This window comes from Protomyctophum bolini (genome assembly GCF_963924005.1).
Source record: "Protomyctophum bolini genome assembly, chromosome: 11".
Lineage (NCBI taxonomy): Eukaryota > Metazoa > Chordata > Actinopteri > Myctophiformes > Myctophidae > Protomyctophum > Protomyctophum bolini.
The window spans coordinates 26,104,091-26,176,179 of record NC_137872.1 but is presented as its reverse complement, the minus strand read 5'-3'; the positions used below and the strand labels follow the sequence as shown (position 1 = coordinate 26,176,179).

Genomic DNA, 72,089 nt, shown 5'->3' with positions numbered 1-72,089 from the left:
ATCTCAGTCAGTAAAGCCTTTGTCCATGGGTGCCAGGCATACTGTATGAGTAGCAAGGCTTCGGCAAGTCGTGCAGTAAGTACTGGGAGCTGATGGTAGGTGTGGTAGGTGCTCCACATCAACAATCCATCTCCCAGGGGTCTAGTGCATTGTAACAGCTAGGACATGTTGTTGTCCGATACCGACACTAAGCCTCTCCTGACCTACTTATGGAGACCTTATAGATCCACTATTTCTGCCACATGAGACCATTTAGGGACAATTTATACAATAGGGATTAAAGGAGTAGTTCACCCAAAAAATTACCTACTTTCTATCAGAATGAAGAAAATAGTGGAATCGTCTGCACGCGATAGTTCTGCTCCCGTCTTTTTTATTTCAACCTAAATACAACAACGTTTCGCCCCGCCGGGCTTTCTCAAGTACTACTACTACTACTACTACTTTCTATCAATCACACACACCATGGAGACTTGAATTCATGGAGACTTTGTTTTGTTTCTCCATGAATTCAAGGCTTCATGTATAGACAATAAGTCATTTTTGTCTTTAAGTCGCTCACTTGGTCATCATTTGCTTTTGCTAGTGTTCAGTACTCCCAAACAGGATTAGGCCTGACCTCGAAATTTTTCAATAGCTAAATTATAACATTGTTTAAAACACCAAAAGGGGTCCCCACCCAAAATGGGTTAAAGCAGATTATGGGAGATTAATTTGATTAGCATAAAACCAATTCACCCACCCTATAAAAGTCAGCTGTAATGCAAATGGGTATCACGCAATCAAATGTAAAATCTGCAGAGTAACATTTAAACAAATAAAGCAAAAACAAGGCAGTGCCTCAATTACAGCACTTAATTTTGGCCGCGCAAAAAATGCTAACGTTTCAGTGACGGAGGCCAAATGCCTCCGTCACATCATGTCTGTTAGATCGAAACCTCTCTTAATCCTGCATCAGCATCATGGGGAAATCAGTTGCCCAGAAGCAGCACAGCAGTTAAAAGTTACAGAGTTAGGAAAGAGGTAAAGAGTAAGTAAAGAAAGTACAGTCGTATACAGCAATACAAGTCAAGAACGAGAAAAAACAAGAAGCGCAGTCAAATCAGAACAACAGGTAATAGTAAATTAGTATACAATACTAAACAGTCTGCTGATGAAGGCCTTCTCCTGGTGAGTGTTACCTCATCCTTGGGTCTTTTTAAGTACATGTTTTTTGGGTTTAGCACCACAGAACAGTTTCATTCTGGGAAGGACGCGTGCAACTTCTTGCAAATGCAGCAAAGATAAGCAAATAGTTCTGGGAAATGAAATGACCAGCCGTACACAGCAATATCCTTGTGTAAAAATGGAACTAAATGAACCTGTTGGGTCCATTTTGTACACACTCTCACTGAGTATTATTTGTTTTACTGTGTAATAGCCTACTGTAGCAGTCCTTTAGGACCATTATTGGACGCAAGAATTCACGCATTGTCTATTTTATCTTTGTTAATTTCCCTGCACACAAGAGCTGGTTATGCTGTATGCAAATTCACAGTTCAACAGTTAAGGGAAAAGGCCAAGTCAAATTTAGACTGTATCAAATTAGTTTTACGTGAAATGCAACTAAAAGCGTTGCAGCTGCTTCTTTCACTTCCCTCTACGCCGGGACCCAGCTTATATGACTTGTTTACAGTGTTCACCTGATATGTATTGTGAAGTGTGGTGCGTTCTGAGTGTGTGTGTGTGTGTGTGTGTGTGTGTGTGTGTGTGTGTGTGTGTGAGAGTGAGTGTGAGTGTGAGTGAGTGAGTGACAGAGAGAGAGAGAGAGAGAGAGAGAGAGAGAGAGAGGGAGGGAGGGGTGACTTTTTTGTGGTTGCTCCTAACTCCCCTTTCTCAGAAATCCTGCCCTGAAGATCAAATTAGCATTCTTCAGATGAGCACAAGAGGATTCCTGGAGAGTTGTGAACAGGATTCAATGGGATCATTCCTGTAATCCGACCACGCTACTTGATTTTTATGTTCTTTGCATGTTCATTTATGTTGTAGGCCTCATAAACTTTACTGTGTGTGTGTGTGTGTGTGTGTGTGTGTGTGTGTGTGTGTGTGTGTGTGTGTGTGTGTGTGTGTGTGTGTGTGTGTGTGTGTGTGTGTGTGTGGCCTTGTATTGCTATACTTGTGAGGGCCAAATGTCCCCACGAGTATAGTAGAATGCGAGTGGTGAATTAAGCTTATATAGGAAAAGGAAAATTTAGGAGTTATGACAATTTATGTCAGCATCGCAAACCAAAATTATAATGTATACAAGCTCACAACGTTGTGTGCTTGGAGATCTGCTATTTTCAGTGCACCAAGTGTACCTCAGGCTCCAGGGTTAAAAAGGCAATATATGGTGTCATTATTGTCATAGCTTTCATAAAATTGTCGTCCTCATTTCTTTGTATGTCCTCACAAGTGTAGTAATACGTGTGTGTGTGTGTGTGTGTGTGTGTGTGTGTGTGTTTTTTTTTGGGGGGGGGGGGGGGGGGGGTTACAATGACCACATTGCATTGCTCATCTTCATGCTTGGCACAGTGCTGAGTCGCGCGTTTATTGCATGGTGAGTATGCGCTGCAGCAGCGGGCTCCAGACTGTCTGTATGATGTGGTCCTTAAGTTTTATCAGTGACACCATCATCACAGTGACTGACTGCACGCTGTTCCTGCAGATCTGGAACATGATTGGGTTCCATGGATGCTCTGCCTGGAATGGATGCCCTTAAAGCAGGGGTTCTTAAAACCTTTTCAATGTCAAGGACCCACCAAGGTGATATGCATTTGGCCACAGACCCCTGTTTGAATAGGATTTTGTACCAGTGGGATTTATGTACCATATGTTCAAAATTATTCCAAATGTAATAAAAAAAGTTTGAAGATGTGATGCGTTGTTGAGAGCTTGTAGATTTATTTTATTCTTTTTTTTAATGGCCAGAGTATAAAATAGGTTTAAGTGGTTAAACTGACTTTGATTTATTTATTTTATTTATTTTGCCGGAGGAGCCCCCAGGAACCTCCTCCCAAGGACACCTGGGGGGGTCCCCACAACCCAGACCGCACTTTAAGAATACCGCTGGCTCTTTTATCTTCACATTTGGATCCAGTTATTTAACCTTATATGTAATCTGAAGCTGCTCACGTTGGTCTGAGTCAGACCATGGCTACGCTGAACAAAGAGGACGGAATGTACTGTACACTGTTTTAACATGTGGTGCAATGTCTACAAAAGACAATACCAGGTACTGTACATGCAGTGATGCACATGCGTAAAGTGAGTGGAAAATCGAGTGGCAAAATGAGTTTAACGTTGTCTAATGCAATCATAATAGGACCTGTCTGTTTGGATGTACGGGCTGTCACGGCCAGAAAGTATTTTTTTTGTCACTCAGTAGGCGTTCCCACATAACTTTGGGGTATGATGACGATACGTCATCATACGTATGTCACGCACATACGCTCTATTCTGACACAGGTTCCCAAACCTTTTCCATGACAAGGACCCCCAAAGTTATTTGGCCTCTTTGAGTGCCAGGTATTCATTTATTAATTCTTCCACCAGTGCCAATTGAGGTCTTTTCAGCCTTATACTCTCTATACACTTTATATTTAGAGTCTCCTATTGAGCGATGACCCGGTCATCCAATTATTAACTTGGGAATGCGGCAAAATCTCCATAAATTCATGGCTTCATGGGATGTGTAATTGATAGAAAATAAGTCATTTTTTGGGGTGAACTACTCCTTTAATGCGGTGCAATATTATAAAGTAAAAGTTCCTTCTTTTTATTCTTGGTAATTGGAGCATTACTTGACCACGTGTTAACGATGATGGGTCACATCAGTGGAACCAAATGCAGAAAAACATGGACAGCATCATTTAACAGATGTCAACTTCAAAGCTCCCGCATGTATTTACCTCGGTAATATAATTTATAGTAGAAAGCAGATTCCATACAGCTGTAAGTTTGCATGAGAACATTGCAGTGTGAACTCACTGTGTTGGGTACAGTATGTTTTGGATGCTGCAGTATACCGGTACTCATTTGTGTGCACTTAGTACTACTACTGTACCTTTTGTACTTTACTATACTATACTTTCACTCTAGTACATTTCAAATACAGATACTGTACATTTGACTCCACCAGTAGTACTTTTCTAGGAAGGGATTAGGGATGAAAGTACATTATGAAATAACCACGACCACTTACGTAAGGCCCATTTCAAGTATAGTGAAAAAAGCAGATCTAAAAAGCTCACAACGCATCTATGCACCACATTATTATTGAGATTTGTTTTATACAGCAATGCTTTGATATTAAAAATAAATAGTACTTTGTAAAACAAAAGTACTCCACTATGTGTATGTATGTACAGTATGTATACGTATGTATGTATGGTTGAAACCTAAACAACAATAAAACCAATGTAATAAAAATAACGAAAGTACGAATTAGACTGAGCATCACCTGTAGGCAGGCACTGGGGTTGAGGACTTTATCCACCTGTCTATGCCACTCTAAGCTTCATTGTCACATCACAGAAGTAAAAAAAATGTGGGTGAAATTCGTTTTTGTGCAAGTTCCATCGTTTTGTTATTTGTGAGGGGTGCTCTTATCATCGTACATCATCATCTCATTCCAGCCGATCACAATTTGTATCCTCACGTTTGTCATCAATGTTTGTGTTATGCAATGTTTGTGTTTACACTAGTATGACGTAAAATTGTCCATTCATTGTCAATGGGAATTTAATGTTTGTGTACCAAATTTTGGTTGGCAAATGCGGAAGTGCAACAGGGTTTCCTCGCCATAATTCCACGGGTCCGCCTGCAGTTCACGCTCTAACCACTAGGGCCAAGTGCTACAACAGTGAAGAGCCTCCCTGGGGGCTTGAGAAAGAAGAAGAAGAAATAAGAAGAAGAAAGAAAGAAAAATAACAGGAAGAAGAAGAGAGCAAGGGGGAAGAGAGATCAAAGAAAAAAATCTATTTCTATCTATTCTAAATATTTACACATGGTTCCTGAGATAAGATATATCTAGCAGCAATAGCAGATGTACATGGACATTAGTTAAGGTGCGAGAAAAAACACAAAAGGATAAAAGTCAGCACATTGTACTGTACCCATTGTACTTGGGATTAAGGTGCAAAAATTGTCAACATGTCACTGTCGAGTGTCGACTGCATAATCCACATAAAGTAAACTGACACTGGTATAATCCGCAACTAGGTCATGCATGCATTGTATGCTCTTCGTCTGAATTCCTTTGCCTGGTGGAAGCTGGGGACAACTGTGCTCCCTTCTTGTGCCAGTTGAGGTCAGGTCTGGGCACTGTGGGGTGCGCCCTCCTCCAGCCGTGGTGGGCTGGGAGGCAGGGGGAGGCCTCCGCCGGCTTCTGGGAAACCGTCTGGGCCTAATTGGAGCCTGACTGGTCTCACATGTCTCCACTTAAGGAGGAGATGGAGGATCCCACTGCTGGCCCTTGCAGTTGCCGTTACAAAACGGGCCTTTCCCCTTCATCAGCACAACCACATCGCAGGCGGAACACCAAGCCACCCTGACGCGACTGTGTGGTGTGGTATATTCCAGTGGCATTTGTTCAGTTAGGTGAACAAAGTATGGTACAGCATACTGCACGCAGTACAATTTAACTGTTCATTTACAACCTGAAAGGTCAATTTAATAGGATATATGCATGATTAGCCCGACTCACAGGATACTTGCGTACTAGAGGTCCGTTGGGATTTGGAAATCAACTTGCAGAGCATTGAGACAGGTGCCCTAATCCATCACACTACTATAAATATCATTGCACGGTTAGTTTGACTTATCATTGCGTTTTAATTATTTTAAAGCGCAGACTGAGTTGCAAGTCTAGCCAAGAATAGTCCCGGGAGAAAACATCTGTGACTTATAAACCATGCAATGAGGTTTAGCCAACATTGGAGTATTAACAAACAAAATGCTATGAAGCTATTTTAACAGAGAAATGTGTCTGTTACTGTACAATTCATAGCAGATACATATACAAAAGACATTTATTGACCGGCATGGTCCAAGCCATTACTGATGATCACCCATTTTCAGAAAGGATATTTAGTGCATTATCCCACGGATCTGCTATCTACACTCTCACTCTCCATCTATTGTTCTTTAAGTCTTCTTAACTATCTCGGTCATTATTTACTGCTGAAACCTGTATATCATATTCCCCCCTCTCATTCAAACATCCGTGAACTTCACAGCTAAAGAATGTCGCTGTCATTGTCATTGTCCGCAGTGCTGTGAAAAAACAAGCTGTGTGAAAAACAAAACGAAACGGCATAGAATGTCAAAAACAAAGACAGCTCCTCTGTCTCGGCACGCACCACCTCCCTCACTGTGGCAGCATGCCTCCTATTTCCCAACAGTCAGGGTCACCTTCTCGCTTGCTCTGCAATTCTCGAAAATGTCATTATTGTCTTGTTTTACACAGCGGCAGTAAAACACTGTGTCGGACAACACTTGTTGTGTAAAGGAGGGCAGGCCGATAACAGTAGTAAAACCAAAACACCTGATCTGTCCTGGACCACAGCCATATTGATAAGGGCAACATAACACAACGACGCCAAATGTTGATTTACCGTAGTTCGCATTTCCTCTAAAGTCAACTTTTGGGCCAAAAAGGTTAAAAGGTCAAGGTCACGTTCAAGGTTAAGGTCAAATGAATAATGGGTCCGTACAAAGTAATAGGGAGCTATGTTGTTTTAGACAGGATTCAATTTACCGTAATAACAAGAATTACTACTACTATTATTATTATTATTATATTCTGACTATTACTGCAAGTTTACATTGTGTAATCCGATGCAAAGTTATGGAATTCAGGATCAAGTATTACACAGAACACTGTTCACTGAACTCAAGGTTGATGCAGGTGGGTTAGAAACAAATTGATCCCTGCTGTATTGTCTGTACACCTTTATCCTGAGAGAATGTGTGTCTGTATCTGTGACGGTGGAAAAGGGAACCAAATGGACCAGCAAACGATGTTACTACAGTTAGTATTAGTGGATCATGTCCTCCATATCTATACTGTAGTACACCATAGCCTTTATTCTGTCCTGGTTCCAGCATGTCCATTCCATTGAGAAAAGGCATTCCTATTGATTCCCTTTTCCAGGCATCATTTAATATGATACATATTCACTTGTAAATATCGACCTTTCCCAGTTGCACGGTCTGTCGTGCAGTAAATACTTTGAAAGCCATCTCATGGAGAAGAAATATATATATTAAAGAAATATATATATACACAATCTCACAATCGAATGCTTTAAATAAAGGCTGCATTTTACACAAGAAGGAGGTATTTTTGTGTCACTACTACCGGTAATAGTAAATGCAGTTTGGGCTTGTAATGTAAATCATGTTCATGTTGTTACAGGAGTAAGAGCTGATTTAGTTTGAAAGGTTGCCCCCAAGTGGCAACAGGATACTCTCTTGACTGTATAACAGAGTACAGTACTTCAAGTTAATCCCATAATTTAATCAATAACTAATTCTGGACTACTGTAATCCATCTGTAAACAAAAGACTAAATAGGCATGAATAATACATATAAAACTTACATTGCTGATCCACTCACATCATGCATAATACTGTATATACACACACACACTGTAATTTACACATGTGTGTGTGTGTGTGTGTGTGTGTGTGTGTGTGTGTGTGTGTGTGTGTGTGTGTGTGTGTGTGTGTGTGTGTGTGTGTGTGTGTGTGTGTATGCCACATAGTACTCTATTCTATTATATTCATCAGAAATATTCTTGGCCATTCCAGCCATGTGTTAGGAGGCATCACCAGAGGAGTCAGTAGAGGATTGGGTGGCATGATGAAGCCTTGTCATATCTCTGCCCAATGCCTAATAAGATTACACATCAAAAACCTGTTAACTTTGAATTTACAATGTCCCAGACACTTAATGAGGCTCCTCATAGTCTGCAGTGCATTCAGGCCGCGAGAAAAACAGAAAAACACAATTTAGCTTGAAGTTACTGGCAGATGCATGGCTTGAGACTTGGCGTGAGACTTTGTTTTTCTAGAGAGATCTGTCATAACGGCTGGCAGCATGCCAAAGCAATTATGTGTAATATTCACAGTCTGCATTAATCAAGAAAATTTGTCATACTGTAGCTACAAGCTATTCATAGAGATTGTAGCAATTCTCAGCAAGTTTGCATGAATTCCGCAAAAGGAAGTGGGCTGTGGTGTGAATTAGTGCTAGTTTGACTAGTTTCTGCCCAGACTTACAGACCATGTGACCTGGCTGTGACACATAACAGAATTGAGTGTGCACACTGGATCAAGCTCCAACGGTAGTTTGTAATTGATCAATTAAAAATGACCATTTTAGAGCTTGATCCAGTGTGTGGAATCTATTCTATTCTGATGTTTTCCTTGAACTTTGGATGTGCTTCATTCACTTGCCTGGCTGTGACACAACCATCATAATCTCACCTCTCTGCTTCAAGTTCAACCAACATCTGAGCTGCTGGTCAATGGTAAAGAAGGTATATTGACCTCTGCCTCTCTCTACTTGAGCTGAACCAAGGCTATAATAGTAATAAATACACTTCTACATAAATCAAAAAGATATAACACTCACTGAACCACACCAACTACTACCAAAAATAGCAGATCAGCAAGACGCTGTAACTGCTACTGGTGACCACTGAGCAGTAGTGTGTGTGTCTGTGTGTATAGTTCATAATTGTAAAGTACATTAAATGTACTTTACAATCTACTCTTTCTAGCCTTTTTGACAACTCAAATCAAAATTGTATCCGAGTTGTCAAAAAGGCTAGAAAGAGTGCAGTACATTTACCACTTCATATTCATAACACATCCGAGGCAATATTCTGCTCTTACGGTGTACTTACTGTGTAAATTATCCTACCAGGCAGTGTATAGTGTATAGCATAAATAACTCACTAGAGCTCTGTGTTTTTCTGTAAAAATGAAAAGGGACCTGCCTATAGTCTAGGACCTGGCTAAGATATGTATGCACTTCATTTTGGAGAGAATATCTCAATTGTTCTAGGCTAATATTACCCCCGCGAACAACTTTGGAACTGTGAGAAATTCTCTATCGAAATACCCGAAAATGACCACGCCCCTTTTAAAATAACTGCTACTCAAAACATGGCTCTATCTTCTAAACCGTTGGAGCTACAGATGTTCTAAGATGCTCAAAATGTTCAGAATACTCATGTTTGAATACTCAGTAGACCATATTATGCACACTGTGATGTCAGAACACATTGTGATGTCAGAACAGGCCAGCTCCATATATGGAGATCTACGGGTGATCTGGATTTGGGCCCTGTCCGGAGCCTGAGCAGAGGCTTTTGTGCTGGTTCTGGACAAGCGGAAATACGACGGACTTACACCAGGCTGTGGTGGTGTGGAACGCATGTGTCAAATTTGAAGTCGGTGGGGCGAGCGGTTTCCGAGTTATGTGGATTACAGACGTACGTCGTACATACAGAGACTTGGTGCATTTATAGATAGATAGATTATTATTATTATTATTTTATAATTAACCTCTATGACTGCATACAGGTTAATTAGACTGTCAACAAAACTAAAGACCTAAAGGCCATTCAGGCCCTTCTTGGTTAAAGAACAAAATATCCATTCACTGTCAACTGTCCTGTATGTGACCTTTCTATTACCATGCCAAATGCAGCTGTCTTCCTGTCTGTTTCAGTGGCATTCTGGTATTTAGCGAACAGCAGATTTCTCATGTAGTCACAATTCTACAGAAGACAGAGCAGCTCTGTGCACTGTCTGATGAATCTGATGAAGATGTGTTTGACATGGAAATACATGATTCAGTTCTTTTGTACTGAGCACAGTGATTCCCAACCTGTGAGCTGGGGCCCACTGGTGGGCCGTGATGTTACTGCAATTGGGGCCCCCAATAACTGGCAAAACACTAAGAAAGACTGTATTGATAACATTCATATAAAAGAATGAAACACAATGTCATGGTAATTTGTCTTTAAAACCACAACAAATTAGTTTCCATTGTGATGCCAAATAGGAGCTTAGAAAGTATAGTATACTAGTACGTTAGGTCCATTGATTCAAGCGAATCAAGCTGGAACACAATCGATTGACTGATCGTTAAAATTAACATGCTCTTAAAATGCCCACCCATCTCACCACCTAACATGGCAGCCGAATGGCTTCCATGGTGGGCACTTTTGACTATTGTCTTGACTATTCAGGTATTTGCACTCAAACCCAGACATGCTAAAACCCACACTGTGATGAGATTTTACCCCATTTGTTTCATTGTGTTGGCTGGATCAAATGAGAGAGAGAGAGAGAGAGAGAGAGAGAGAGAGAGAGAAAAGAAACTGCGCACACACAGCATACAAAACAAGCACAAGCAGCAGCAAACAAAAGAAAAAGGTTCCTACCGTGAGCCGTCTTGATGGCCAGGGTCAAACCCATGGATAGAGACCCCCTCTCCCTCTCCTCCGGACCTCCAGACATCTGTCTAGTTTGCCAGTACTTTCCTCCCCTGCTGCGAGCTACCGGTGTCAATGCAGGGACCAGACCCATTCTCCCAGCTGCCATCTTCTCACTCATTCTTGGTAGCACCCCCATACAGATGCTTTTTGATAACATGTTCATCCTGGTTGATGTTTAGTAGTACTGCGCATAACCTTCTGGTGTAGCACATTTGGCCAGGGACTTCTGTAGAGCAGGCTTCAGGGTACAGCATTCACAGCTGTATACAGTGTATACAGAAGAACGGACTCTACAGGACCAAGAAGATGCTGAGCTTGATATGGTGGAGCCTAGGTTGGATTTCCACAAGGGTGTCCCCTTGCAACACCCCTGTCAGGATGTCAAACTCCTCACTGTTCCTGTCCGCAGTTATCACCTTGTACCTTCTTCTTCTTTCGAGTATCATCACCAGATGTCCAGCTTAAATTAATGACATGCAGCTACTACACCCTCGTCTCAGGCCCCACATGAAAGGGGCCAGCCTCCGATGGTACTTGTACCTGTGTGGAGGAACACCATAATCCTTGATTAAGTAAGTAATAGTTGACCCTATCAGATATCAGCCAAAGTTTCAATATCATGCATCTCTAATAATTGTAATTATATTGTACACTGTCTGTCACAATAACTCACTACCTTCAACTTCAATGTAGCCACAACACAACAAATGCAGCCTAGTATTAGTATACAGACAGTACATTCTGTATCCTGTCACACTCACATGTACACAGTCGAGCCAGGCACCGAAAATGATTAATTGCCAGCTCAGACAGTCAAATATGGGCCATGGTAATGTTAATTTAATTTTGAATAGTTGACAGATATTCACAGAGCTACTCTGGGCTAGCCTAACTCTGGGCCGTCAACAATAAAGTACTGACATTTATTTGTATCCTAATTTGTATTTTCAATTGCTTCTAAACCAAATGAGATATGATGCTCAACTAACTCGACGTTTAGCAAGGGCGTGTGGAATTGTAGCACGAGCCGTCGTTATGGTTAATTTATTTGTACTTGTCTTACCCGATATTTATTCTGACTTTGGGGTAGGCTACTGGTAGCCTACTGCGTTTGCTGCTTTCATGAAGACACAGTTTGTCTTGACGAGTCTCTAGACTGTTGCAGGTGTGCACCGCTCCTGTCTGTCACTCCGCCCTGACAACACTAACAACTCTAATCAACGCTACTATTAACTATAAGTTGTTTAATTCACTCTTTTACTTCTAAATTAATGGAGCTTATTATCAAACACCTGTCTGTTTGTTGACAGCAGGTGTGTGTGGGAGTGGGAGTGGGAGTGGGAGTGGGAGTGGGAGGGGGAGGGGGAGGGGGAGGGGGGCGCGGTGAATGGGGGGAAACTTTATGACCCGCTTGAAGGCAGCTGTGCGCGTTCGGAAATACCGCACCGGAGCGCACTCGCCTATTAGTTTGCATTGCACAGTGCGTTCAGTGCGCTATTTCCGAGCTGTCAGCCTGTCAGGGAGTGTGTAGTCAGCTGTGTGGGCCTAGACACTGAAGTTCAGTTCTGTGAAGGCAGGTTATTCTAGGCTACTTTCTATGGAGTAGGCTATCTATCTGACACTGACAATAACACAACACAACAACTAGAGAAATACTTTGAATTGGATATTGTTTATTCAATTGTATCAAAGAAAGGGAAATAAATAAGACAAAACTGCCGCCATTTGGTTACATTTGCCTACATTTAACAGAGTATCTAGTAAGAGAGTAGCGACACTAGCGTTGACTCCCATTGTAACAATGGAATGTGGAGGTGCTCATTCTATCTCAATGGGATAGTTCCAGCCATAGGAAATGGCCTCAAAGTTTCTCGTTTCATAGCATAGTGGTATGAAGCAGTGGTGTGCATCTCAAACATTTTAATTTCACGGACCCCCAGTTTGATACCATGAGGTGAGGTCACGGATCACCATTTGATATGAATAATTTAATTTGCGTTAATTTGACTCACAGTGCACTTATATATGCATCATGCATGGAACCATGCAATTGCATTGGTCCATTACATTTTTACACTCAATCACCCATAACGGTCCATTTGATTCCTATCAATCATCTGCCTGAGTCTGTTCGGTTTAAAATGAAAGACAACCATGATGCAACGGTGCAATCCGGTGTTAAATTAACCCTGCATATTTACACACAGAGAGCTTATTGCTGTGTAACATCAAACATGTGATATAAACATTGAGATAAACCATGTTGTATAATATATTCCCTAGCTGCAACATCCCAAACTCTTGCATTCTGTTGCTTAGCAACTGTAATCTCTGAGGTGCATCCTTATGTGTTGTTGAGACTCATCGCTTGTTTGCCACAATGGCCAGTGGATGGTTCATATTCCAGGATGCAGGAACCAGGGGAGGGAGTTCAACACTTATACTGCACCGCCATCTTGTGGAATAATTTAGTACAGCTAGCACCATTGTGGGCCCCATAGTTATAGCAGATACAAAGTATACAAAGCTACACCGAATATTTGTATCTTAAATTGAGACCAGCTCAACTTATTTGTAGCTGGTGCAGCTTTTGTAGCAGCTATTGATTGATTGAAGTATTTATTAACAGATTGGAGAATTACAGTACATTTCAAGCACAACTCAATACAAAACTTTTAACTGTGGACGACGCCATAAAGCATTACACTTGTTTACAATAGGGTCATTTTCTTTCTGACTCATGGTGAGTTACCCGTTCAAATCATACAATAGAAATAACGGTGATGGGTCTCACACACCAAGACTGCTTTAGTTTTTATTCTTGCATAGTAAAAAAAAAAGACAAAAGTTTCGGCTATCCAACCTTCGATCATCACCGTTATTTCTATTACAATAGGGTCCACCATGTTCAATTAATCATAGAAACGTTAGTTGTATATCTTTGTATCTTCATGTCACTGGCGTCCATTGAAAAATAATGGTAGCCGGCATCTTTGTAGCTGGCAGTGTGAACGCAGCATGAGAGATTATACAGTCAGTATCTGTGACACAGTTGTCTTTTATTTCAGCTTGATTACATGACAATGATAGAAACTTCAAAATAAAACACTATGAAACAGAAGGTAAAGCAAAAATGGCACTCTGCTACAACTAACATACTGCTACATTAACTGAAATAAAAACAAAAACGGAGGCAAATACCCGCTATACATTTAAGTATATACAACTTTGATAAATAAACCAATACTGTCTAGAATGAGAATCATGATTGTTTTTGCATGTTGCATGTATCTCTCTGTAACAGATAGTCAAATCTTCGGTGTTGATTGTATAAAACGTAACCAAATGAATCGTCATGATCTATTCAGTTACATTTTGTGCTCTCTCAAGAGGGGTCCGATCTCCCGTTAGACAGACCATTACTAACACTATCCCAAACCCTAACCTCACAGGAAGGATTTTTTTACCCGCAGCACAGATTAGTTTTAACCCGTCACGCATGTCGGAAGCCACAGGTGTTAACCCGCAGCACGGTTGAGTCTTAACCGGCCATGCAGGTCTGACTTATGGGCAGTCCCCTCAAGGTTTACAAATGTATACATTAACACCGAAGATTTTACTGTATAGACGACCCATGAGAAAAAAGAAAACATACATACTGAGAACATGTTTAGTTGTTTTCATTTCCTAGGCGGCAATTGTACTTGAACATACAATTATTTCCTAATGTGAAACAGCTTTGTTTGTTGACAAAGACGACATGTCACCTGTCATTGAGCGCTCACCGATTTGGAACCCTCTGGTTTTGACAAAACAGTCATTTGCGCACGGTATATTTTGGTTTGCCACAGCGCACATACATTCCTGATACAGTAGGTTTGTAATTCTTTCTTTCATTGTGAGCCGATGCCATAATATATACTTTTACACGAGGAACGGCTCTGAACTGAGAAACATCGTTGCGTTGCGTGTACTGCTCCCAAGCATCCACAATTATCGGTCTCAAGCACACAAACCTGAAGCTTAGAAAACAATGGAACTATAAATTACTTCCATCCATTTTAAGGTACAGTGTTGCACAATGCTTAATAATGAGGTTGGCCCGTGGGTCGAATTGAAACACGATTGGTTGGCAGCCTAGAACATCTACCGGTTACTTGGCTGAGAGAAAAAGAGTACTTTTTGTGAATGACTGTTGCTAACCAGCAGCATTTCAATCACATGTCATGGATAGGCAGACCCGGTCCTGATAATTAAATTAGCTGTTGTATGTTACAAGGAGAGACAAATTGTGTATGAGTACTTGTAATATTACAGAATGAGAGAGAAAGCAAAAAAATAAAATATAAAAATTGCAAAGAGAAAACTTGAAGGCGTACGGTACGGGGGGCCAGACAGCTCTGATTTCCAGACGCCCCAAAGCCCCCTGTAAGATCCTGCATAGAGGCCTACGGTGACAGACACTGCTCTATATCCCAGGGAATCCCTAGGATGCATTCCCCAGGCCTTTCAGGAAATCAACAGTGAGAGACATATACAATATTGTTCCACCCGAAACAACCATGTCAGCCTAAATTGCAGTCCAAACCTTTACGGTTAACGTTCAACTTTGGGACACAAACGAGGCTTCAACTTCCTGTGTGGTTGTCACGCACAAACATGTTCCAGATCTATCCTGACACAGAATATTGACTAGAACATTGTGACAATCTCCTGAGTGGCTTTTTTCTCCTTCTTCATCTTCTTCTCATCAGAAAGACCTTAAAAAAGTTTTGACTTTTCTATAAAATCACAAACGGTTGTCAAATGTCTCCCCATTCCAACTCCCTCAGTTTTTCCCCCACACAAAATCCTTTGTAAAAGCAAAACAAAAAAAGACTCTTCAAAGAGGAATCCACAGTGAAAGCTGTAAAAATAGACACACATCGCCCAAATATAATAAAGCACACAAGAAAAGGTTTTTGCTTTTCTAGTAAGAATATTTTGGTTGGGGGAGCCACCCTCCGTCAGCCCTGCTGAGTTTAAAGGATACATTTGTAGTGAGGTGACTGCCGGTGCGTTTGCATGTTCTCTGCATATGAGTAGGCTATGGTCAACAGAGTTCGTGTTTGGTAAAGCATGAGGACAAAGGGTTTTCTTTTTCTTTTTCAGGGGTAATACATGGAGGGAGAGTGTAAGACACCCTCTTGCCCACAGCATACGCCAAAATATAAACAAAAGATGAGAGAGTGAACATTCAGACAGTAGGGTGGGCAGGCTTTGGTCCTGTATCTAGAAACCCAGGCTGTTCTCTAGAAACCCAGGCATGCTTCCTGTTTTGTTGGCCAGTAAAAGTCCCAAAGCGAGAGCGGTGTATCCCGGAAAGCTCCCCGACCCGTAGTCCCTCCCTACCCCAGCTGACCCGTAGTCCCTCCCTACCCCAGCTGCCCATAAGTCGGACCCCCCTCAGCGGTGAGCAGAGTGAGCAGGTTCACCAGAGTCCCCGAGTCTGTCAAGTGCAACGTGGGGAGAGCCGTGTGCAGCTCTAGTGCCTCTTCATGGACGAAACCTTCTTCTTCCTGGCAGCCAGCATCTCGTAGAAGGGGTCCCTGCTGATAGCAGATCTGTAGGAGCACACCGAGAGTTAGTTAGAGAGAGAAGGGGTCCCTGCTGATAGCAGATCTGTAGGAGCACACCGAGAGTTAGTTAGAGAGAGAAGGGGTCCCTGCTGATAGCAGATCTGTAGGAGCACACGAGAGTTAGTTAGAGAGAGAACGAGAGAAGAAACTTTGTGATTTTTGGCTGATTCCAAGTGGTTGAACTGCTATTATTAAACCTTGATTATCCATATTGATTGAGGTTTGGGAATTCTCCTGGCGTCTTATAGCCGTAAGAAGGTTAATACACAACCATTCTGGTCCGATTTCTTTCACAGGTTACTGAATGATTTGAAAGTGTGAAAATAACAATGAACCATATGCCAAAATATGCCGTTTTTCCAATGCCACCAGTCAACCAGCACTTGACTTTATTAGGCAAAGGTACCTAGTGGTTTTTTGGTATAAACCATAGACTGTAAAAGAGTCACCATATACCATACCATAATACCACCATAAATACGGTTAACAAATCTTTTAAACTAGCTATACATTTCACTATGTACATTGTACTATACTAAGGAAAAACACAATTTTAGAACAGTTGTTCCGAGATCCTAGTAGTTGCTGTTTGCAGTGAATGAGGAAGCCAATGAAGGACATACTTGATACTGTTCATCCATTCATCTTTCTCCTCTGTGCTCGGGGCAGAGATACGGTAGAGGGTGTGTTTTCCTTCCACCACGCGGCCGTCCGCCTCCGTTTTACAGGCCTTGATCACTTGGTCCTTGTTGTCAGGGATGAAGAGCTCGAAGCAATTCTACAACGTGGAGAATGAGCGAGGTTAGTACCAGCACAGGCTAAAGGGTGATTTACACTGTGTGCTGTAATATGTACAATGTTGCTGGGCAGAAACCTCTTATTTCTTACTTTTTTCTTTTCCCTAAATTAACGCCCATCATACTACAGCTTCACACAGAAGCATCAAAAGGAGCAGATCTGCAAGTTCGCTACTTTTGAATCATCCACCTATAAATCAGTTAAGTTTACTACAATATTTTCAAACATTACAAAAACATACCAAAGCCTGAACATACTGCTGAATGTGTTAGTATCAAGAGCTCAGTCAAACAACACAAAAATATGTCCTTTTCTTTCTTTCTTATCCATTATTTTTGGATCATGCATTGGGCCTATAAATGGGAGTTGTGTCCATAACATCTTACCGGCTTCTTATCTTCCACTTCCCTGATGCTCAGGTTCTCCAGTGGGATGATGCCCCGGGGCTCCTTGTCCTGCAGAGACAAAGTAGACAGGTTAAAGTGTTGTACACGCATGATGCGCCATCCACTGTCTCACACCTGGCCATTTTGAGACTTTAGCTTAGTGCTCCTTGAACCTTTTCATGTCGAGGACCCCCAAATTCATGTTTTTGTCGCGGGCCCCCATGTGAAAACATTTCGTGCCTGGCCTGGTAGATCATCCCGGGATCGTCTACCAGGTTATTCCGTGCTAGGGACCCACATACAAAATATTCAAAATTGTAACTTCTACAAACACACGTGATGGGCTGTATATACCTGGTCGAACTGATTTTGATTTTTTTGATTTGATTTATTTGATATATTCATGATACAATTCATAGAAGAGCAGTACAGAATTATCAGGATTGCACAAAAAGGACTTATTAGTGTGGTTGCCTATGGGCAACCAGACTATTGCTTTTCTATTTTCTATTTCTTTATCTTTATTATTATAGATAAACATTATTTTGACGTGCATCTCCTCCCACAGTTTTTGTCGCACTCGAGCCATATGTCAAAACGACGAGCTACATCGGGAATCGTGTGCTTGTATTTTGCTAAGACATTTGTTGGATAGTTTAATTGATATGAATTAATTAGTGCATTAAATTTCCCCATAGACATGAATGGGAAAATGCAAAAACTCACTTTCAAGTATTCTTTCCTCTGAGACCGTAAGGGCTATACTATAGATCAATAAACAAAAGACAATAAATAGATATAAATAGATAAATACAGCACTAGACTAACTTGCCCATCAGCCACTTTTTCAACATATCTTTAAAGATGTTCAAAGACTGGGCAAATTTAATTTCCCTTGGGATTTTATTCCAATCCTCCACCCCTGTATATTTAAATGAGCTTCTACCTACCCTATGTCTCAGGTTTGGTGGTTTAAGATGATGCTATATTAACGAATTCCTGGGACCCCACTCTTTGAGAACCACTGCTGCATTTGAACTTACTGTGGTGTATTCAAAGTAGTAGAGACAGTTGTCTGTGAGGATGAACCATCTCCTCTTCCAGGTTTTTACGCGTCCCCCTATAAAGCAAAAAGGCAGCGTCAGAGAGATTCAATGGATGGAGAGAAGAGAGAGAGAGAGATATGAACGCCAGGCAGCGGAGGGCAGAGCAGCAGACAGGCAGACAGATGAATGGACAGACAGACGGATGGCGGCTCCGGAAGAACACTCCATTCCCAGATTGAATGCATATATGCCCCAGGCAGTATCATGACACTTTGCACATGGCTCTGGAAGTAACGCTGCATCCAGTTATCTATGGGGTTTCCACTTTATTAGAACGTTCTTGACATCCTCTGGGATTTTTTCTTTTAAGGCAAAGCCAATGAATCTAACCCATCTTGGACCAACGTCAGCAAGTACATTGTATTGCCATGGATCACTGCGATGGTAAAAGCAGATGGATAATGCACTGACCACTTATCATAGAAGCTTGATAAGAATGAAAGTGTACTCTGTGTGTTTGTGTGGATGCCATAGAATGAAGCTAGCTAATGCCTAGTTGTGTCTGAAACCCGAGTGCATGGCCCTTTCACTTTGTCCTGGGTCTCTTTAGTTAGCTGTCCGCCGACTCAGCAGGAACGGCCTCTGTTAGAACGGTGCAGCACATCAACGATCAATAGGCAGGAGGATAAAGATCTAAAGCTATATGTGCTTTGCACTCTTTGAACCTAACGAACTACAACCGAAATCAAGTCGTTACGTTTTCGCCTCTGCCATAATTCACGACGCCAGGGGTGTGTGAAGAGGTCCTTTCGCAGCCCGTTATGCCCAGTGGGAGCTCGCTGGTTAAGTCGGCTGCTCGTTACTCTATCGGTGACCTCTTGACCCCAGTCTGTCACCCCCACTTCCTGTAAGAGAGGGGGAACCTGATCCCCAGTAGCAGATGGCATGTTAAGGAAGGACAAGATGGCAGCAACTCGAGCCTATAGTGCCTGAAGCTATGCTCAACTAAACTATAGGCATCTCACACAGGAACGACCTGTTTATGGTTTCGATGAGAAAGGTAGCGGTGGGCGAACAGGTTTGGTTCTCAAACATACAGGATGTACAGTAATGTATAAAGCCATGGGCAGACATGATCGCATAACGGTGCTGTGTGTCTAAAGAGCACAGAAGAGCTAGCACAGAAGTGGAGAAACCGCCTTATATACTTTGTTGACCGGGGGTCAACAAGTAAAGTGCAACTTCCCCCCCCCCCCCCCATTTTCCCCCTCCACAATGCGAATCTCCTAGGCAAAAACAGCAGATCGACAGCTTTCTTTTTTTTCTTTTTACATATTGTTGGCTATTATGATATGCCCATAATAAGGACGCTAGGGTTGACGTGGACAAACCACCACCAGTGTTAGTACAAAGTTACATGTGAGAAACCCCATCTACCATGGCAGAGAAGCAGAGCGCAGTGGAAGTACTGCACACACACACAAGTACCAACTACTACAGCACACACTTGCTATATCATCATATGACAGCACGGGGGCACTGTGCATATGATAGCCCATCACGCCACAGCGGTCGTGAATAGGTCTGAAAAGTCAAACAGTCTAGGTTTTTTAGTCAACGTGCTACGATCTACAGTCATCATCGGCGCACTTCACTCAGACGGAGAGAGAGAAGTCTAGTACCACCCCGCCCCCCACCCCCCAGATCCGGCACGGCATTGTTGGAGCACACAGCAGCAGACAATGAACACACATGAAGACACAAAAAAATGGCAGAATCACACAGCTGATGAAGAGTTGACTGGGGTTGGATGTTGTTGTGATTTGATGGCCACAGCACTTCCTTTATTTAAAATATAAAAAGAGAAAGACCCCACCCCACCTCCACACCCTATGAAAATGTCTCCCGAGACAAAGCGGGGATGTCCCTGGACATTTTCTGGAAGGGTACAGAGGAGGGTTACCAGACTGAAGTGGAGTTCAACAGAGGCAATCGCCCATGCAAGGGGTGGACAGCAGGCTGGGCAAGTGTAATGCTACGAGGGGGGGACCAGGACTGCTTGTAAATGAAATGCTTTTTGTAGCGATTAATTCTTTTGTCATTTATGAATATGATATTTTGAAAGATCTAAGAATCTATTTTGACTCTATTTTGAAATGATTACAGTATCATTTCACTGACATGCATGGCCAGTTGGCCACGACAATGCACCAATCATGTGCAATATGCTTTGAACAAAATATTGTTTGAACCCCCGCTCTCCTTCACACTCGCCCCAATATCCTCTGTTCTTCCCACATGCCCACAGCCACTCCACTGCAGTCCAATACCAAACATTCCTCTTCACATCCATTAACAGCATGAGAGCTATAGTGGGGGAGAGAGAGAGAGAGAGAGAGCAGGGCCGTCTTGTATAAGGTGCAGTATTCCCTTTCCACCCAACCAGAGAGCAAACAACATGTTTCACCAATGAAATAGAAGCATGTTATTATGGAATAGAAGCATGATCAATCAGTATGGTCCGGTAAACTTTAGTTGTGCTCACTGTATGGACATGGTGGGGGGTGGGGGGGGTATAGTGCAGCTCACCAAAGATTCCAAAGATATCGATCACCGCGGCATACAAAGAAGGTCAAAATGGCTGGCTAGAGAGTGGTCACAAAGCAAAGACTCTCCCCCCCCCCCCCCCCCCCCCCCGAAGCAGAGGGGTGACGAATGCACCTGGCCCCCGCCCTGCGACCACTCAGAGATAAAAGAACAGCATGTGGACAAACCACCAACTCAATGGGAGACCAAACAGACAAACAAACAACGAAATGTAAAAATGACTTTAAGTCAACGCAGGGACAAAAGAATAATAAAATAAAATAAATAAATGAACCCAGAAAATAAATAAAACCCATACAATGTAAAACAATACAAATAAATAAGAGGAAGAGAACAGAAGCATGGCAGACCACCAGAAGCACCTGAGAGCCGACAGATGGACTAGTGTTTTGGGGAAGAGCAGGTGTACATACCTCCTGAGGAAAGACAACAGCCAAAATCATGGGGAACAAACAAACAAACGAGGAGGAAAAGAAAACAAACGAAATCAAATTAAATCATAAGAAATCGAGGCACCACAATTGTTTGCTACACGTATTCCAAGGGGGCTTTTGGATGCACTGCTTTACAACTCAAAGCATTCGTTCCAAATACTTTATTTTTCTCTCTTTCCTGTTTGGGTTTTATTCAGTATATCAGCTGTTTCTATTAAAACTCCACCAGAGGGAGCTACTGCACAAATGGTCTGGACTATAAAGCACTGCATTACTTGGTGCCCCCACTTGGATTCCCATTTATGTTATTATTTATGTTACCTTCCACCCGGATTATTAGACTGAACTCTCCCAGTCTTAGACCACTGGGGGAGGAGAAGACGATTTGTGCTTCTTCAGTGGGAGCGCTTGTACAGATTCACAGTGGTCGGACATTTCGATAGCCTCTATGCACAGCAGCCATATTGGCCAGAAATTGGGCCTCTTATCTACCTTACTTCCTTGGAGGAACAGGTGTTAAGATTGATTAATGAAGACTCTGTCCCATTTAGTGTAGCACAGTGGTTCTCAAACTTTTTAATTGGAAGCCCGTAATGGACCCACATAACTCTCCAAGTTACACATTGGAAACCCCTCGAGGACCACTCTTTTGAGACCCACTGGTGTAGCAGAGTGTTTCCAGTGAGCCAACATGCACAATAACAGCACCCTGACTGTTTGACCAGAATGGAACAGAGTCTCATTGGACCTTTGAAGGAAGTATAAGAAAGAGGCCCCATTTCTGTCAGATATGGCTGCTGTGAATATTGCGGTTGAGACGTTGATGCGCCGCCTAAGCTAAATTCATTGTGAATCTTTACAAACAGAGAGAGATCCCAGAGGGAAACAAGAGGGTGGAGAGAGAGGAAATCCAAGTATGACGACAAATGAACCTGTATATTTATGCAAGATGAATATAACAGTCATCCTCATGGAATAAAGCTAAATAAAATCTCATGGCTGAAAGTTTAATGATGATGTTTAGGTATCATCATTCTAAACCTATGTTGCTGCTGTTCTACATAGAGCCAACCGGTTGAAGTTTGAGGCTTTAATGACATTTCTGACACCATTGTTTATGGAAGATGCTTCTGAACATCAATTCTATTGCTAGTTTGACCAGTTCAAATACCCTTTCATCTTAAAATAACTAATAGCCAATCTACAGTACAAGCTCATGTGAGCTTGTAGATCGGCTATCTCCGATACGCAACACGCTTCCATAGAAGACACGCTGGCTCCTATGCTGGCTTCGATGGAATCCAAATGACTGAAATCAGTCATGGGGACTGAGGACTTTAATCCATGCATCCGTTAAGGACTCTTATATTGATATATGGGGGCAATGAGTTATATACAATTTGCGGAATTCGGATACCAAACTCATGTCTATAGGTCCGGATGTCTTTGTGTGTACATCAGAGAATATATGAACATGCCTGCTGTTGAATAATTGAAAAGACACCACATGTGATGGTCTGATCTCAAGGCCTGCATTCATTATACATTAGGGCGAGCAGAGGCTCTTCAGATGTCTCAAGTCAAGTGAGTATTTCTGCACACACACACACACACACACACACACACACACACACACACACACTTCGAAGTCTGTGGTCTCAAGCGGACATAGATAATTATGGTATGCAGGGTCGTTTCGCAACCCAGACTTGATTCACCAAACATTCGCTATGCTACGAGTAATAAAGACGGGGTTAATCTACTGTGTTTTACGCTGATAAGGAACGGAAGCTATCATTTAGAGAGTGTGTCTCTCATGTGCTCCTCACCCAGTTTGAGCAGCCAGCCCTCTCTGTCGGGGTTGAAGAAGGTGTGCGTGAGGTCGTTGCCGTCGTCCTCTGGGATTTTGAACGGCTCGTTCTTGATGCTGTCGTACAGGTTCTGTGGGGAGTGGGTGAAAAGGTTAATTTATGAAGATACACCGTCCCAATTGGCGCCACTAAGAGGTGAAATCTACGAATGGTCTTCTATTTTGCCACCTACCCTGAGCAGGTCTAAAGAACAGCATCGTGCCACCTACCCTGAGCAGGTCTAAAGAACAGCATCGTGCCACCTACCCTGAGCAGGTCTAAGAACAGCATCGTGCCACCTACCCTGAGCAGTGTCTAAAGAACAGCATCGTGCCACCTACCCTGAGCAGGTCTAAGAACAGCATCGTGCCACCTACCCTGAGCAGGTCTAAAGAACAGCATCGTGCCACCTACCCTGAGCAGGTCTAAAGAACAGCATCGTGCCACCTACCCTGAGCAGGTCTAAGAACAGCATCGTGCCACCTACCCTGAGCAGGTCTTCAGGCAGGTCTCCTCCTTCGTTGATGCCTCTGTTCATTGAGATGAAGCGCTCCACCGCGGGCTTGTCCTTCACGTTGGGGTTGTGGAGGCTGGTGTTGAGCATGATGATGGCAAACGACAGGATGTAACAGGTGTCTGGAGCACGCAACACACACACACACACACACACACACACACACACACACACACACACACACACACACACACACACACACACACACACACACAATTGGTCACACCTCTACCCATATTCAAAACACAGGTCTCTAAGCACCTGCACTTTAACAACATGCACACCAAACGAGGTTGGTGCGCGTGTGCAATGTGTGATGACTGATGAGCAACAAGCCATGGTACAAAGGCTGTACAGTGTGAAAAACGCAGACGTTTGTAATGCAGCGTTTAATTATGAATGTGAATTACCGGAGCTGAAAGGATTGCACTTTGGGGACCCATAGTCATACTGAGAGAGCCAGTGAGATAGACGATGCGTCGTTGGTGGGCGAAAGTGGGCCGGGGTTGAAAGGTCGTTGCGTGGGAAGCAAAGTATAGATGTGTTGTTCTTCTGTGTGTGCGTGTGGGGTTGTGTTAGTGTGGTGTGTACTGTATTGTGTCTGTGGGCTTTGCTAACGATGTGGTCTGCACATGGCTGACACAGCAGCACTTCTATCAGGCCCCGTTAGGCGGCCCGAAAACGCCAATGCATTATTCACATCCATCTGGCGCAGACGTTAAGCTCCCTCCATCGGCGAGCCAGACACCCTTCTTGGACACGCAACTTTAGCCTTTAGACTTTTGACTTTTGATTGTGTTAAATAAAGCAATGGCGATAAAGAGTTCCGTTACATATCGGTACAGTGTGAGAGAAGCAACCCAGAGAGGCTAAATTGGAGGCTACTTCAGGAGGAAAGCCACGTTTGCTAGATATAGAACTGTGCCTGAGTTATTTTAAGGGGAAGTCTTTTCAGGGACTTTGTGGTGCAGTATGTAACCTGGATACCTGTGGACTGGAAGACTCCAGGGTTGCAGCGACAGTAGCGCTGAGCGAAGGACTCCATCATGCGGTCAATCTTCTGGGCTTCTCCTGGCAGTCGGAAGCTCCACAGAAACTGTCTGTATGGGGGGGGGGGGGGGGGGGGGGGTATTGTATTACTGCTATTACTTTAATGTTGTTTTATGCCTTTGCTTTTCTTTTCTTTTCTTTCCTCTCCACTGCTCTGTAAAGCACTTTGAGCTGCATTTCATGTCATGAAAGGTGCTATACAAATAAAGTTTTTTCATTATTTATTTTAGCTTAACCATAATGTATCACTGACTGTGACAAAAAGACTCAATTGACTTAGTTTACCTCAGGTAATTAGTCACTGTTTAAAGTACAAAGAGGCTAGGCCTGTGATAAAGGGATACTGTGTGGCAGGTACTTTGACGAGGTTAGCACTATTTTAACATTTTCATGAGAAAATAAATCAAAATTATTTTTGAAACACTTTTTGATATTTAATGTTATAAATATTATACATTTTATATTATAAATTCAATATCAAACTAAATTGTACATCAAAATTCTAAAACTTTCAAAGGTCTGATAGATATGATAAGCAGTCTAGAAATAAAATACAAATGTTATTTATTTTGTATTAAATGTTAAAAAGGCTTGCCAGACAACTGTTGGGTGTCCAGAGGAGGTGTTGTCTTACCGTAGCGCCTGGACCAGGTTGAGGTCTGTGAATTCATGAAGCTCCACAAAGTCATGCAGGACTTGGAGATTGAAGTCATCTCTATATGAACAAAAAAATAATCTTTTTTTACTACCATTATATATTATGACATGCTTTCAGTAAGCTATTTTCTATGGACAATTTTGACATAGTGATATTATGCACATACGCAAAAATACTTCATTGAACAGGGTACCCTAGGCCTAGGGTCCTTGGCTACTTAGCAATTTCTCTGCTGAATATCCGCGCCGAATGTTAGACTATTATGACATGCCAAGAATATGAAGACTAGGGTTCATATGGTTAACAGACTGACAGCCTCCCTCATCTCAGTTTCATCATGACATCACTACTGACATCATGGCCTTTGGAGTGAATGATATGTCCAGCGGGACACTGGAGCCACTCGGAGGACATCTCACTGATATAATGGTCACATCCAGCCTCCTCTGTCCAGTATGAAGACAAAAGCGTTCGAGGCCCACACATCTCACCATCTTAAGCGGTCAGATGGTCTGTGTTAAGTGGTCAGATCGTTTTCTGGCTTGGTTCAATGGAACTAACACAGTATTCCTATTGATTGGTATCACAATGGGAACTCATTTTTTATAAAGAAGAGAAAAACAGAAACATGTCATTCTGACTGAAGCTCATGAATACAATGTCTCCCCATGCAGGCCAAACAGGGATTGCCTCTTGGGATGAGCAGTAGAAAATTGGTCTCTCATGCTTGCGAGACCCGGGTTTGAATCCCGGGAAGGACATAAAAAAATGACGGATTGCCAATTTAACGGTGATAGTGTACAAAATGTAAACAAACGGAACCGAAAGGGGTCCATTTGATCTGGCTTAGATAGATGAACACTGAGGATCTTACTGTGTAACGAGTGCAATTCAAGAATGGATGAGAACATCTAAAACATATGGTGGCAGTCGAGTAACGGACGTGCCTCTCTTGAGGTCATCTAAATGTGAAAGGGATGGGCGTCGCCTGACCGAGAGGAAACACACTAGGACGGAAACTATGCAATCTGGAGGTGGATCATCATCGTTTCATGCTCTCGCCAACCACGCGGCCTGACACAGACCTGAGCCACGCCATTGCACATTTGCATGAGTACACATAGTGGGAGAGAGAGGCAGAGACAGAGAGACAGAGAGAGAAAGAGAGACAGAGACAGAGAAAAACGGTGTCATGATTGTCCTGACCTCTCTCCCAGGTAATCTCCGATGGCCGTCTTGTTGAGGCCCTCTCCCTTATAGAGGAACTGAGCGATGTCCTCACTGGTGTTCTTCAGCAAGTCATTCTCTATTAGGAACAGGATCCCCTGAGAGAGAGACACAGAGAGAGAGAGACAGAGAGAGACACAGAGAGGGAGAAAAATATAGATATTGAAGTACAGAGGTTATAATATTGCTTATAATTAAGCCATTAAGACCTGAGGCTGAATCTACAAATCTTCAGTTTTTCTGTAAAACCATAATGTACCCATCAGTGGTTCTCAAAACCTTTTCATGTCAAGGAGCCCTAACATGTGTATACAACATATGTATTTGGCCACGGACACCCATCTCAAAAGATTTTGTTCCAGGGACCCCCGAAAGAAAAGACTTGAATTAAAAATGTATTCACTTTAAAAATATATTATTCAAAGATTTCTCAAAAATAGCAGATCTATAAGCTCATAGCATAAATAAAATTGAAGTCATACCTTCTTGGGGTCCATGTTGAATTTCTTGCGGCCCATGGCCACCTGTTTGTTCCTCTGCATGTTCTTCCTGGAAGATCAGAGTGGGCGTTTTGGTTTGTTATAATGATGAAGAAAGAAAGAATCTGAATTGAAAATGACGCGAGACAATGTTGGCCCGAGAGTGACTATTAATAACAATTGTGACATCGCTTTATCGTCCTATTAAATGTAAATGCATTTATCATCATATCTACCATCATCTGGAAACAAATGATTACAGAAATCAATCAAACTCAAACAAACAAATCAATCCAAAATGGATTCCACACATCAATGAAATTGATTTTCTATCAACTTATTTGACAAGATGTTGTGGAATAGTAGATGCATGTGTTTAATTCCATGGGAGTATCTTCCCCCTGTGCAGCAGAGGTCTTGTTCTCATGGACCACCGATGACAAAGCACTGATAAAGATAAAGCATGACATCAAGCATTAACGGGAAACGCTCATTTCTCAGGCCTATTGACTGCCTCAGGGGTCAAAGTGCATTCTTCAGAGTCCGTCGTCACCATGGTTACGTCAACTTCACCGAGACCGCTGGGAGGTCACCACTACTTCCCACTGATTCACTTCTACCCAGCATTCCTTTTGGCTTTTGTCCGGAACGCTCCGCCACTCAATTAGCAAACAGATGTTCAGAGTTCAGACCGACGCCACTGAGAGCGAGCGACGCAGACTGTAGCCGTCACGTGCTGTCTCCAGTAAATGTACCGTACCAGACTGCGATCACAATCAACAGTAATGGAACGGATGGATGGAATCTCATGGAGGTGATGGAATCCCTATCCGCTGGAGTAGCGCCGAGCCCAGGCACTCCAGACCCCTCCCCTCCTTCTCCCCTGGGACCCTCCATTGTCTGCACCTCCCCATATACACCCCCTGCATTATTCAATGAGGCCTCCCATCACGGAGGGGGTGTGGTTGATTAAACATTTAAACGGCCCTTAAAAGCATACCCAATTTGGGGGAGTAGTGTAAGGGGGAGGGGCTGGCTGGCCATTTGACATTAATAATTGACGGGATCATTTGGTAAGTTAATAGAGCACAAACAACAAGCCCATTTAGATGGCCACCGGGTGATAGAGAGAACGTGTGAGAGAGGGAAAGGGACAGAGAAAGAGACCATAGTGGTGAGGATGGTGCATTTTGTATTTGTGTGGGTCTATATCTTGTTCCTTCATACCTCTCCTCGGCAGAACCCAGGTTCTCGATCTCGCTGGTGACTTCTGCTATCTCATCCTTTAGCCGCTGAAGACAGAGAAGGAAGAGATGTGTTAGAAAGCGACGATAAAAAAACAAAAACCTCGAAAATAACCATTACGAGAATGAGTTATCTCACTACCGGTCAGCCCTGCAGGAGATATTATGGAAAGATTATGAGCGATGCAAAAGGGCATGCAAAGCATGTCAAATAAACAGGAGAGCTTGCAAAGTGATAAGCTGTCGTGATTTCTGGTTCATGTTGGCCAGTTGGTGTTTGTCTGGGTTGCCAGGTGGCTTTTTTCTTAATCATGCAAACAAACACAGGGCTAAGCAGCTCAACAAACACAGTCACTTCTCAGGCTCCTGACAAGACCGGGGAGTCCTGTACTGTACTACTGTACGCACGTGGGGCCACAGCTCTTCATGGGGGCCACTCGGCCACTGACTTCACACACAGCTATACAACTCCAGCCTCCACCATTTACCATATATTCATACAGCGACAATTTTGGGTCTTATATAAGGCCGGGATCCGGAACTGGAGGAACCAAATCCAATATACATCAGTTATTTTTATTTTTATTTAAATCACACTGTCAGAGCTGTTGGGTGGACTTCACGTCTGTAGTAAAAGCTGCCATATCTGCCCGGCTCCCCGAGCTCCTATTTTGAAATAGGTGCTCGTTGTGCTAAGAGGGAAAACCGTTAAAATCCTAAAGGTTCCCAACCCTAGTCTTACAGTATGCTTGGGAACGGTATTGGTAAACAACACCCACGTCGGGGTGGGGGGGAAATGGCCGTGTGAATATGGTCAATAGTTGTTAACTGATACAGACATGCACAGATCCAGTTCAGTTTCAGAAACAATCCTCCGTCTGAATCTGATTAAGGGAATGATCTGGACACAGATGGAGTGTAAGAGGGTAAAATGTGATTATATTTTTGCAGTGCGCTTCAGAGATTAATGACGCCGGGGGCAGAGGCGGTGGATTGGGCCCGGGCACCGGGCGGTGCCAGCCTGGCGCTACACCGGGTGGGGGCGGGGCTGTAGCGGGCACAAATATCCGAGGGTGGAAAGAGTATGATGTCATCGCGATCGAAGGCTGGAACAGTTAGACCGGTGGTTCTCAACCAGTGGTCTGGGGACCACCAGTGGTCCTTGAGGGGGTTCCAGGTGATCCCCAGCTAAATGATGGAGAGTTGGTAACCAAATGGACCCTTAGATCTTTAACTCTTGAATGTAAAATGTAAGCTCATTTTACTCGCTCAAGAGTTAAATTATTGTTAAACATCTGCATTACTTCATTTACAAGAATGTAGGGGGGGGACGGGGACAGACAGAGTCTTGCTCAAGGACACTTTGACACCAACTCTGGGAGAGCCCGGGATCGAACTGGGAACCTCATGGTTCCCATCCGGCTGCTCTACCGGCCACTACCCCTGAGCCACTACTGCCCACTGGAACGTTTGTATGTGCCGACATTTTGCCTAATTTGGCTGAATGTCTGACTGAGTGGCCTATGATGGCATGCCCAGAATAGCAATGCCAGGGTTCATGTGGTTCAAGGATCCTCTCCATTCATAATAAGCAAGCACAGTGTTTTGTGTACAGAACCGTCTGATGCATAACGACAACACACCACGGGGCCAAAACCTCTAAAAAGGAACATGTGTGCATTCAAGGGCCCGGCGCAATCACAACACATTCCTCAGATGCTTTGCCTCCGCAAACAAAGGCTGTGCTTGTGAGAGCGGAGGTGTGTGTGTGTGTGTGTGTGTGTGTGTGTGTGTGTGTGTGTGTGTGTAGGGGCGTGCGTGGGTGACATGCAGAGTCAGTGGAGAGCAGTTGTTGGGGGGGCGGGGGGGGGTCAATAAGGATGATGAGGAGGAGTGGGGTGGGTGTGAAGATCAGGAACAGAGCCAGTGGGAGGGGTGAGGAGGGGGGAGTGGGGCAGGTTTGACGGTCAGTGGTGGTGGTGGTATTTTCCTATACAAAATATAGGAAACCAAAAATAAAGGAACCCATATAAATGTCTCCGCGACCCACTGTTTGAGAAACAGGGTGTTAAATGACACCTCCAGTGTTTATTTGTCGGGGGTGAAGGGGGGGGTGGGGTGGCAGCGGAAGCTAGAGAGGCCCAACTGCAGCCCCCCCCCCCCCCAACACACACACACACCCGAGGTGGTCACGTGACTTGCATGGTTGATTAGCAGAATGACAGGGCTGACCTTAGCGGGCGGCGGCAGGAACTAATCGGCACGCAACGCAGTAAACACCTCAGTGTGGTCATTTGAGTGCACAATACATACACTTGTCCTCTCATAAAAAAATTTACTGGGTACTGTATATGAAAGGCATTTTGACTACATGGTTGACTGACAGGCTTGACCTTAGCAAGTAGCCCGTGGGACGAATCAGTGCAACACAGGGGAAAAAAAGACTGAAATCGATTGCCTTTGGGTGGAAATGGAATTTTACATAATAGTCAAATTAGCACAATTAGCACTGATGATTTTACCGTTTAGGTTCACGGCAAGGGCGACAGCTCTGACAGGCGGCTACGGACAGGAAAATACACACATCACCACCATGGGAAATTCAACCTGATTTGAATCCCGGCCAGAGTCTGGCAGAAATAGCAGCGTTAATGACAGGCAATTCAACCGTTCTAAATCTCCTTTTAATTCTGAGACCCATTTTACACGAGAACGGAGTTCATAGAAAACGGCAAAATAAAGTACCGTTTGCTGGGGTCCCTTTAGACGAGAACAGCGTTTTCGGGGGTGAAAACGCAAAACGGTGAATCTGCAAAACTTGTGGCATCATGGCTCACAACGCATACCGGTATGTTTATTACATTGATGCAGAGCCGTAGGCCATATTTGGAGTTCCTAGGATGAGCACGCGCTCCCTCGCCCCGCTCATCCTACAAATATAGTGACTAGCGACGGTGAATGTAAAACCATGATGTAAACAAAAAGCCTTGTGATAGGAAGTAGAACGTAACGGTGGTTCTTGTACGTGGGTGCCTAGTCTATCTGGCAGTCCGTCACCGCCACCTAGCTTACAGCGTTTATCAAATACAGCGTCTTCGTGTAAAAGCTGAATAAAAATGAGAACGCAACAGTCTGTTCTGGTGTAAAAGTGGCCTAATACTGCAAGTCAAGCATCTCAACGTGTGCCCAGCAGATTTGTCCGATTTCTTTTAAAAAACGCAATAAAAGCACAAAAGAAAGGGGAAAAAAAGAAAGATCTTCACAAAACATTCCCAAAGACGTCCCCAGACGTCTTGGGCACCACAGAGGGTGATTATAAAAGACGTCTGGGGATGTCCTGGGCACAAAATGTGCTAAATGACTGCATGAATAAACATCGACGACGTTCCACGTTAAGGGTGCGAGTAGAGCGCTCGGGTAGGAAATGCCTAGAATTCCACCGGGGTGGAAATATTTATATATAGGAGGGGGGGGGGGGGGTTGGGGGGGACAGCGATTGTTGGACAGAGGCGGAGAAATCTAACTGGGAGGTAAGTGTTTGACTGAAGCCGCAGAGGAGTTGTAGCTGGAGCTAGTCGGGGTCAGCCAAATGTCTGCGCCTCGTCTGGGCCTGCTAGGTCAAAACAGGAGAGGGGGGGGGGGGGGGGGGGGGGTCTGGCCTGCACCTTCAAAAACTCTCTAAATCTCAAAATTGGTCATATTAGAGGGTGGAGCTCCCCATTCTACTACAATGATTGTATCTATCTCAAAGTACATAATTACTTTGTATCTGTGCGGCATAAATTAGTTTTTCCAAGCATGCAAGCTTGTACAAACTTCATAAGCAGCCTGGAAAGTTTCAAAGTCAATTCGAATCCACCCCTTCGGCTGGCTTAAAGCAGCATTGATGTCCTGCCCTGCTCAGACAAGAAGCAGTACCACCTGGCCAGGGGAGATTATGTGTTCATGAGCTTCAGGCAGCATTACTTGTAGACAAGTAGGTGGCACCAGAATTTACGTTTCTAAGAGTAGGGACTAGGGAGACTGCATTCCAGTACTACTACTGATTTAGAAGGCATTTGTAGAATCGGCCTCAGTTCTTATGGGTTAACATACTCTAATAAGGTTTTAACAGTAATATGCCCTGAGGGCGAGAAGCGGCCTCGCCCTATCCACGTGGGTGACAGCAGACTGCTGGGCGAACGTTGGCGCTTCGGCATGGGGGGTCAGATCAACATATGGAATGAAATCTGTATTGGCCATATATGGACTGACAGGTTTTGCAGGTTTTCATAGTAAACTGCAGCCTACAGTCGCAATTAAAACAAGTTCCAGATTGTAGCTTCCAATAGTTGTTGCCTAGCAGCCTATAGTGAATTACCTATCCTCATCACCCGCATAGCAAAATGTCAGTTCGTTTTAAAATGCAGGTACACTTTTACACTCTGAGTTCAACTAACACAGAGGGTATTTTACACTGTCTGAGTTAAACTAACACTGAGGGTGTTTGCCTCACCTGGATGTCTTCCAGTAGCTCCTGTTTGCGGCGGCGTATATTCTCCAGCTCCTGCTGTTCCTCTGGAGTGAGGTCGTCAGGCACTGGGGAGAGAGAGAGAGAGAGAGGATGAAACGTCAGGCCAGAAATATCATGCACCTTTGCCGCACAGCTTTTCACTATTCCCCAAGGAAGGCACAGTATCTAAGTAAGTACACACAGAGAACAATGTATGCTGCGATAATAATTCCCCTGGTATCACAAGGTGAATGAACACCTGAGGCAAGGGCTGTGGATCTCAACAGTGGAAAGATAAATAACAAAAGAGAATGTGTTGTAGGATGTTTAGTTTTACGGGGGAGATGAGAAGAGATGAGCGGAGAGGGGAGGAGCAGAGAGGAGAGGAGAGGAACGGAGAGAAGAGGAGAGGAGAGGAGAGGAGAGGAGAGGAGAGGAATGCCTCACATGAGAAGATGAGGATACTGTGAGGTCAACCAGGCAGCCAGCCAGCCAGCCCGCCCTCTGTTTACAAACAACATGGAGAACATTCGTAACGGAGAAAGACTAAACTTCAAGTTTACCGCGTTCCAGGGCCAATTCTACGCCATCTACCAGTCTTTGCATGGCCCATATATTAAGGGTCACATGATAGGGGTGTCTCATTCCGCAGAATGGACATGATGTCAAAGAGCAGACGCTTTAGAAATGGCTTCCTTCAGTCTGTCATGCATACACTGTGTTCACTAAGTACAACGTACGGTATGCCTCATTAATACTTGGTTGCACATCGCCTGTGCCACGCACAAAAATTGGCCGATCTACAAGCTCACAACATGTCGCACTGCAGCATGTTGTGAGCTTGTAGATCGGCTATGTTTTTGATGTGTGACACCAGTGTGCAATGTTGTATAAATCACCCTTCAGGGTCGTTAAAGGGGCAACAGCAGGATCCAGCTGCTTGGAGAGAGAAGCACGTTGGACGCACTGCACTGCCTGTGGGAACTAAAGGAAATAAAGATCGTCCCAGAGGAGCGACGCGCAGCGTCAGAGCCTGAGCAGCATTAACGTGACAGGTCTAAAAAGCGATGTCGGTCTTCCTGTCTCTCCCTGTCTCTTCCTGTCATTATTAGCGTTGTGTCAAGGACTCACAGGGGAGCAAAGTGTCCTGATTGATGAGCCACGGTGTGTAACGGGGGTAACGCAAAGCGAAGCAAACAGCGCTACATGCCCAGCACTTCTATCTAACACCAAGTGACACGGCTAGTATCGTGAGGCCCGCACGGTTTGGATTGGAGAGCACAGCGACGGGTGGGTCAAAGTGGCAGGAGATGCTGCCGATACCAACTCTCCTTATTTACCCTCAGACCTGCTGTAGACAACTTATCTTTTTCTTTCCTGAAAACTACAAATGATTTAGCTTTCACACAAAAAAAATTAATAATAACAACACATCTTTACTCCTGTAAACATGTGATGTCACAATAAAATGGATTCTCATTCCGATACAATCTATAAAAACTCCGGTGAGTGAATACAGCCTTCATTGTTGACATAGCTGAAGATGGAGCTGTATAGGCTGTCAGTGGCACCTCGTCCATTCCTCCCCCAGAGGCAGCGTGGTGGCCTGGCCCCTCCCTCTCTCATAATAATAACCCTGGACGCTATAGGGTTCTCAGGTCAGGAGGTTGCGGGCCGAGGGCTGACATTATGGAAGTCACTGAAGGGTTAACAAGCCAACGGCTACACGGGGCGGCAATGGCGGCGGGGCAGAGGGCAGCTGAGGCTTGACCTACATCAACACGAGGAGTCATGTTACTCATTCCACGAAAACCCCACCCTGTGACACCACCAATAAACACCAAGACCACTATAGCCTTATCCAGTTAATCTTTTTGTTTCCCTTTTCTATTCTGCACTGTAACGGACTGAATTTTTACTTATTTTGTTTTATGCATATAATTTCATAATTGTGTTTCCTTTGCTTGATGTTCTGTGTAAAGAAAGCACATTGAATTGCCTCCCTGCTGTTGTTGAAATGTGCTATACAAATACAACTTGCCTTGCCTCACCCTTCCGTCTGTGCACCTGAACGACGACTCTGTACGTTTAAGTAAATATCTGTTCAATCTGTTTTTGAGTTATCTGACTGAAATGAGCATTATGCAGAAAATAGCAGATCTACAAGCTCACAATGCATCGCCTCACGATGCATTGTGAGCTTGTAGATCGGCTATTTTCAGCGCAGGACTACATCTTACAACAGCAGAGTATAAAACCAGGCTTTTGTAGCGTGATATTGCTGACGTAAAAAGAAGTGGTCAGGAACAGAATGGCATGAGGACATCTAAGCTCTGATTGGACATGGCCTATTGGACATCTAAGCTCTGATTGGACATGGCCTATACCTGCACTAAAGGCCGGGTCAGTGGGCAAGAAGGTCACACAAATAAGCAAAGCAAAAACTAATTTAAGCGTAGCAAAGCAATCAATAACACAACACGAGCCTGAGCTCAGTCATCCAGAAATTGTTATCTGTACTGTATTTTGAGACACAAATGCACATGCACGCATGTACAGAAACAACCACACATGCAGCTTCATAATTACTGACTTTCCTCAAAGCGGAGTTCAGGACATGCAAATATATAAAAGCTTAAGCGTGTGTACTGTGGCGTATATGGTCTTTTAATGCATAATTCAACATGCATATTCTTCAAAAAAACAACGAGCTAAAGTCGTCCCGCATAACTGTAAAATGCTTAATTTAAATAGGCTAATGAAAGGCCTGCCTATTGCCCAAAGCCCTAAACTAATGTCCCCGGGCAGAACACATAACATTCATTATAATGCGTGCCAATATTTGACCATGGGAGATAATGGACAATGGCTAGGTCCGAAACAAGAGGCTTCCAGTGGGCCCTCAAGGGGGACTGTAGAAACACTCCACAACAAAGCGATGTTGTCGCTTTTTTCTTTCTTTCCTCAGTCAGCTGCTGGGATGAGAGAACGACAGCCCATTACAGGTTGACCTTTCACACATGGGCCCTTCTTGCAATATCCACGGAGGCCCACAGGTTGGGAATGGCTGCACTGGAGCCATGCATGTGCTCGCCCACCCTCACCTGTGAAGGGATGCTGAGTGATAATAATAGGTTGAACCACAGGAAACGCAGACAGAAAATTTAATAAATAGTCGCCTGAAGTCTGACCTTTTTATTTAACCAGACAGGTCCCCGGAGAGCGCTTGTTTCTGTCGAGGCACTTGGATGCACACACTCAAACACACACATTGTTGTGCACGGAGCTAGCTGGCGCTGACAGTCCCCACGAATCCATGGGTCTTCTCTCGTGCGTTTAATGGCCCTGTCTCCCATCGATTGGACAAGTTAATGTCATGCTGAGTAAACCCAGAATGGGGCCCGGGCCGGTGCGTGTTTAACACAAAGCACAAACTAGAGTAGGGAAGCACCATCGAAAGCAGGACGTCCATTCCTTATTCTGGAGACATGAAGTCATCATGGCGTGGGTGAAGCTAGCGGATGCTTGAGACGAGACACACGCCACACACCACACCACACCACACCGTACAGCGTATACAGCACAACACAACACTACACAACTCTACCCACAGCATTCCTCACCAAGACAGAGAACTACAGAAGAATTGAGACAGGCAGGAGCGCAGGGAGAGTTCCAGGGACAAAGAGGACTAAAGCAATTTAAGCTAATCTTAAACGACATTTTTGTTAGGCCATCCCAGTGTCTGTGTTCTGTGAAACAGCATGAAAGGACTTCCCCACACAGCCACTGTGTTTCCCAAACAATGAACACATTATGTGTAGAATAACGATGTTTAGGTTTTACCATTCTAAACCAGTGTTTTGATGTTCTAGAAATTGCAGGTTGAGGCAAAGCAATGGCTAACCGTTGCTTTTATGACATATCCGAGACCATTGGGTTATGGGAGATGCTTCTGATGTATTCTGTTGATAATTTCACCCATTCTAATATTTTCTTTCTAAAAATGAGAACTAATCCATGCATGAATTTGAAACATACAGTATGTGCCCCAACCACTTCATTGCAATTCATTCTGCTGATCAGACAGGGACTAATTGAGGCACACCCATCCATGTCTGATTCACGGCTCCACCCGAAACAATCAGGACCAGGGACTACGTCAGTGTGTGAGCGCTAGGGGTGTGCTGGGGGACTACGTCAGTGTGTGAGCGCTAGGGGTGTGCTGGGGTACCAAATGAGTATCATTTCCCAGAACGCAGTGGAAAATAGGAGGTGGGGGAACCCGGCCACGGCGGCCACTTAACTAATTGCTGAGAGGGGGACTTTGTTTTTCTTCTGTCTGGGCGAGCAACGAGCCTCTGCATCCTGACAGCGAATGTAAAGACTGTCAGCAGCAAAATAGAGAGAGTGTGTGTGTGAGACAGAGACAGAGAGAGAGAGAGAGAAAGAGAGAGAGACAGAGAGAGACAGAGAGAGAGAGAGAGACAGAGACAGAGAGAGAGAGAGAAGACGGAGAGTGTTAGACAGCAGCAGACAGCAAAAGGCTGTGCTATTAAAACTGATTCAGTGATGTTTTTCTGATGTCGGGGGACGGGACGAATGGAATATGGAAATGTGTTGTGTTTTTTCTCCCCACGTCGTCCATATTCATAAGCCATATTACACAATATATGTCTGGCTTATATCTGATTTCAACAGGAATGTGTTATGAGATGAGGACCCTGCAGCAATCGAATTGGGCAGAGCCACTGTTAAGTGACACTTATGTGAGCTGAAAGTGAATCACCGACCGCCCACCAACTCATCTCTCTCACTCTCTCTCCTCTGCGTCTTGTATGGCAGATCCTCAGGGACATCACATCACATGTACACACACACACACGCACATTCCCCCGGCCTACAGGCACACATGGACTTGAACATGCACGCACTCACACACATGCGTACAGTGCACGCACACGCACGCACACAACAATCACACGCCAACGCAGCACTTCAGGCTGCGCCTCCTGCTGTGATTGGCGCTGTGTCAGAGCGGTGGCGAACTCGAGCAAACTTTTGTTTCGTTGGAATTCTCAAAAATAAAACAGAAACACTATCTAACTGGAACAACCCATGCTGTGTATTTTCACACCAAATCGCCTACATGGCTCTGTGAGGGGAGGAAGTCGAGCATCCAATCCAAACTGTGCAGGACTTTAAGGTCCTTACACACAGTGCGTTGTTTTCGTGCGATCAATTCTCCCAAAAATATACATATTGGCAACTGGACATGATGGACATCAACGCAGAAAGTAAGTATGCAGTAATAAAGCTATGCATTTTTTATTCAGAATTACTTACATTTTTTCATCACAAATAAAGGCATTAACTATTTCGTAATTTTCGTTTCATGTGAAAAATACACCAAAGTTTGTTCATATTGTCTATGTGCCCCGCTCCCGGTGTGTGAAGCCCTCGACTCATTCACTGCTGCGCATGCACTCTTCAAATGGTCCTAACCGCCGCGGCCTTCAGCTCTCTCTCTGTGTATCTTTCCTCCCTCTGTCACTGGAAAGAGCGTTCTCTCTCAACTTGAACTTGAAAAAACTTGAATTTGAACACCCCGAATTCACCCCGGTGAACCGGAAGTTGTTATCGGCCATTACGGATCTGCCGCCGGACACTTTCACTTTAATCAGAAGCGTTGATATAGTAACCGCGAGGTAGCGCAGATTTACTTTATTGAGCTCCTAACATCAACGTCCTGTAAAAGAAAACGCAGCTAAAGATCCCGCTAATAAGGGAAGTGAATAAAGTAAATATAAAAGAGGCTATTCTGGATTAAGAGAAGGCAGGGCCACCCGTATTATGCCAGGGAATGTAGGTTAAGACAGAATGTAAAGGGAAGAGTGCATTTTTACTATATCTGGGTCTGGCACAGTGAAAGCAGAGCTTTGTGCTGCTCAGACCCAGCTGTCAAACCAAATATACATCTCAGTAAGTTTAAAGGAATTCGTTCCCACTTCCCAGCAACACATAGGAGGCTTAGTATTTACACTGAGACTCACTATACAGGTATGTACTATCTATCAGACAGACAGACAGACAGACAGACAGACAGACAGACAGACAGACAGCACTCTGGTACGAGACACTGTTCTCGGAACTAAAACACTGGGACTTTTTGCTCACTTTTTGCTGAAGTGAAGAATGTATGTTGTGATTGTGATGAATCTGTGGTTTACTGGTTACTCTTAGTGACGTAGCAGTAGACAGAGCAGGGGGTTTTGCCCACAGATTCTCATGAACATGTGGCACCGTAGCCCAGCCTTCCACACGTACTGTATGTTCACAGCTTGAGTACTCACTCACTGTACATTCTGAGCAGTCTATTGATAGACTGTTCAGAATGTATAATCACTGATTCAGAGTTCCAGTGCAGATATCTTGGGCCAGCAGTTCAGCATTTTATTTTATCTTCATATATATGTTTCTTTTTATATTCTTACTCTTAGCGCTACCTGTACCTCTCCCCGTGTTGCTTTATTGGGACACCTGAATTCTCCTCTGGCTATCATCAATCTGTTATGAATATGATTCAAGCTCAGAATAAAGACATACATGACAATGAGAGATCAAGAGTGTGTGTGTGTGTGTGTGTGTGTGTGTGTGTGTGTGTGTGTGTGTGTGTGTGTGTGTGTGTGTGTGTGTGTGTGCCCTTATCGTTACAGTACAGCCTTCGACTTCTACCAAGTATAACTCTGGTGTATCAGTATCACAGCGAGCAGCCCGACGTGAGCGCGTGCAGATTTCCTCCGTGCATCTAGTTTCTATAGCGAGGGCTGGGTCAGCGGCGGCGAGGGCCGGGAGGGTGGCATCAAGGGAAATGCCAATTATACCTCCCGTTGTCTCCCACGACGGTGGCGGAGCCCACTTACACGCACGCAGAGCCTGATTGTGGTTTCTCTCCCTCCACTCCTCCTGGCAGAGGGAGCAGACGTCTCATTTCCACCCAGATCACTGGAGGACTGTCCTTGAGAAATCAGGAAATTAGACTTTGCTAGAGTGCTCCCAGAACCCCCGCGCCCCTCCTTTCTCTCTCTCTCTCTCTCTCTCTCTAGAAGTGACCCAGATCAGAAGGCTTCGCAGCAGAAGGGAGACAAAAGTGACCAAAATAAAGCACCCGTGCCACCTGACGATGACCCAGCTACCCAGGAGGAGTACCACAGATGGGGTCGAGACCCACAGCTACAGTACGTCAAACAGCATGTTTTGCATGACATCCAGGTACATATCTGCATACACGCGCACGCACGCACACTTTTGAGGAATGTTTACTTTACTGGAGTGTTTCCAATTTGCAATATGTTTACTTCTACTCCACTACATCTCAGAGGCATATATTGTACCTTTTACTCCACTACAACTACAATTGACACATTTTGTTACTAGTCACCACTTTGCAGATTTCATCATTACATCATTACCAAAACATGCATTAACCACTTCAGCGCTATGCATACCATAGTACCATACATTCTGCAAATTTGACTTTTATTTGTAACAGAGTATTTCTTTCTACGGGCCTGGCCGTGCCTGCCAATGTAACGTCACAAACAACAGCATGCAGCACTGCAGCCAGCACTCTGCCTCTGGCAGGTTTTACTCTGATCAGATGGAAACACATAAATGAAGATGTTAACGCTGCAGGATGAGCTGCTGACAAGAGGGGAAATGCAAAGAGATACGGAACGTATCGGCCCGTGTGTGTGCCGCGCACGCGCATGTACGACGACTACCACATACATGATTACATTTTGATTGAAGTGCCCGGAGTGATGGAGCAGGTTACCCTCCTCCTCAACAATCAACAATCTCCCCTTCTCGGCATCAATCTCCTTGTACGATCTCGCACACGCAGACCAAGAACACTGGTTCTCCTAGTATCTCCCTCCAGACCAACGCCCCCTCCAATGCCTCCATCCCTCTTACAGCTTCCAGCTCACATCCCGCCCATGTGGTTATTATATAGTTTCAGTTTATTTTTATTTATAGTGCAACATCACCCCAAGGAGTCTCTGTGCACTTTACAACAATACACAGCAAAAAATATATAGCAGGGAGGGATGCAGCCATTTATCGGTGTGTACAGTGGTGTTGGACGACATACCTGCCATTGTTGACTGCCATCGGTGTGTTGGCAAATAGGATGACATTCACCGATGTGTGTTGTTTCCTAAGAAATCTATATGATTGAATTTCTGCTCATTAAAAGAAGTGTGGCGATTAAGGGCTGAAAGACTTTGAATCAGTTACTGTTTATCATGACAATTATTTGTTTGCTTTCCTGTCCTTGCACAAAAGACCAAACAAAAACATCAATCAATATCAGCTAAATTGTTATTTTGAAAAATCGGCATCGGCCCAACTGGTGCATCCCTTTCACATAGAAAGCCTCCTTCGACCTGTCTAAAATGTAGCCACAGTGACCCTCCTCCCAACCCCAAGTACACAACCAGGTCCCCGTAGGCCGAAGCCTTATCGACCCCTCGCCTAAACCAATGAGGGGCCACGCTGTAACAAGGAGATGTGGACTTCATGATGAGGTGTAATGCATTCAGCACAACACACACAATCAATCATGTGAGCTTAGCGTACGCGCACAGCCGCACACGCGCGCACACACACACACACACACACACACACACACACACACACACATTTCCAAGTCTTATGATCCCCCCTCTCTATTGTCTGCTTCGACAACAAAGGTGATTTATCAAGCTACTGTCTCATCCTCTTATCTGTGATCTACTAAGACTGAACCTCATCATTATTACAGTCATCAAGCTACTGTCTCATCCTCTTATCTGTGATCTACTAAGACTGAACCTCATCATTATTACAGTCACTCCCCGGGGTCCCCCCTTCACGTAGTAGCCTATGTGATATATATACACCCCCCCAAGTCCCCATATGAAAGATGTCCCATCAGGCTTATAACACAGAACAGAAGGAACAGAGAGCGAAGGGTTGTGAACAACTTGTGAAGGAAGACCTACTCCTCCTCAGCAATGTGGAGCACTGTTGTGTTCACCTCTGACCCCGTGACCTTTGGACTGTCACGGCGGGCACTCCCCCAGAATGGCGCTAGACACACACACACACACACACACACACACATCCACATTTCATTTGTCAGTGTTCATTAATTAAAGCTACACACTTTTTTGTAGCTTCGTAACCTTTGTAGCAACTACAAACATTGGATGTGTCCGTATCTTCATGTCGCTGGCTTCCATTGAAAAGGAATGGTCGCCTGTATCTTTGTATCTGCCCGTGTGGAAGTGCCAGAGTGCAAAGATGGAAGCATTTGTACACTCTCAGAGTTAGGTTAAAACACTGAGGAATTGACTGTGTCACACAAACACAGAGCCTTCACTGGTGTGTGGACCACCAGTCCGAACCTGACCTGGGCCAGGAGGAGTATAAGATCGGAGGGGGCGGATGGAAGGGGCGGATGAGAGGAGGGGAGATAGTCCAGGCTCTGTGTTTGACCTGGACGGGGGGGGCTGCTGCCTGGCCTGGCCTGGCGTGGGACGGCGAATGGCAGGGGAACACAGGCGACAGTGGGACGATCACAGCTCTCTCTTTGTGTGTGGAAAACAGTGGCTCAGGACATTCCTCCATGAGGGCCATGCTGAGGGGATGCTGGCCTTCAAGCAGCCAGCATCCTTCTACTGGTGTTAGGGGCTGGCCCATAATAATCCTACTATTGATTTGAAGTCGTATGATCGCATCGCCCAGTGGGCCTTGGCCTGAAAAACAAATAGGACGCCTGGTGTCTAGGTAAAATAGGAGCAAATAAAGTATACACTGTAAGTGATTAGTTCCACACACACTCCACACACACACACACACTGACAGCAATACATGAGCCAGCTCCAGTCCTGCTGCACGCTAAAGACGCCTGGTGTTGAGGTAAAATAGGAGAGGACCAAGTATATACCCCTGGGGGACCCCGGTCAAATAAAGTATATAAGTGATTAAGTCCACACTCCACACACATACGCACTGACAGCAATACATGACCCAGCTCCAGCCCTGCTGCACTGACAGTCAATCACCTTGTGTGTCAGTCAATGGAACAGCAGCATTCCTTGGACTTGACCACGCAGCGGTGTGGCTTCAGCCCAACGTCAAGCAGGAAGGTTCACTTCCAATGCCAAGTGAAGAGAAGCTGGAATATGGAACTCTACTCTGACTTGAACAGAATGGAACCAAATGGAGGATTTAACACTGTGGATTTGTCTGTGTACCATCCAACATACAAAAGCAGCACCTTGCCAATACAGTTGTAATATGTCATCAACATATTACTATACAGTAGCGTAGCCTATACCACCTATTATCATTATCATCCATACAGTTATTGATACAGAACAGATGCATTGTCCCCATGAGCAACACTATGACTATACAATATAAAACACAGAACAAAATATTGCGCGTGCGCGCAGACACACACACACACACACACACACACACACACACACACACACACACACACACACACACACACACAAGCTGAAAAGAGGACAATGCATACAAATCAATCGATTCTAATTAATCGTTTAAATAAAGACCATCAGCAGATTAGAAAAACAGAGCCAACTAACCTGGGAGAGCAAATTCCTGTCAAGTACATCAGATCTCTCCTCCTCTCCTCACTCACTTCATGTGAAGAAGAAGAGATACTAAGGCTGTCCACGTCTCTGACTGTGTCAGCCACTTCAAGTACAGATGCTAAGGCTAAAAAGATACAGCCGTCCACGTCTCTGACTGTGTCAAAGATACAGCCGTACACTTCTCTGACTGTGTCAAAGATACAGCCGTCCACGTCTCTGACTGTGTCAAAGATACAGCCGTCCACGTCTCTGACTGTGTCAGCCACTTCAAGTACAGATCCTGCCAAGACAGACGTCCACATGGAGAGTTAAGAGAGAACGCTCTTTCCAGTGACAGAGGGAGGAAAGATACAGAGAGAGAGAGAGTGAAAGAGAGAGGGAGAGAAAGATAGAGGGGGGAGGGAGAGAGCTCTTTACTGTATAGGACAGCTCTCAACACACAGCCTGTCCTGGGCTCACAATCCATCTGGAAAGAACCCTTCTTCTTACCTCCCTCCCCTCACTCTCTCTCTCCTTTCCTCATCTCTCTCTCTCTCTCTCTCTCTCTCCACTGCTGTCACCATCACTATCATTGCTCCACCCAGTGGCCATTCCCTGTTCTGCCTCCTCCTCACCCACTCACACACAAACATGCATACGTCGTTCATTGACAGGAGACGCTACTACTGAATAATTATAATATAAGGCTTCAAAATGTAAACTAACGTAAGTAAAAGATTGAATAAATTCTGTAAAGATTTAGAAAGGCGAAGTAAAGATTAAATTCCTGAACGGTGAATAGAACTTGAGGGTATGATGATGACACATGTATTTATTCTTTTAGTCCAGTCATCTCCCACCGGACAATGAGGCATCTGCAGAGCTCCCGTATGAGTCAGTCCTTTTCTCTCCAGACCAGCCATGCAACCAGCTGTCTAGCGTCGTCTTTATAAACATCCCATCTTAATGAAGGCCTTACTCTTCAAAAGCATATTGTGTTTTGACTTGAGGCCCCGGCGCGCACCACCTCAGTGGTGTATCCTCCTAGGCGATTGCGTTCGGATTCCCAGCATTCCTAGCGTCTGAGTGAGTCCCAGACATGTCTGTACACAGCGTGAGTACCTGCTCCATGCCCTGGGGTTCCTCTGCAGGGGCAGAACACTCTGCTCCTCCTCACATCTGTACAGATTTACAGATGACTCAGTCCTGGTATGGAGCCCTCTGCTGTGCAAAGATTGAACTCTGCAGTCCCCACTCCCCAGCCTAAGCACACAGCTTCTCTCTCGCTCTCTCTGACTCCACTCTACTGGGACCCAACAGTCAGCAGTTGAAGTCATCGGGCCCAGGGTAAACGGTAGCATCAAGTCACAGTGACCGTTCTTATTACTGAACTTACTGTAACTGCCGTGACCGGCGGCTGACGCATTCAAGTAATTTGTCATGAAGCCTCTTTTTATAGAATGCTCCATTTAGTCTTTTTTGGGCTACAAGCTTGGGATGGGTGGGTGTGTAGCCTACCTCACAATAAAGAAACAAGGTTTTGATGGCACAGTGGAGGACTATTCAAATATAAAATACTGTTATACTAAAATATAATCCAGATTATTTTGCTGAATACTGTTATCACAATTATGAATAACTATTAGTGTTGATGATGTTTAGTGGTAGATTATAATTATTTTTTATAATATTTGAATGCCTTTATAACTCATCATTGTGCTTATCGGTACCATCTATTTGGTCAAATGGTATGTTGTTGTGACTGCCCTCTACATCTCCATTTATCATGAATACAAAAGGGTGAAACAGGTAATGAAATGGGGGAGGAGGGGGGTGCTGGGGGCTAAATAATTGCTCCTTTTAGCCTTTTTTCTGTGCTATAGAGACTGGGGTGCGTGTCGTATATCTCATGATAAAGAATGATGAGGTTTTAATGGTGGCACAATGGGGTGGCTGGCTGTTCAAATAGAAATGACACGGTGGTTGCTTTGCCAACGCTGTCTAGATTGCTTAGCGGTACAAAGACCGGCGGCACGGTGGCCGCTGTCTAGGAATGTAAGAGACAAGAGGACGTGACTGCCTGGGATCAGCGGGACCGGAGCTGGACGACCACAGTGGACACAGCATCAGCGTAAAGCAAACACGCAGAGCTCTACAGCATAAACATCCTGCGCCGTGACAGGGGAGCACCACACACGCGTGCACACGTGCGTGCACACACACACACACACACACACACACACACACACGTTCATCTTTAATTCTACTTCCTCAGTATCTTTTCCTACTTCCTAGGCCAACGTAGAAGCTTTCTCACTGACTGTCAATGTACAGTATTTGTACAACAGGTACACAATCAGGTCAACAATGCACGTCCTGTGTGCTGTGACACGGCTGCACTCGATGCTTATCTGTGCTACCCACTATCAACATCCTCTGAGACTACCAAAATACATTCACACACACACACACACACACACACACACACACCCACACACAAATGCACGTGCACACGCGCGCGCGCGCGCACACACACACACACACACACACACACACACACACACACACACACACAGTCACACACACACACACACACAGTCACACACACACCAATCACAATGATGGGACATTCGTAAAGTCCACCAATGCAATGATAAAGCAGCAAGGACGGAAAGAGTCTGTCTCGTTGCCATCATCACGTTGTTGTTTTGTTTTGTTTTTTTCTCTCAAAAGTGTCTTGCGAGGAAATCCTGTCAAGCTGCAGATTGTCAAACTTCCTGTTTGTGTCTGCGAGTCTTTTCTCTCAAGTCTCTCCCAACTCGGGAGGGAGGAGCGACGCCCAACCACTAAACCCCACCCGTCCTGCAGAAAAGAAAAGGCTCGGTACGCGTTTACCCACAACATACATCCTCCTGCTTCACAACGAACCACAACCCTCGAAGCCTGATCCCCTGCCGGACTGTGTGAGTGTGTGTGTGTGTGTGTGTGTGTGTGTGTGTGTGTGTGTGTGTGTGTGTGTGTGTGTGTGTGTGTGTGTGTGTGTGTGTGTGTGTGTGTGTGCGCACGTGTGTGTGCGTGTGTGTGTGTATGTGTGTGTGTATGTATGTGTGTGTTTTGTATTGTGGCAGGCTGAATGGCCAGGGGTCACACCATGATGTTGACCCCCACCACCCCACAGACAGCTCTAATGCAGGCCTGAGTTGTTTACCTCCACAACAATGACTCTATGGTGGCAGTTCTTTCTCGCACTCCCTTTCATTCTCTCCTTTTCATGGACAGTCACCATGCATGCATGCATGCATGCACACAGACACACACTATATACACTCTCTAAAAGGCAGCAGTTTTAAAAGTGCAGGTGTTGTGGGGCCAAAATGAAAAGATTTAAATCATACCTACCTAATATTATAGAATTTCAATTTGAAATGTGAGCATGTTATTGTAAAAACATATAAAAAAGGAAAAAAAGAAAGAAAGAAATACATTTTAAAAAAACTTCTAAAATAGTGAAACTGGCCCTATTTCACAATAGGGCTGCAGCCAGATACTATGGCGTTGGGGGTCCTTGGCATGGAAACATTTCAGAACCACTGCTCTAAGCCATTATCTACCAGACTACTACCATTCCAAATACGAACAACAAGGAATGGGATAAGCAAATACAAATAACCTCCCTTCAGCGTTATTAACTAAAAAATAATGACACTGTCTCACACATCCTTTTAACATGGCCATTGCCTGCCTTCAAGTTTAGTTAGCGCCATGTGTTAGTCACGTAGGCAGTGCACTATAGGCAGGCACCATTTTGTAAATCCTGGGCCTTATCAACAGCTGTGATCACAGTTGTGTCAACGTGTGTGTGCTCCACTACTCTACTACCAGGCGTGTTGCTACCTGCTGCAGTACAGCTCAGATATCACTGCTGTGCTGAAAAGACAACGCCATCTAGCTAAATTCTCTCTACTTTTAGTCTAGTGAGCACAACTTTATAAATCTGTCCTTTCCTTCCAAGGAGGAAATGTGATATACAGGTGTGTCAGAACACATTCATGTTCATGAAAGCTATATCGGTCATTCAGAGACAGCGGAATAACCACCACAATTCATCACCTCACTTTCAGAGAAAGAAGTGCAGCTATTCTTTCTTTTTGGAGTGAGTCCACACACTTATTTCCTTATTCGCCCAAATAGTTTCAGAGTCACTAGGATTATCTATTTATAGGGCACGGCCATTAACGTGCCACAAAGGACATGGCTTCAGAATAGAAGGCATACTGCACACAATGATGGCTCTATAAAGGTTGTTTTACATGCAAATCAACCGCAGGTCTCGACAGCACAAACTGTAACAGTTGACAAAGGATCAGGTAAAACTAGTCTAATGTCCAACAGCCCCACTGGGGCGCCTGCTGGTACCAGTACACCTACAGTCAGTGTGCACGGTCGGCAATACCAAAGTCTGACTGATTCACACGCAGTGGTTAAGTCAAGTACTGTACTTAAGTACCATTTTAAGGTACTTTTACTTAACTAAAGTATGTTCAATCATATATAGCAATGGTTTTCAACCAGTGGTTCTTGAGGGGGTTCCCAGTTAAATGATGGAAAATTGGTAACCAAATAGACCCTTATTTAACTCTTGAGCGTAAAATGAAACCAAATGGACCCATACGGGTCCATTTGGTTTCATTATACTCTCTCAAGAGTTACATTTTTGTTGAACATCTGCATTACTTAATTTACAAGAAGTCTACACAATTAGATAATATAATATAATATAATTCTTATCATCATCAACGTTTGCCTGTTATCTCTCCTAATGGTATCAACATCAATACAGCATGGAATTGTGGCCAAACCACAACAAAATATTCATTAGTCTTGGGTCTGAGAGGCTATCTCATCAGATGGTGGTCTGTGGCTCAAATTAGGGATGGCCAAATGGAAAGATTGTATTAACCGGTTACCGCCAGGACTTGCCGGCTAATTAACCGTTAGCCGTTAAGGAAAAAAAAGCGCTGTTTTGCGCATTAAAAATAGACAAATACACCGTTTACACGCGGCCTGCTGTCAATCAGTGCACTAGTGCGTAGGCTACAGTCTTCTATCCGCACATATGTATCGCGGACCGTTCAGGAAGGATTAGAGAGAGAGAGAGAGAGAGAGAAAGACAGAAAGACAGAAAGACGTGTCTCTCTAACGCGCGCGAGCGAGAGAGAGAGAACGTCAGAGAGAGAGAGAGAGAGAGAGGGGGGGGGGGTCCCGTTAGCAACAAGCTAACAGCACAGATCTGCCGTTTAAGGAACCAACGTTCGTTGCATGAAGGGCAGATCTGCGGGCGCGCAATGCTGTGTGTGTTTTCGTCTTTTTTTCTTTTTCCCTCCTGCTTCCACAGTCCACTAGTACTTCATGCAGTTGCGTTGGTGTTTTTGTTTTGGGGGAAGTAAGTCACGGCACATGCGTGGTTGCACTGACAGTAAAGGTGGAAAGAGGGTGTGTGTGTGTGTGTGTGTGTGTGTGTGTGTGTGTGTGTGCGCGTGCTTGGTGTTTTGGCCGCGGTGCCCGCTCTCGGCGCTTCAAAATAAAATATATTTTTTTTTATCGGTGAACCATTAGCCGTTAGTGTTGTCGGTAAACAAATTAATAAACGGCTAACGGCTAACGGTTGTCGGTGGCCATCCCTAGCTCAAATGCAGAATAAATAATGGTCCTTGATGTGAGAAGGGTTGAAAACCACTGATTTATAGGCTACTTCTACCACACTACATCTCAGAGGACTATACACATCAGCCATTTGAAAATATTAGATCTACACGCTCACAATGCAATGCGACGCGATGTAACACGTGTGCATGTCGATCTGGTATTTTTATACATTTTAATATATCTATTTGAACTCTTGTGAAATGGGACATTCTGCACTGGTACTGCATTGGTGCTTTAAGTACATTTTGATGCCAATACCTTTGTACTTGAAAAATTCTAATACAGGTTATTTCTTTCTATCAATCAATCAATCGACTATAGTTAGACTATTGTCAGTAGTATTGTGTTATTGATACTTTTACTTAAGTACAAAATGTGAGTACTTCTTCCACCACTGCCTACAGTCCATGTGCAAGCCAGCACCAAAAAGTCTGACTCACACATTGCTTGTCTCACTGAAGTATGCAAGCAATGTGGCTTATTTACTGTAGAGGTGTGTGAATGCTTACGTTGTTAACTTGTTTTATTACCAGAACAAACAGGACTTTGTCGTCAATATATAGTATACAACAATACTCTACTGTAAAAACACACATACATCACACATTATTGCATCATGCCACTAAATGCATCTTAGTGAAAGGAGGGAATGAGTCTGAAGTGGATGGAAGAGGGATAAATAATTTGATTACGGAGAGCCGGGGGTGATTACTATCAAGCCACCAGGCACCATTAGTGCCAGGGCAGGGTCCATTAGATCTCACAGCCCCCTGCTCATTAGAGGACCATTAGTGGCAACTGCTCTCTAACTTCCAGACCACCCACCCATTCTTTAAGTGGCAAAAACAAATGGACCACAGAAAGCTTTCATGGGCTGTTCACCACTCACTCTCTCTCTCTCTGTGAGAACACAGCTGTGTGCCAGCCCCACTTTCAACCAAAGCCTCTGCTCTGTGGTTCTCACACCTGATCAGAAGACATTGAGCAAAAGCATTACAAAAGCATTGAGACTGCTAATAGGTTTATGATCAAAAACACTTAGTATCTAGAGACCTCACATTAGTAACCTATTTATGCAACTTCATTAGTAGTAAATGTCTACCGTATATTAATATATTAAAATGTATACCGCTCACTCACTCTCTCTCTGTGAGAACTAAGAACACAGCTGTGTGCCAGCCCCACTTTCAACCAAAGCCTCTGCTCTGTGGTCCTCACACCTGATCAGAAGACAGGCAGCAACCAGTGATATTATGTCTGCTTATTATAAGCCATTTTGGGCTTGTTTTTCTCTAAAGTTGCTTGTAAATATTGTAAGTTGCAGGGATAAACCAGAGGTTCTCAAACATTTTCATGTCAAGGACCCCCAAATGAATATGTATTTATATTTATACTATAGTTATACTAGCTCAGTGTGAATGGCCCTCTTTAGGCTGCTCAGCCTCAACGGTTTCCGGGCGGTTAGCTCTACCGTCTGGGAACCTAGGCTGCTGAGCCAGGCTGACGGTGTGCCACGGGTTCGACTCCCGAACCCGACAGCCTTTGACCACGTGTCTTCCCCCCCATTTCCTGTCAGTCTACTAGTGTCAACCTATCAATAAAGGCAGAAAAATCTAAAAAAAAAATCTTGAAACAGTGTCACTTTAGGTCACCCAGCAGTATAGTCGTTCGTACCACACACACACACACACAGCCAGTCATTGGAGCAGTTGGGCACCACTCAAAAACAGACAGCAAGCAACCACACAACACAAGATCACAAAGTTCCACTGATGCAATTAGCAAAAGTGGCTGCCTCACACATACTAGCCAGACAATTATCATAAACAACAATACAGAGAGTAGAGCCTATTTCTGTATAACATCAAAAGTAAAAACCCCACCATCTAATCCTATATAAATTATGGATTTGAATGAAATGATGGAAATCACGCAATTTGTCAGGGTCAAAGTGTTATTCTGAAATGCAAATTGTACATTAGTGAACAATTACAGAAAGGAGGTCAAGTCAAATAATATTTTAGGCTGATCTCATTAATGTGCCACTGATAGGCATGCAGGGTGGCAGACAGTGCCCCTAGTCCAATTATGAATCACTGCTGCTGAGTGCTGACTGGGGGTGTTGGCCTTCCATTAACATCCATTTAAATGCTTCTAGCTGTGTTTTCATTTCTGTTGTATATGTAAAGCACTTTGAGTTCTCTCTGTGAGAAATAAAATGTACTTCTTTACTTAGTCTACTTACACCATGCGCGTGCGCACACACACACACACACACACACACACACACCTGTTGCTCAGGTGGCCTTGTGTATGTAGTAAAACATTAGCTGAAACTGGCCTTTGCCTTCACTGAAACAAATAGCTATAAATGTGTTATTACAAAAGCATTGAGACTGCTAATAGGTTTATGATCAAAAACACAAAGTTTAACTTAGTATCTAGAGACCTCACATTTGTAACCTATTTATGCAACTACATTAGTAGTAAATGTCTACCGTATATTCATATATTAAAATGTATATGGCATTAATTATTATAATAATCGATAATGCTTTCTACATTGCAAAATCCAGGGTGGAAAATCAGGAAATTATAGCGGAAACTATTAGGATAAAAGTGTAGGCTAAAAACAAGGCCAGAGAGTGAGTAGAATAGTCACACCAGACAAACATTAGTCCACTGACTCCACTCTATCTCGCGTCATGACACAAAAAGTTGTCCCATACCTTCCCATTATGTTTAAGCAGCCTGTTCCACTTCCAATCATTTCCTATAGAGACTGGTCGAAATCGACCGTTAGCCAGTTGAAGATCTGCTTTAACGTATTTCGTTAAACCGACATCTTCTTTCTGAAAACAATTCATTATTTAAACTTACCGACTCCGTCTTCCGATTTCAACACCATTCTGTCGGTTGTGTTGTGCTTCGGCGGGTCCGGATCCGAGCGTCAAGGAAGTTAGTTTTTAGGTCTTTTAAAGTTTTGTTCGTGCGTCAGAACAAACCCTGTGTCCCAATGTGGCCAAACTGGCCAATATCGATGAATATATAAGATAGGTTTTTGTTTTATTTAACCACACAACAGTGTTGTTGTAGCACCGAGTCGAACAGAACGAGGTACCGGATGAGTTATTCTGTCCAGAAAGGAAAGAAGCTGAAAGGGAGTGGTTTGGAGACGGAGGGGACTTTGCTCCAGCCAATGCACGTCTGTCTGCTGTTGAGGCAGATGACGCGTTTATTACGCATTTACAACTCCGTAGTGTGACGGTGTCGCTGGTCCAGTGGTCCCCCAAAAGAGAACAGATCTACAAGCTAACAACGCGTCGCACCGCTACTCGTTGTTAGCTTGTAGATCTGTTCTATTTGGTGAGGGGGGATCGGGGACAAACGACGCCCCCTAGTGGCCGGCCGTGGAACAGCATGCTGGTGATTGTTCTCACAACAGTGTGGAAGAGTGGGGGCAGGGAAGGTGATTGACACCCACAGACAGACAGACACTGCTGTTGTGCTGACTGCTGCATTTTTGCTGCACATGTTCATTAATCTGCACCACATCCATTTAAAAAAATAGTTTTTGCCTGTTAAAAATAAATGGCGTTCTTTAGAACCTCTGTCTCGGGCCAGGGGGGTAAAGATCACACATGGAATTCTCAAACTTGTTGCCATAATACTGGAGCATGTTTAATTATTTCATAACTGGTTGCACATTCACTGCATGCCTAAACCAAGGCAAGGGAAGTGCTTTACAAAATGAAGACGTTGGTTAAGACAAAGATATAAATTTATACAATAGATACGTTATAAAATGACATGATAATATGATTAAAATAGCTATTAAATAAAGACCAGAATGGAAAATAAGAATAATATTCTCAAAAAAAATAAAATAATAAAGCTTTTATTTGAAGCAGACTATAGTTTCCTGGGACTTTGTTCCAGATATGTGGTCCATAAAAACTGAACTCAAGACTGCTTCTCCACACTATAGTTTTGACTCTTGGGACAGAATGAAAATGTTTTATTTAAATTACATTTTCATTTGACTCACTGACTGAGCAAGACTGTACATGCACATAAATTAGGTTAAAGTCCTTCCTGCAGCTGGCCTGGGTTCGAATCTGACCGGAGGCTCATTGCTATTGCTGGCTGCATGCCTCTCTCTCTCTCTCTCTCTCTCTCTCTCTCTCTCTCTCTCTCTCTCTACAATGCCCCAAAAATAACAAAGGGAAGCCGTTGAAGAGGCTGAACAAGCCATATCACACACATGCTGGGTGTAAATCAATCACAATCGGCTACTTTACCAATGTGAAGCCTTTTACAATCATAAACTTATAATACTATGGTTACAAATGGGCTCAACGAGGGATTTGATATCAAGCGTCCACACTTTTCTGCCATCACTTTATATCCTCAACACTTACTTTGCTCAGCCAATCAGTCCAACACACACACACACACACACACAGTAGAAAAAAAAAAGGAAAAAAAGGTACGTGATTTATTCTAATTGTTGTTATTGCAATGTACAAGCTGCGTTCGTTTCCCGCGTTCACGGTCTTACTTGTATTCACACAAACACACAAAGCTGGGCATAGGAAAGGCTAGCACCCCTCAAACATTTCACTTTATTGTGGTAATTTCATCTTGGTGTTTTGAGGAGTGATTTCTATTTGTCTATATTGTCCTTTGACATCTTTAATTGGAGAATTGTTCTCCCTCTGAATGACAGTTGACTTCACTGCAGTCAATCTTTGTGTCCCAGAGCTACAAGTCCTCAGTGTGGCACTAGCCAGTGCAACCCGAGCTTGTAGATCGGGTGGGTGTGTCAGTGGTTACTCATTCGCAACGGCTGCTATTGATTGCGATGCTGTCCTCTGTTTGTATATAACACCTGTAGGCTATTGTATCAGACATGATGAAGAGCCGCCAGGGTCGAAACGTTGTAAGCTATTATACAGTGACTTCTCTTCCTATTTTCTTTCAGGTGTCAAATCGGTCCCAGAGAATATCAACCCCCCCCCCCCCCCCACACACACACACACACACACACACACACAAGGAAGCGTCATTTGCACGAGCAGGTTCCACCATGTCATCATGGCTGGATTGCACAATGTTTTATCATACCTGGCGTAGCTTTCCATCAAACAACATTTGCATATAGAGAGGAGGCCCTTGTCTTCTTAGTTTTGGTTCCTACTGGAGAAATTATATCATCAAATACCGTACCTAAATTCACTGCAATTTCATAGCTGTTCACTGAGTATTCAATGAGTGGGGCATACTGTGCAATAGACTGGCTGTTTTAAGAAAACATATGAATGAAAACATCAGTTTACCAGCCTTCGATTCTTCTGTGATCATGAATAAACAGTGCTCAATAACGCTGTTATTGACAACAGCACATGAAGATGAATAATGTCTGTTTAACAGTGTCTTATACAGTCAGATACAATATCATATTACTGCATCTGCCCCGGCCTGTTTGGTAGTGGAATGTGGAATTTCACACCGACAGCCTCTAAATGACGTTCTTACGTTCTGGTCTGATCTGCTGTGTGCAAAGCGATTTATGTCAAAACTATCCTTTTTAGTTGACTTGCCTTTCATTTATTTTGATCAAAACCTGTGAAATCGAGACCAAAAACTGTGATTCACTCTCTGGTTAGGCCGGGGGTCTAATTGGCCCATAATGAAGACACATTGCTCTGAAGGACTTCATTTTTGCATGTCCTTTACCCACAAGAGGGGCCTGTGAATCCTCAGTTGTGCTCCCAAAGTTCAGAAGCTGACAATGAAACTCTGTGTGGAAGTGAGCGCGACCCCCGTCCACATAAAGATTCTATTCATTGTTTGGAGTTCCTCCATTGCCTCAAGCGCCGCAGTGCTGTGCGTCTGTGCTGGGACCCAGAAGACCCAGCAAACTCGAGGAAAAGTTAACCTTTCAACCAAAAGATCATGAAGTGATATCAATGGCACGAAAGAGTTTTGTCTACTTCCTGATCTCCATAAGTCATGTAAAAGCTGATGGATTAAATGGGATGTTTATGTAAATATCCTGTCAACGTCATGTTGAATCCTAAAATGTTAAAAGATCTTTTGTTTGGGTATATTAATTTGTTAAATCATGCATCCTCTTTATTCAGTTCAATGAGCAGGACAGATTTCTGAAAAGGGCAAACGCCTCCTTACTTTCTCTGTTGATGTTCCTCTGTCCCTTGCTTTCAACAGGATGCATATAAGAGTGTAGTAGTTTGATAGGCAGGCAGTATTATGCCCATATATAGACCTATTACTTTTCCAGAATATTAATGACTGTACACCCTCCTTTTTTCCATCTACACCAGTGGATCTCAAAATGAGTTCCTTGAGGGGGTTCCAAATGGACTCTTACAGGTCTATAACTACAAGAGTATACAAATGGCACCAAATGGATCTGTAATGGTGGCAAAGGGGGGCCTTGAAATTACAAAAGTTTGAGAACCACTGCTCTATACCAAATATCTTTGCCAAAATAGCCCATCAACAAGCTCACAATGCGTAAAATGTTCGCCCTAGAATAGGGCCACTATAGGGTTCATGTGGTTAAAGTGCATTAGGTTATGAGACGTGACGTCATAGTATATAACTGCTTGTGTGTTCGCGGCTCATGACGACCAAAACCCAGCAGAGGAAATATTCATAAACAAAGCCTTAAGTTTCACAATAGAACAGATATACAACATGCCTGCATAGTTTTGCTAATTCCTCCTTGCATTGTTCCTCAAGGCCAGAGTTACCAACTTCCCGCAAACGGCTGCAGTGCAGAATTCTCATACATTTTCATGTCAAGGACCCCCAAATTGATATGTATATTTTATTTGGCCACGGAAGCCCATTTGAAAGGAAGGAACATTTTCACAATTTTCTTTCTCCAAAAGTAGTAGATCCACAAGCTCACAATGTATCGCATTGCGATGCACAGAATAATAAAATATGGTTCTGTCTGTTAGCTCTGTTTACTTCATCCTGTGACATTCCGTCAATAAAAATGATGTTAAAATAAAATATGGTTCTTAATACAGTTCCTCATATTGGGGATCCTGTGGAACCCCCACCCCCAGAATCCCACTTTGAGAACCATTGGTTTAATGAGTTTAAGCTTTAGTTAACCAGACAGATTTTAGGATCAAATTACGACGGAGGGTGGCTAATAGGTTAGGTAAGGTTCAAAACGTCCCCCTTGGTGAGAAGGATTACTCACATCAACATTGTGAAACAGCTTTCGTTGATTCTGTACAAGTGTACAGTATATGTGAAGCATTGGAATGCATCAGGCTAGTGGATTAATGGTGTTACTGTATGTGAGTAATAGGGCAGAACCTTTGGGCAGATTATTGTTCTCACGTTAGGGAGACACCGCCCTGCTGTACTGAGAGTCGGAGACACAACAGCAGGGCTTGCTGCTGCTCCAATATGCCTGCCCTTATGTGGAGAATATCATTGTCATGTTGGACCCTTAAAGGTCTGTACTCCTCATAGTTATGGGGGTCCGTGGCCTAATGCAAACCGGGAGTCCTTGAAATACAAAATTAAGACAAGTTTGAGAACCATTGCACAGGTCAAGCAGAGTTCATCGCCCAACACTGAACCTTAGAAAGGAAAAGGCATTGTGCTCATAGGAATCTACTGGTTCCAGCAACACATGATCCATGTCAGGACTGCCTTTACTGCATTGTTCTAGCAGTGTGAAATGGGGGTGATGAAGTGGTCACGTCTCAATTGTGATAATGGAATTATACCCACACACAATGAGGTCATTTCTATTTTATATAAATCACTGGTTAATATGCTAGCCCACGGACATAGGAGGTGGTGGAGGGACTGTTATTCATAAAGCAACAGTACACAAGGGTTTCTGTTGAGTGAATGCGTCCACGTGGATAGCTTTAGTTTGTTTAAATGGCCTACATGAGAAAAACAAACCTCAGTCTCGTCTCTCACATAGCCAGACAGACAACCCAACACAATCATAGGTGAAATGCTCAGAGTGACCTCTACTGGCCATTTAAATAAATTGCAGTTATATATGGCCTCAACAGTGATAGTACATAGTAAATTACGGTATACAGTATGTGTCAGCTAGATAAATGGTAATAGGAGGTACTTCAGCACAACGGCAAAACAAAACAAATCATCCATGGCACGAGGTCCAGACAAAAAAGTAAAATTATTTGCATAATTGCCCCATATTTCCCAACATTTTTACAAAGGGAAAGCGGCAGCATGTAATTTAGGGCTGCTTTTCCACTGGTGCCCTGAAGGAAAATATAATCTCTTGTAATGTGAAGTTCGAGTTCTGCTGACTTAAAACAAAAAGCTAATTACACAGCAGACAGCAGATCTATATCTCCCACCAGTTGGCACAACACCAATTTACAGGTGTAGGTATTAAGAGTTTTGGATGAAGCCAAAGAAACAACCTGTAATTTCCTTAGAGGGGGCTCAGGGGAGACATATATTTATACTTTGTTGTACGCCAACGTATAAAATCAGACCAAAACGTATAATTACCGACTTGAGTCATGTAATAATAAAGGAATATTTTTAGTTGTCTTTTGTCACACAGCTTTTACTTTTGCTCAGCGGGTGAGTGTGTGTGTGTGTGTGTGTGTGTGTGTGTGTGTGTGTGTGTGTGTGTGTGTGTGTGTGTGTGTGTGTGTGTGTGTGTGTGTGTGTGTGTGTGTGTGTGTGTGTGTGTGTGTGTGTGTGCGTGCACGCGTGCGTGTACGTGGTTGGTTTGAGTGTTCCATTACGATGCCTCTGAGTCTTTCCAACAACATCGGTGGTTCTCCGTTAAAGTAGATTTTGATGTTATAGACAGGGTGTCCCCAACAAAATCTGTTAATACTCTGAGACCCACCGAAGGACCCCTGAGGGTCCCTGAACCCCACATCTACATGAGGTGCCACATGTTTATGCTCCTCGTCCTCCCCTTTTTCTACCAATGTAGTTATTCCCAAGTCCCCTTGTTACTATAGTCCCTTGTCACTGCTCACTCCTCCTGGTTGGTTTGTGGGAGGGTGTGGGCAGGCACCATACACACAAGATGACGACACCAGTCTGCTTATTTTCACCTGACAGTGAGGAGGTTCACAAAGTTTATCTCTCTCTCACATACGCAGTGCATGCACGCACACCCCCTATCGGGCTCTGGCCTGTCAGAATGTTCACTGTGTGACCTCACTGATCAGACTCTTAAACAGAGAGTGTGAAATGCAGAGACCTCCTAACCGGAGCTGTAACCCCGCCTGGGACAAGTTACTCACTCACTGCTAATCTGCGCAGGGCTGTTCATCTTAGACATAGAGCATAAAATACTACTACAGTATATACTGTAAAACTAATGATCATTTACTTACTCCCACAATTAGTATCATCACCATAGACACTAGACAAAGAGGGCAACTGTTTTGTCCTTAAAGATAGGCTACATACACACAGTAGTTTGAGTAATGTGTTGCCAAGGTAATAAACATTACTTTTATGTCTCTTCCTTCATGTGCAGTTCTCTTACAAAACAAACAATATAAAGAAACATATTTTGTCACCATAATAAGTTTGCATCCATTCATAGCTTTGTCTCCATCCAGCATTGCTACTGGGCAGTACCTCCTGCAAACCACTTTTACAATAAGCTGATTTTGCAAATGGTTGAATATATACAATGCTGCTGCTGACAATGCAGCCTGTGCCTTCAGAACAGAAACAGCCAGAGCTAAACATATCTTTATATCCACAGCCTCCTGTGGGCTCTGGGCTGGAGCCCACAGGAGTCATTTCCATGTCAGCGAGCCCGAGCAAAGCAGCTATTTGCCTCGCAGAAGACAGGACTGGTACTGGTGCTGATATTCATTGGCTAATTACTGTCACATCTTCCTTAAAGGGCCACTTCACCCCTTTTGCAACCAGATCTTACTTTGATGACATTTAGTATACAAGAAACACTTTCCTGGGGTTTTTATGTGTGCAATATGTGTTTCTTTATATTTTAGTCATGGCACCATGTTCATGCCCAAAATGTGTCAACCTCTCCACAAGGAGGGGAAGTGCACTAAAGCATTATGGTCATTGTAGGAATTCAGCAATCCAGTCAAATCCGAGTCAAACACAGACTTCTGTGTTACAAATGCTATAAACATTGAGTGAAATGTCCCTTTAAGCAGCAGTGCCTCATTCTCTCCCACACTTACGCCCGAGTTATACTTGGTTGTGTTCTGTGTCGAGCTGCAACGGAAAAAGCCGATCTACATGATCTACAACACGTCGCAACATAACACGTGAGCGATGTGGATTGGCTATTATTAACACTGTGCGTATGAATGAATCACTCTTTACACCATTCAAATACTCTTAAACACAACTGAATACATATTGAAAAACATAGGAGGTATGCGAACACTGTTGTTTTGTTTTAGAGTCTAACAAGCATGCTGACAGATATTGAAATATATTGTACATTTTCTATCCCATACTCAGCCTTCATTTGCCTGGACTAAGAGGCAAATAAAGATATGTAGGTTGAAATATACTGTATATTATCACATTTTTTGAAAAGTCTTTAAAGTATGAGAACTACTGATTTAGAAGGCCTTTGTAGAATCAGCCTCATGCAGGTCTTAAAGGGTTAACTGGCATGGTGGGCCGAGGTCACCACGAGTGACCTCCTCTTAAGCAACTCACCAAGTCAAACATGGATGAACCGATGCTGCCAAACATGGTTTGCTTCGGGTTGAGTATATAGACTAGGATCAATATACAGTATCCAGGTGCAAGCCAAACACAGAACCAGGTCGAGTTCTACAGTATATCTGCCTAAGAAGTAAGAACATTCTACCAGCAGGCCTGGATCAGCTCCTATCTGACTCCATCTGTCGGTCAACACTTAGGCAACACAGAGGAGAACATACATGTGACAACATGTTGTCAGTCACGATTGACATGAGATGACCTGATACCCGAATGGTACGGTAATTGGCGCATGCCTCATGTGCAAAATACCTTCTTCAGTGTGTACCCTGGGCCTGTTGGACGCCCAGCCAGACTGGATGTCAATCCCCTAGCTAGCTGCTTTCTGTCTGCCTTTCTCTCTCTCACTGTTGCAATACCAAAATAAATAATAACAAATAATAATGATCAGTATGGACGCAGTCAACATCCACTGTCCTGCCAAAGCCTTAATAATAATAATAATAGCTTGAATTTATATAGTGCCTTTCATGAACCCAAGCACGCTTTACAAAATGTATGTAAGTGTCTTTTCAAGGCAGCCTTAAAAGAATCTAGTGTTGGGGAGCATGGCAAATCTCTATTGGGAGAGAGTTCCACAGGGTGGAGGCTGCCACACTGAACGCTCTGTCCCCGAAGGTTCGCTTGACTGCCTTGGGGACAGAGAGGAGGTCCAAGTTTGTGTACCACAGGTTCAGTGTCACCTGATCAGCCAACTCCCTTCCCACACTTGTTCACCGCGGCGGTTTTCCATAGTGGTATGTGGTGGAATCTTGGATGTTGTTCAAGTAATTTTCAAGCCACACAAGGGTACAGCAATGATAACTTGATAAGCCACATTAGTACAAGTGCTAAAATAATGAACGATGGGTTGAGGATCGACAGGAAGGGAGTCGGGACGAGGTAACTTATTAACGTAGTGAAGTCTTTTCATTGCAGCTTTCTCAATGAAATTCACTCAAAAAAGCTCAACCCCCCATGAGAAATGGGTGCCCAGCCCACTACAACCACCCTTATCGTCCATGGTTTCATAACCAGACTTATACACACACAAAAACAAATGGCCATAAGTTATAACAAATTAAAAACGGAACAGCATCAAACTCAATAAACATGCTCTCCAGATCAACCAACATGCACACTTCACACAACCATAAACAATAAATGTGGGCAATCACCAAGTCATGCTGGGAAATCCTTCGGAGCAGAATTGCCACACCCTGGAACACTAAAATAAGAGTTGATCACATATTTCTCGTTTGTGAATACATTTATTTAAAAAAAGAGTATGCGATTACAAAAAGAAGAAAAAAACAGTATCACTGTCATTCATTCATTATCTTTATATATCCTGCCTGAAGCTATGAATATGTAGAATGTGCACAAGAATCTAAGTGACATTTTGAGTGTGTTTTAAAAGCCCACATGCTATTGAGTTACAGTATGTAGTGTACAGATAGTGACCTTATAGTGTTACTTAATTTGGCCTGGCCCTTGCTGTCCCACCATTAGTGAAACATGAATCACTTTAATGATTCACAAGTAAAATAGAAATAAAAAATAACAATTCAAAAGCAAAAACACACTTGGAGTTCTTGCCTGTCACGGTCTTGTTGTTGTTGTCGTGACATTAAGCACAGTAACTCTGCTGTCACAGCATTATTGACACCAGAGAAATCCGGTTCATGCTTAATGTACATTTTCACTTCCCCACCATGTGGGAAATGTCATCTCTCACATGTCACTCCACTGCTGATCTAGCTATTGCGACATCACGAGGGCGGGAGCGACACTCCCCATAGTGAACTGGACAGATTTCAAACCACATGCACCAACTCAGTGAAGCCCCCCAAGGACTTTGGCCTGTTTAACAACAGCCGTCCTCTTACTTGACGGTCACATACGCTGCTAATTATGATAAGTCACTGTGCCTGTCTATAAGACAAGTCTCTAAGTATTATTAGGGCATAGTCCTATAACTGTTGTATATGTTGTGTAGCCTATATTATCTTTTTATTATTCCATTTTATTTTCTTATTCGTTATACAGTATGTAGCACAATCTAATCTGCGGGTCCCAACAAAATAAAGTAGTTTGGCGTTCAAGTGATCAAAGTTGAAGCCTTTGGGCCCATGCTTAACAGTGTCTAGAGTAGAGACAAGAAACAATAAGCCAACACATGTCAAGTCATGTATATCCTGCCCAAAGGTTTAATACGCATTGAAGCAGATTCTTGACAACTTGTAAAACATTCATTCAGAGGTCAATGACATTGACAGTAAAGAAAGCAGGAAAGATCACGAGAGACCCAACTCCTAACCTCACCACCTGCTTCGAGGTCCTGCCCCCGGGTGGGAGATATGCTGTCCCTCTATTCAAGAAGGCAAAGGGCAGTGCCAGTTTCATCCCCTCAGCCATTAAGCTCCTTAATAAACACAAACCTGCTGATCCACCTCACCTGGTCAAACTGGACTTGCTTGCTAATGCCAACTCCCCCCGGACCCCCCACACACACGTGCAGTCGCCCCCTCAAGTGTGGAGAGGACATTGCTTTCTTTTAAATGTAGAATTAAGTAATAGGCATACCTCTTATAGAATTACTTTGCTGGATGTTTTAATTGTGGTGTATATTTTATGCATTGTCTTGTCTTGAATGCATTGACCTGAGCAAAAAGAGTGGAAGGTAAATGACATCTAATCTAATGTAATTAAGCCCAATTTATACTTTGTCTTATGCCTGTAACCTGTGCCCAAGATAGCCAATCACTAATCAGTGATGCGTTGTGAGCCTGTAGATCGGCTAGTTTCGGCATGCGACACCGTCGTAAAACAGAGCCTGAATTAGGCTGGGACGGATTAAGACTTGCACTAGGAGACCCTGCAGGTCAATTACGCAAAAATCTTAGAAATCCTTGTCAGCTCTATTAGTCAGACAGCTTAGAGCTACAGGAGGGTTGTAGTGTATAGACAGAAGGGCCCACATATTTGACTGTTAGTTAACATATACATTTTAGTAAATTGTAGATCAGTCTTGGGGCCTAGGAGCCAACCCAGGGGCCTCTGCTAGTCAAGGGACCCTTGGCACTGGCCCTCTTTGCCTATAGGTCCATAATCCGGCCATAGAATTATAGCTTAATGCTTACTGCTTACATATGACGTATGACGTTGTCTCACACCCCAAAAATAACAGATCAACAATCTACAGTCACAATGCGACAGGTTGTGAGCTTTTAGATGGGCTATTTTTGTGTCTTACAAGTTATGACAAAGTATGAACCAGGCTGGCCTGCAACACTCCTCGGCATCGGCAGGTTTATCTGTTTTGAGCTGATGATGCCCAGTAAACATCCAGACACACACACAGCAACTAGTGGAATGCAGACGAGAGGAATCTGTCTCACACAGTTCCAACAGTGGAACTTGAGGAAGGAGGAGGAATTTGAGGGCTGGAAAGCAGAAATGGAAGTGCAGCATTTGCATGATAAAGAAGAAATGTATATCACTCAAATCTACTGTAGCACTGTGTGCAAAAACACCACAGATATAATAAGTTTGTCTCCATCTCAAAGTGTGTGTGTGTGTGTGTGTGTGTGTGTGTGTGTGTGTGTGTGTGTGTGTGTGTGTGTGGCGCACCAGTACAGATTACACCTGCTTAGTACTGAGTTAGCAGGTGTGCTTAAAGAGAGTACCGTATAGCTACAACAAGCTCTATTTTTGTCAGCCTAACTGTTATCATCTCTTGGGGAAGCCACGTGTTTTTGCTATTGCTCATGCACTATCATGCCTGCTCATGCACACACACACACACACACACACACACACACACACACACACACACACACACACACACACACACACACACACACACACACACACACACACACACACACACAATACTACAGTATGTAATTGCATTGCATTCCGCTGCACACGAAACCTGTTGCTCTATAATAGATTTCACATATTATGTATCTTGACAAAGGAAAGAATGTCAACAGGCTTCCTCCTGTTCTTACAACAGACATGCCAGACACACATCATGATCCAGGTACTTTAAGGTAAGCCCTGATGTCTGCAGCAAGGGACCTAGTTTCCTATTATGAACAGACAATAAATCATGATGCGACCCAGCATGTCATTAGGAAGGTTGCGCTGCCTACCGTAGCATCTTCTCTCATAATGTATGTACATATCGATGCTTCCCTGAGCAGACAGCCTTACCTGAAAAATCCTGGACGAGTACCGCTGGACACAACATCGCCTGGAAGCTGGACACGCAAAGTTCACTCACTGAACCCATCGCTGCAGTTAGACGAGTGCTGTACGTGTGTGTGTGTATGCTGTATGTGTTGTATGTATTGTGTGTGTGTGTGTGTGTGTGTGTGTGTGTGTGTGTGTGTGTGTGTCCGAATAATAGCGCTCTCCTAATGATTGACACAGGAGAGTGGTGTGGAGAGAAAAGGGGGCCGGTGCTGCCGAGGCCAGCCCCCACGTGGAGAGGCTCGGTCTCAGCCAGGCACGCTGACACTGTACCGTAGAAGGCTCTCTTCCCAGGTGGTGCACTCTGTCCAGTGTAATCCCTGATGTGTGATCCCTAATCCCTGATGAAACCGTCCTCTCCTTTCTCGCACCCTCTGACTCTGTCTTCGCATTCAAAACCTTACAGCCCGTTTCAGTGCATTCATTTCACTTCTGCTTTCTCCCTCTTCCCCTTTTGTGCTGTTCTTCTTTTACTTTGCCTTTCTCTGTCATTCTCACTCACTCACTTCACTCACTCACTTACTCACTCACACTGAGCTCTCTCTCTGTCTCCCCCTCCCTGTCTTTGTGTCACCTCTCTCGTGTTCCCTTGCTACTTGCACAGTAACTCTAAAAGATATTCTTAGACCTAACAGACTGCACACAAACACAAAAAATAAACCCAGGCACATTCTGGACAAAATCTCCCAACCGCCACCCTCACTATATTCATGCACACTCACACTCAAGAATTACAATGGAAATAAGCTCTCAGGCTTTATTGTGTCCGTTTGACAAATATATGTTCATGTACACATGCATTTTTGTCAATAAAAACGTCAGTCAATCAAATCTTTCTCGCTCTCGCTCTCACTTCAACAGACTCCCTGCAAGCATCCGTACAATACTGTATGTCGCAAAATATAAAGTGAATAAAACAAATAAATAACACACACACACAAGTACCAAGTGGTGTTTGTGTGTGCATGTTTGTGTGTGCGTATGTGGGGGACATGGCAGCCAGTTAGCCTACATCAGCGACAGCACGCCATTCTAGTTCAGTTTCATCTGCCCTCTGTTGTTCCAGTGATGCATCATTTGGCTTCTAAAAGTAAATCAAGATTTCATAGTTGCTTGGCAACAGATGGGGAGAAATGATTTGTTCCTTGATGGAAACATTTGTCTTAATAATGTTCTTCGCTCTCTCATAGAAAGCCAATATCACACTATCACAGCCAGCTCTTCACAATGCAAAGCCACATGCTTGCACGTATGCAGCAGGCGCGCACACACACACACACACACACACACACACACACACACACACAGAAAAGATTGAGGGCGGTTTTCCTTTATTTTTTGACGATGGGTTCTCAGATCGTCTGAACCCTAACGCTACAGCCTTCATTATACATAGATGCATGCCATGATGCCAGTGTTACGCACTGAAAATAAACAATTTACAAGCTTGTAGATCTGCAAGATAGAGTCGTGACACATCAAGCACGCAACGCAACTAATTATGAATTGGGCAAAACTCGAACCACAACCGCTAAACCAACCTCTACACTCATAGTCCTAAGACTAGACACTAAATATGTTTCTAATTGTAACCCCCCCCCCCCCAAAGCTTTTAAACAAAACCACAATTTCTCTTGTGAGGACCAGGAGAATTGTCATCAGAATTTATTTGCTTTTAATAATGTTATTATTTTTTATTATTTTTATACTACCGTATAATAATTGCGTCATAATTTCACTTCGTATTTTCAATTTCCATTGTGAAGGAAAATGGAAATGATCACTTCAGTGGTTAGAATGGGCACGATTCAGCTTCCTCCCGTCAGGCAACAATGTCCACTCTCATTCGGTGCTCGTCACACACAGCAGCTTCCTTATTCTCTGCCAGTTGGGTCCCTGCTGCAGCCGAGCATGGAGAGCAGAGTGATAATGACGGAGCACAGTGTGGCACACTGCAGAGTGCCACAGTGTGGAGCCGGTACGGGCTGATAGAGATGCTATGAGGACAACATAACACCCATAAGCTGAGCCAGCAGAGCAGGTCCAACTTTTTAACCGAGAAAATGTACAAAAGTATTGGCATCAACGTTTACTTACAGTACCTACTACCAACAGTAGGAATGAAGTGCTCAGTATGAATGACCTATAAACTGTTTTTAGCACGCAACATGTTGTGAGTGAGCTTGTAGATCAACTATTTTTCAAATAGCCAAAACATAAATTAGGGCTTAAGTTGTTAACGTGTCTAAATATGAAAAGTAACTACGAAAGTGTTTTTTTTTCTTTTCCTTAGTGCACTAAATTGCAGGTTCATGCACACGTTATTTGTATGAATCCATTCGTAACACGTTTGTATTGGTATTCTCTCTGGTTTTACTGTGCATCCTACATGCAGCTGCATCAGAGTTATAATTCCTAATTTATGTTCTGTCATAGCAGGTCGTCTATTTTCAGCACGCGACTCCGCCGTATGACAAGGTAGAAATCTGGCTTAGATGTCACTTTGCTTGAAGGCAGCTGTCAGTGGAACTACGTTCCGTGGAATTCAAAACACCATGATTAGACTCTGGCAGTTCAGTTGTGTGCATGAGGCAAGGAGGAAGTCTTCCCCGGTGAGTTGAAAAGTACAGCAGTGTTAAAATTAGATTTTTACTGTGACGCAAGTGCTCCACACTCTGTTCCCTTCCATTTATCATTATGACATGCCGGTTTCTAAAATGGGACTGAGGGCTCATAATGTGGAAATTCAAATATGTGTTTTTTTTCTGAAATTACTGATATTATATTGTACTAATGATATAGTGTGTTTGTTCTGTAGGCACCTGCGGCTGCTCAGTCACTTGCTGTTTCAGAGAGACCATCTCAAACTAGAAGGGAAATATGCACTTAACCGGATGCTTGTTTGTGTTCGACTCACAGGCAAAGCAGCAACATGCATCCACGCCCTGGCACTGAAGGATGGGGTGTGGATGGTGCATAATGTCTTTGCGTTTGGGGATGTGGATGTGAGAGTGTTGACACTAAGCTGCAGCATCCGCGTACCATGGACTGTTCTCCTGGGCAGAACCTGCTGTGACTGATTCCTACAACCACAAGACGAAGGTCATATATACAAGTACCAAGCAGTGTAGAATGTTAGCAGGGACGGGCGAGGCCAGTGACACATTGCTGGGGCCCAGGTTCTCAAAGTCCAGCTTCAATGCTCTTGGGGGCCTACGTGGCCCAGGGAGGGGGTCCAGCTATGTGGCTGATTCCAATAACCACCACATTCAAGTCCTGTATTAAGGGGCAAACATTGCTAATTTCTCAGGGGAATGAACAACAGTGGCAGGCTGGCAGCTAATGGTTTAATTAGGCACTGTGGAGACTGGGGTTCAATACCTCCATGGTGCATGCATCAGGTTTGGCCAGGTGCTCCAATGAATACAATTGTAGGGACAGCTGGGAAGGTGAGCTCTGCACTAGTGACTTCTAGTTTGGTCAAGGCACCTGTTCAGCAGGGAGAAGTACTGGGAGGGATAGCGTGTTCATTGCACTTGTCTACTACACCCTCCCCAGAACCAACGGTAGGGGTTGGCAGTGATAGGGACAACCGAATACAAACATATGGGTGAAGTGACAGCAACTAACCAATTGGGGAGGGGAGAGGAAATTAGCAGAACATTTACATTGAAGTCAACCTGGGCATTGAAAAGAGGACTGGTGAAAGCTTGGTGGCTGCTGAGAGGTCCTTTCCTCTGTACACAAAACATGTAGGGTTAGATGTTCTTTGACAGTTATACATGCACCCCACCAAGTGGACATGACATGTAACAGCACCTTTCTGTTTCAGGTAATGCAAACCTCACATGAATTCAGCAATGGCATATACACTGGAATACCACAAGGGGGACGTAGTATAGGCTATGGACCTATGGTATGCAAATGTTGCATGAAAATGTATTGCTGGTGAATGAAGTAAGAACACTACAGCAGCAGCAACAACAAAAACAACAATCCTAACAACAACAATAGTGCAGAAAGCCAGAAACTCTCAGGAAAATAAGATGTGTCTTCTAGAACAGTGGTTTGGTGGTTCCCAAACCTTTTAGCTCAAAACCCAAAAGAGAAATTAGACGTTTGCCCTAGACCCAAACTAGTGAAAATAGCATTGTGAGCTTGTAGCTATTTTCACTACTTAGTTTCAAATTTATGAAACTTCTTTAAAAAAGAAAATCACACCCTTGTGAATTGAGAGGCGCTCTTATAATTGTACATCATCATGACGTAACATGTCGATTTGCTCAGACACATACGTAAATTCTCCATTCATTGTCAATGGCATTTAATGTTTGTGTTAGGACAAAATAGTCGATTTGCTCAGACACATGACGTAAATTCTCAATTCATTGTCAATGGCATTTAAAATTAATGTTTGTGTTAGCACAAAAATCTACACTATAGCTGAATATAGGACCCTCAAAAAAAGATTTCTTAATGAAATTAGTTTTTCTTTTTTTTTAATGTTTTGAAACTAAAGGGTTTCCAGTCCCCAGTGTTTGGGAACCAGTGTTCTAGAACAGACTGAGACATAGTTGAATAAGCTGGCTGTGTCTTGGTGGGTCTCCCACTCAGCAGCTTAATATAGAATCACCTCTACTGACTAACAATCGCCTTTGTTTGTGTGCGTGTCCTGTTATTGATTTATGATTTCTTGACACATCGTACACAAAGACAACAATGATATTTTGCAGGAGGAAGTGAGAGGAGGAGTAACTCTGCTGTATAGCACTCTGCAGATTTTCCTCTCCAGTCTTTTTTTATGTTTTCATTTATGGGCCCCAGATACCCTGGCTGTCTGTCAGGTTGCACTCACATTTTCTTTCTCTGGCATACTGCATAAGTGTCAATCACTTGTGTGTGTAGTAGATACGTTATTTTATACTCTGGACTTTTGGCATTTATTTTTTATCCTTGAAGTGCCAGGTGTAAAACCAAACCAGAAAATCTACTGATGTTTTTATTTTGCCCACTATGGAGGGCTGTCTAGTGTCCATCTTTCAGAAATAAGACTTATCAGTTCGCTTACAAGTAGCCTATAGCCTACAACAATTCTATAGCCACACCACCAACCACATGCGCCTGTCTCTATGCACCACACCTAGGAGTCAACCACCAGAACTTCCTCTGGCATGCAGACAGCAGCGTTGCCCGATTTTGGCGAGAGAAATAAGCAAGCATGTCTATGAAAACAAGCCACAAAAGAAGCGTCTATTGGCTATTTGAAAATAGCCGATCTACAGTACAAGCTGAGCTTGTACATCTACTATCTTCTAAGTAAAATCTTGGGAAAAAGTTAAACATTTCGAATATTCTTTGAAATACACAAAATGTTTTTAGATTGTGCGGGAGGGGTCGGTGGACAAATAATACTATTAGGAAACAAGTCCCAAAAATACAACCAGCAACTACCAATATTTACAAGCAACAGAAAAACAAGCCCAACGTCGCTTATAATAAGCAGACATGGCAACACTGGCAGATTGACAGCAGAGAGTGGCAAATTGCACCGGATAAAAGGATGAAACAGCAACAGATGACACCCCAGAGTGTAGCAAAGAGAGGCATGTGAGGTGAGTCTAGAAACCAAGCCAGAAGCTACACCTATAGAAAGTGCCAAGATGGCTAGTTTAAACTAGCACCTATAGCAACATTCTCACAGCAGAATGAAAGAGATGAATGTGGCAGCTCTTCCCTTCTCCTGGATTATTTATTCCACAGTATAATCATGCTGATCATCCATCCATGTTCATGTCCAACACAAAGAACAATAACTGAATAACACCAGGCAGAGGGATTCATTTTATACACTCTCCTTCTCAGACCCTGAATATGCTGAATCGTCACAGTGCTCAGGGAGAGAGATAGTATGATATGACATAGCCTACTGAATACGTATTTTCACTGAAATCCATAATGGGCCAGTGATTTTGTCAAGGAGATGTCAGGGACATCTCAGGGTGTCAGGGTGCCAGGGTGCATGTTATTTGAATGTGCTGAAAGTCACAGTATTCTGGTTGTTACAAAATAATGGCTGAAGTAACTCGAACTTGTGAAAGAGGACATTATACAACATCTTTGTACAAAGACAGTCTCTTTTATGTTTCAGGCGTTTGATAGCATCTAGAGGGTAAGCTACAGACTAGATGAAATCTGGCAATGAGGCCATTGCTGCAGGTTCTATTTTGAGATGCATTAAGATAGCAACAAACTAAACCGATAAATAATTGAGACCTGGGCTCTATGTAATCAGGCAATGAATCATACCCTAACAGTATCATGGGTCACTCACTGTATACATATGTTATGTCAGGTCTGAATTTCCTGTAAGGACAATTATAAGGTTCCAATAATGACTGCTGTGGCTATCTGTCTCTCAGTGATAATATCAAAACATGTGACACAATGTTACTGAACAACGTCAATAATAAAGGCAGCTACATTATTTACAGCATCAAGTAGCCTATTATATTAAGCATAAAGAGTAAAATGTTGTGAGGCTTTTTCAACATGCATTCAAAACTGACAGCTGTTCATTCATCATGCTAACCTTTATCCTACAGTGAACCACAGAGAGACTATTAGCCTACCTCTGTTTATTTAATACATGAGAAAAGATTATCTAAAACTCTTATTGTAAATGAGCTAAAGAGAGAAGACTGCGTGCATCTCCAATTAATTTCAACAGCAGCTACATCAAGGAATTAGGTAAAATATCCACAGAACCCTGTAAGAAAGATACAGGTACATCACTCTCAAAATTGAACTTGGATGACTTTACAGAAGAATCATACAATTAAGGCGATCGGCAACTCCGCGATCAAAATACTCTGTTTCACGTGGTCTTTGTGAACTAATAGGTTATTATGAGAGAACATGCCTGTATCTTTATGATTCTGTGCTAAAGGGGTGGGGGGGGGGGGGTTGGATATCATCATATCATATTTAAACAGACCCACCGTATTGCTGCTGCTGCCCCTCCATCCTCCTGGTGCTGATGCTGCTGCAGAGCAGACTCACTTCGCCGTCCGTCCAGTCCTGCCGGGGGCTTCTCTTCTCTCTAGTCTCGCCACCAAGCAGCTGCTACAACCCGGATACCTTCTGCCGCTGTCTGCGGCGCGGTGCTCCGTGCCCCACCCCACCCTACCCCCGCTCCGACTCGGTCGCACTCCAGTCTGTACAAATGTGTTTAATTATCCACTATAGGAGGTGCAACGTGTCGTTATTAGTGTGACAGTCAGTCAGTGACAGCTGATTCTGGGCTGGGCTCAGTGGGTTGGTTGGAGGCTGTCTGATAGTCACAGAAACAGAAACATTAAAACGCCTGCGGTCCCAGAAACATGAGCCCAATGCTAGCTGGCCCCGCCCATCACAGATGATTCGTGATGTCATGTCACACAGTGGAACTTTTCCGTAGCAGGAGGGCGGTGTCGCTCGCCAAAAAGAACAGATTTGTATTTACCTAGCAGTAGCAGAGTACTCACGTTCAACCCCTTGCACAGTGCACACACATAAATACAAAACCTGGGAACTGACCAATACAACCACCACTGTCTGTTGGCCACTGAGCAGCTTCACTGGAGAAGTTAGTGAGTTAGGGGTTCAACGTCAATTCCTTGCTCAAAGGCACTTCAGCAGGGTGTTGAGTTGGGGTAAGTGTAGCTCTGCTCCATAGAGCTATGGATCAGAGCTAGGGTAAGTGGTGACAGATTCTTCCTGCCGGTGGA

General features: G+C 43.7%; 1 protein-coding gene across 4 annotated transcripts; it reads right to left on the bottom strand.

Moving 5' to 3' along the window:
- Positions 1-13,575: 13,575 nt before the first annotated feature.
- On the bottom strand, positions 13,576-71,478 carry cyth1a (cytohesin 1a). 4 transcript variants are annotated; one of them, XM_080775793.1, is made up of 13 exons: positions 71,322-71,478; positions 32,942-33,024; positions 28,430-28,494; positions 27,206-27,272; positions 26,703-26,821; positions 25,473-25,553; positions 24,776-24,888; positions 23,762-23,910; positions 23,253-23,365; positions 18,381-18,459; positions 17,338-17,406; positions 16,777-16,931; positions 13,576-16,138 (listed from the first exon to the last, which is right to left on the bottom strand). In XM_080775793.1, the coding sequence occupies exons 1-13, from the start codon at positions 71,344-71,346 to the stop codon at positions 16,060-16,062; spliced, it is 1,197 nt and encodes a 398-aa protein (XP_080631919.1). In that variant the 5' UTR covers positions 71,347-71,478; the 3' UTR covers positions 13,576-16,059. The 4 variants fall into 4 exon arrangements, with proteins under 4 accessions (XP_080631919.1, XP_080631917.1, XP_080631918.1 ...); XM_080775791.1 differs by lacking the exon at positions 71,322-71,478 and adding an exon at positions 64,285-64,723 and having other exon boundaries at positions 18,381-18,457; positions 23,254-23,365; XM_080775792.1 differs by lacking the exon at positions 71,322-71,478 and adding an exon at positions 52,177-52,425 and having other exon boundaries at positions 18,381-18,457; positions 23,254-23,365.
- Positions 71,479-72,089: the final 611 nt, after the last annotated feature.

What these genes read in the sequence shown, in the direction of transcription:
- cyth1a (XM_080775791.1), bottom strand. Translation starts at nt 64,363, where the DNA reads ATGGGTTCAGTGAGTGAACTTTGCGTGTCCAGCTTCCAGGCGATGTTG. An exon ending in ACTCGTCCAGGATTTTTCAG is followed by an intron (nt 33,025 to 64,284) that starts GTAAGGCTGTCT and finishes CTCTCTCCCCAG; the next exon opens with TGCCTGACGACCTCACTCCA. An exon ending in GGGCTGGCTGCTCAAACTGG is followed by an intron (nt 18,458 to 23,253) that starts GTGAGGAGCACA and finishes TTTGCTTTATAG; the next exon opens with GGGGACGCGTAAAAACCTGG.